We start from the raw sequence: 72,089 nt of genomic DNA on the forward strand, positions 1-72,089 counted from the left end.
AATATATCGAGGGATTAACTTTCCCTTCTTACCAAATCTCATCACACCTTTCATTGGTGACACCTTCAAGAATACCCAATCATCAACTTGAAATTCTAAGTCTTGCCGACGGTTGTCCGCATAAGATTTCTGGCGACTTTGGGCTGTTAATAGTCGGTCTCGGATCACCTTGACCTTTTCCTCCGCTTGTTGAATCAATTCTGGGCCTATTAGCTGTACCTCTCCTACTTCAAACCACCCAATTAGGGATCTACACTTCCTTCCATATAGAGCTTCATACGGAGCCATCTGACTACTGGAATGATAGCTGTTGTTGTATGCAAACTCAATAAGGGGTAAGTGGTCATCCCAACTACCACCGAAATCTAGTACACATGCCCGTAGCATATCTTCCAAGGTCTGGATAGTACATTTGGCTTGCCCATCAGTTTTTGGATGAAATGTTGTGCTAAGCCTCACCTGAGTACCCAAACCTTCTTGGAAAGACTTCCAGAAGTTAGCCGTAAATTGTGCTCCTCTATCCGTGATAATAGATATCGGGACACCATGAAGTCGCACAATCAACCTTGCATAATTTTCTGCTGAATATGTAGTTTTGACTGGAAGAAAATGAGCTGCTTTCGTGAGTCTGTCCACGATTACCCATATAGAGTCATACTTGCTGCAGGAACGAGGTAACCCCACAATAAAATCCATGTTGATCACTTCCTATTTCTAGGTTGGAATCTCCATGGCTTGCAATAATCCTCCAAGCTTTTGATGCTCGACTTTCACTTGCTGATAGTTTGGACATTGGGCTACAAATTTTGCAATGTCTTTCTTCATTCCCTCCCTCCAATACATTAACTTAAGATCATGGTACATCTGTGTCGCACCGGGGTGAATAGAATACCGAGAATAATGAGCTTCTGCTAGAGTTTGATATTAGAGACTCTTGTGATCCGTATAGATGTCAACATGAACTCCATTCAAGTAGTGTCTCCACATCTTTAGTGCATGAATAACCGCGGCCAATTCAAGGTCATGGGTTGGGTAGTTCTTTTCATGTTTCCGCAACTGCCTCGAAGCATAGGCAATGACTTTACCGTGCTGCATCAACACATATCCTAACCCAACACCAGAAGCATTACAATAGACAACATAACCATCTGGCCCTTCTGGGAGTGTCAAAACTGGGACTGAGGTTAATCTATCCTTCAATTCTTGGAAACCACGTTCACAACCATCAATCCATTGAAACTTTGCTAATTTCTGAGTTAACTTCATTAACGGTGCTGAGATAGATGAAAACCCTTCTACGAATCTTCTATAGTAACCCGCCAAACCCAGAAAACTACGAACTTGTGTAGGTGTTGTAGGCCTTGACCAAGTCTTCATAGCTTCAATTTTCTGGGTATCAACTCGAATGCCATCAGCTGAAATAATATGGCCCAGAAAAGTCACAGAATTTAGCCAAAACTCGCATTTTGAGAATTTTGCATACAATTCTCGAGTTCGAAGAATTCCAAGGACAATACGTAAATGGTCTGCATGATCTGATTTTGTGCGAGAGTATACCAGAATATCATCAATGAACACTATCACGACTAGATCCAAAAGAGGCCTGAATACATTATTCATCAAATTCATAAATACTGCTGATGTGCCGTGAATTTCGGCACATTTTATGCCTTTGTCACTAGAAGTGTTGCTTGTTTTTAAATGTTTTTACATCGTTTCTGTTATACCCCGTACATTTATACGTCGAACTATTTGCAAGAAAATCGACTCGAGTTAAAGACAGAATCACTTTCAGACACAAAATAGAAATCTTTAATTTTCAATTATAATTAAAACATAAATTGTTTATAAATTTTATTTAGTGTAAAACAAAATATTGGAGATTGGGGATTAATTAATTGTAATTAGATTTTTAAGTGGGAATTAGTTATTAATTAAAAGTAATTAAGTTAATTAATTATATCATCTAGTGGGCCCTGCCCGATTTTTAAATTAAAAAAAATAAAAAAAAAAACAAAAAACAAAACAGAAAATGGTGAGTCACAAGGAGATGGCAACGTGTCAACTTAAAGGGAACCATATAAATGGTTGATTATTGAATCAACAAAACATTTCATTCTAAGAATAGAAAGTTGAAAAAAAGAAAGAAAGAATAAAACACCCATGGCTGCTCGGCCAGCCATGGTGATTGAAAAACAAATGTGTGTTTTGTTTCTATTTTGATCATGATTCAAGTAAATTGCAAGTTCAAGGGGGTGATAGCAACGTTGGATATTGAATCGGGGAAGAAGAAATTGCGAAATTGGAGCAATTAAGGGCAGAAATTCGTCCGAGAAAATTAAGGTAAGATTTTCTTGTTTTATGGAGTAATTGTGTTAATAGTATTGTAATGGAATTATTAGAATTGGATTGGACGAAATTGGAATTAAGAAAATGCATGAAATCGATGTTATGCGAAATTGTGGGTTGAAATGGATTAAGGAAAGTCGTTGGGTTGTTAGAATTGGTATGGGATGATTTGGGAGAATTTATTATATATATTGTTGTTTTTGGTATTTCTATGTTGACAGGAGGACAATTAGAAATTCGGGTTAGGCGAATATATAGGGGAAATGCTGCCCGATTTTCGTTAAGTCCCTAACTAATGGAAAACCCTAAACGAGAATACATAAGCTGAAATATAGGTTCTATAAGAAATGGGCTATATATTTGTAAACTAGAAAATATAGTTAATAACGATAGCGTTACTCTTATATTAAATAGGCGAAAAGAGCGTCGAGACGAACGGGTTACGAATAGCCGCTAACAGGTGTGTAAAGCTGTCCCTTCTTTCTTTTAGCATGTCTTAGACTTAAGTGATGACTGATATGAACTTTGGGGTAATTCCATTCATAAGCTTTGAGTGATATTCATTATTCTTATTCACTTCTTGATATTACAATTCCCAAGTGATTGAGCCTCCCTCTTCAGTTTTCTGTACGTTGGATAATAGTCGATAAATATCCGTTCCTATTCTTAGGAACTCTATGATAACTAGTGACTGGACTTCTATAAGGCGTTTCATACTATAGTGACATATGACTATGATCCTTAAGGCTTTGTGATATACTTATGATGACGTTCAAGGGATGTTTGATATGTTTCCGAGTGACATTCAAAAGGTATTTGATACGACTATTGTCTTGATTTTCAAATGGTAATTCGTGTTGATTATTATATTGAGTCTTGAAAATGTTTTAAAATTGCATATAGTTTCCCACTACTCTGCTCGTGCCTGCCTCAATATGTCTTTCACTGAGTCCCGGGCCAGGACACATTTTCGTGCACAGTTTCACTGCATTGTTCACCGAGTCCCTCACTAGAGGGCCGGGACACGTTATATATATATATATATATATATATATATATATATATATATATATATATATATGATATGGTGATGTGATGATATGATGATATGATGATATGTTATGGCGGCCAAGAGGGTATATGATGACTTTATTCACTGAATCCCTCACTAAAGGGCCGGGACACGTTATATATATGATATATGATATTGATATGCATGATTTTCATTTCATAAGGCAAGTGTATCGATGTTTTAAAAGTCATACTTGTTTCTGGTAATCTCTATTTCAGTTATGATCCTTTTACTGTATTTCATGCTTTACATACTCTGTACATATTCCGTACTGACCCCCTTTCTTAGGGGGGCTGCGTTTCATGCCCGCAGGTACAGATAGTCGGTTTGGTGACCCTTCAGCATAGGACTTCTACTCAGCTGTTTTGGAGAGCTCCGTTGTTCCGGAGTCTAGACTTTTGGTTCAGATCTTATAATGTATATGTATATGTTTATCCAGGGGTACGGCGGGGCCCTGTCCCGTCATATTTTGTTATCGATACTCTTAAAGGTCTGTAGACTTATGTGTGGGTTGTGTATGGGTTCTGTTCAGCTGGGTCTATACGATGTGCTGTGGTATGATGTTCGTCTCTAGTAGCAGCCTTGTCGGCTTGCGTATTATTTCATGATATGATTAGTTGTGCCTCCTCAGGAGACCGTTGATCTGGAAGTATATATATATATATATATATATATGACGATGTCACGAACTTGGACTTCCTTTATAAGTTTTAGTATTGTCATAGTTTCAGTTTGACGTTATATGTAACAGGTTGGTACACGGGTGTCCAGTTCGGGCACCAGTCACGGCCTACGGGGTTGGGTCGTGACAAAAGTGGTATCAGAGCAGTTCATCCTCGGAGTGTCTACAGACCGTGTCAAGTAGAGTCTTGTTTATCGGTGTGTTGTGCACCACATCTATAAACAGGAAGCTACAGGACATTTAGAATGTTACCTTTCTTTCATATCTAAGATCGTGCGATAGAGCCCAGTCATAGGAAATGAAATTCCTTATACTAACCTTTGATTTCAGCTGAAGAACGACATCGACAGAAGGAAGCAACTGACGATATTGGAAGCTACAAAGTACATGGGTACTTAACGGTGCGAAAGAGGCAGGTTGGATAAGGTAAGAATATTGAAGTATGATTGACATGTAAAGTTGAAGAATGAAAGAGAAGGTGGATAGGAAAGTATAACCGAATAGATCGTTAAAGGATCAGGTACGTCTCGAGGTGAGATATGTGAGGTAAGTCCCGACACTTTTATACTTTTTCTGGAAATTGGGAGCCCTGTGTGGCTATGACATGATATGATATATGCGTATATATGTTGGCCCGGTGAGGCATTGTTGGTATTTCCTGCGTGCAGGTTCAGGGATAGTAAGAAGTACAGAGGAAACTCTGCCCAAATTTTCCCACGAACAGGAAAAAGAGGAGAATGGGATATAAGTTCGTAATATGTCTTGAAAGTTGATACCGACAGGGAAAATTTATTATGTTGGATTGAAGCTTTAAGAGGTACCCCCCACGTCATCCGTAAGGGGTACCATTCTTATTTGGAATATTTTATTTCGAAAAAGCATATGTGAGCAACAAATTTTGGAATTCATATGAACGGACCAGAATACTTTCCAACCACATTTTACCTTAGAAAAAGGCTCACGTTGAAGGGCGAAAATGTCCAGCAATTAAGTTTCACTTTATTGGAAGAGTAAAAAGCATACAACAAGTAGTTTGTAAACTAAATAGTTCGTTCATGACCCAAAAAAAATAATTCTGAGGGTAAACTATGTGAGCTAAGCAATAGAAGTCTCGTGGTGCTTGTCGGATTTTAGTTCTTCGTGTGTGGTTTCGGAGGACGTTTCATTGTGACATAATCTTGGAGTGGGAATGTTCTGGTGTTCGTGAGGTAACATTTCATCATGTCCTTGAGTTTATTAGTTTTTAATCAACTAATTGAAGATAGAATTTGTGGAAGGAAAACTCAAACTTGTGAGCTGTTATGGATCATGTGTTCCACGTGTTGTTGATGAAAAGCTAGGACAATTCGGAAGGTCTTGTGATACTAAGGGGTGATTTAGAAAAAGGTGGCAAAATTCAACAAGACATTTTATTGAAGTATCGAGTGAACTGAGAAGTAGGAGATTCTGTTATAGCAAGGCAAGTATATAGAGATTGTTCGGTGATCATATACAGTCGTTGCACCAAGGAAGATATGATAGAGCTAGATATGACTGAATTTGATGTTATTATGGGTATGGATTGGTTAGCTTCTTGTTATACTAACGTTGATTGTAGAGGCAAGATAGTCCGATTTCTGTTTCCAAGAGAGCCAATTATAGAGTGGATGAGAAATGCAGCATCGCCGAGGGGTAAGTTTATTTCATACCTCAAGGCAAAGAAGATGGTCAGAGAAGGTTATATTGAGGTATCGACTAAGCTGATAAGCAGGGATAAGTCACGATGAGTTTATAATTAAAAGGAGTAGTAGTATGATTGAGATAAAGCACGGAGGAGGAAGAGTTATGACAAGTTATGAAGGTATTGATAAGACAGCTTGTGAGATATTAAAGGATAAGATTGATCAGAAGGGGTGAAGGGTTAAAGTACGCCTAGCCTATAGAGTGTAATTAAAATATAGTAAGCATCGTGAATAAGATTAAGAAGTGATACGTTATAGGATGGATTACGAACAAGATGTGATGTGAATACCATAAGGATTACTATAGAAATGAGTAAAGCCTAGCAAGGAAGTAACTAAAGAATATGATGTGATTAGTGCGAAACGGAAAGGCAAATGTAGAACGAATATGAAAGACTTACAAAACTTATACACAACCCACACATATGTCTACAGACCTCTAAGAGTATCGATAGTGAAATATGATGGGACAAGGCCCTGCCGTACCCCTGGATAAACATATATATATATGTATATATATATATATATATATATATATATATATATATATGTATATACATCAAAAGATCTGTACCAAAAGTCTAGGCTCCGGAACAATGGAGCTCTCCAAGACAGCTGAGTAGAAATCCTAAGCTGGAGGATCACCAAATCGAGTATCTGTACCTGCGGGCATGAAACGCAGCCCTCAGAAGAAAGGGGGTCAGTATAAGATATGTACTGAGTATATAAAGCATGAAATACAATAAAGAGGATCATGACTGAAATAAAGATCACAGGAGACAAGTATGACATTCAAAATACCAATACACTTGCCTTATGAAGTGTAAATCATGCATATCAATATCATATATCATACCCGGCCCATTATGGGACTCGGTAAATAAAGTCATCACATACCATCCTTGGCGCCATAATCACATCATCATATCATCATATATACATATATACCGTACCCGGCCCTCTAGTGAGGGACTCGGTGAACAATGCAGTGAAACTGTGCACGAAAACATACCCGGCCCGAGACTCGGTGAAAGATATATTGAGGCATGCACGAGCAGAGTAGTGAGCAACCATATGCAAACTAAGTCATATCTGAGACTCAATAGATTAATCAAAATGAACTATCCTTTGAAAATTAAGACAATAGTCATATCAAGTACCCTTCGAATGTCACTATGGATTATATCAAAATAGGACGTCTGAAATCATAGACACATCAAGACATAATAAAATAAGTTCTGGGAATCAAGAACATTAGCCATCCTAATGTCTCTAAGAATATGAGCTTCTTTGGAGTCATATACACGTCGTCTGTTTGTTTCATAAAGATCATGCCAAAAAGAAAGAAGGGTTAGCTTCACATACCTGGTCTTAGCTCAACGGCTCAAGAACTCAACCCATATCTGCTCCACAATCTATATCTAACAACAATGATACTATCGTTAATTATACAAACGATTCTTTTTAATCGTATAATGAAACTTTAACTTATCCTAAAACAAAATCGGTAGCACCTCCCCCGTTCTTTTCATTTTCCCAAACTCCATATATCAACAACAAAAATAGAACAATCCAGCAAGTGTATATACATCAATAACAAGATACCATGTAGCAACAACAAATCACAAACATTTCACGACGAGCGACAAGCCCGGACACTTTTATCAAACACACTCCTCCAATTTTATCAATGACAACAACAACAATATACTTAAGTTACTCCAACCATTTCTAGCTACAACACAACCCCAAAAATATACTTCAATTTAGCCCACACAACAACAACAATAATTTATCCGATGTCCCGCTATCAATTCCGTATTTCTCATCCTGCGATTTAGCTATGGCCCGGACAAACCTAAATATATCAAGAATAAAAGAATTCTTACCTTATATGCCATGGTTTACGACCCTCAAAACAATTATGACGGATCAACCCCTTTTTAAAACTTTATCTCTAACCCAAGCTTTATATATCCCATGTAGTGATTTCAATACTCCACGATACAGCCAACACGAAGAATATCTTCCATCATCTAGGCGTTAGTAGCTTAGTCTATAACGCCAAGGTACCAAAATCATGAACACCAATTTAGTTCGTCTCTAAAATTTTGGTGAAAGGTTTGATGTATATCTGTAAATATAGAGATTGAAACAGGCTTGGCGACGAGAGGACCTTAGATGTGTGAAGTCATGTAAAATAAATGCTTATTTTTCAGCCTAAAGTTCCATTATATAAACATATAAAAGGCGATTGTCGAGTCGGTTGGATCAAAGTCGGCAACATTGTTGCACATTAGGAGTCCTTTGAATATTGTATAATATATAATAAAATAAGGGATTGCTATTACGTGAGAAACTAACATAATAACACTTAGCATTGAAGTTCAGTAAATTCATCATCTTGTATTTATTAAAGAAAATGCCAACTGAAAGGAAATTATTGATATTAAAAAAAATACTTTCAATTACTTTTTACCAAGGCTTTGCAAGACATGAATAATATCATGAAGAAATTTTCACACAATATAACTAGTCAAAGTAATTAAATATTAACGTCACTTAGTGGGAAATTGTTGTCATCATTTTTTTTTTTACCCCAAAAACGTGTCCAACATGATGCCAAGTGAAATATCTAATTCTTATCTCAAAATATTGTTTTATAATATACTAGATTCTATCCACCACTTAATACTTAAATAATTAATTTCTTGATCTCAATTCATTTTAATACCAATTATTTTTAATACACTTCATATACCCATTTCCGTGATTATGTGACGTAGCACTAGTCCATAGTCCCTTTTGGTATACACAAAATATTATTCTCAATCACCGTGGTCACACTTGTTAAGTCCCAAATTATTTTGGGACTTCATTCCTTGTATACACCGAGCTTTTGATTTTTATCCTTGGGTATGATCGAATTCTCCGGGCTCAGGTAAATTTTCTCATGTTGGACAATTAAATTTTCTAGTCCAAAAATACGGGATATAATAGCTTGGGCCGTATTCCATTCAAATAAATTTTGAACCTCGACGAAACTTATTTTGTCTGATTCATTTGACTTCTAATCCTTTGAATACATTTGTACCATCACTCTAACCACCTATAAGATTGAGGGATAACCTCGCTTCCGTTACTAATGTCATTTAACTCGCACGCTTCCCAACGCATGAGAACACGGGATGTAACATCTCTTATCTTTATATCATAGGAAGCTCTTTATAAACATCGAATCGTATTTTTCGGAATGTAAGAAGGTCATGGAATAATAAAGGAAGTCATGTCATAGGAATCATGCCTTAGAAAAGAAAGGACTAGCCTTACATACCTTTATGTTTTGCTAACTTTATCACTTGAACGCTTCCCTCCTATATTCACGTTTTTACATTCAAGAGAGTTCATACTAAAATTAGATAATTGAAGACATACTTGAGCTTAAGCTAAGGCTAACGAAAATTAGGTAATACCTCCTTTATCTCGATGATTTCCCCCACATAAAAACAACTCTCAACATCAATAACGACACCCACAATATCTTAATTAATAACTTCATCAAGCTAGACATCATTAAATCCTCAATATTATCTATCAAAATCCTTCATAACTCTAGGTATGGCATCATACCGTATCCACCCTCATACAAGGCCTCTATAACATCTTTAATACTATTCATAGCAAGGTTATACTCATTACATATCAAGAATATTACTAATTTCATATTTGCACTCCATATTCTACTTCTTTCCATAATCCAAGTCTTTCAACCCCTGAATACTCTCAATAATATGAAATAAGCATAAAAATCACCTTAATCACTTGGGAATAAGACTTGAGTCACTCTGCTCCATTAGAATGAAATCCTCCACTTGCATGCCAAAGAAATCCTTACTCTTCACAAACCCTAATAGGCTTCCTAGTACATGAATCTCTTAGTCTTTGCTTTTGATCTTGGTTTCTTGGTATAGATTTGTTGTAGAAAATAAAGGGAGGGTTTTAGAGATATAGGATCTGATTTTTGGGAAATAATGAAATAAAAACGTGGGATCTTATATTTATAACCAGGGCTGGAAAGTTCCTGATCCGCAGGTCGACGAGCAGGGTCGACGGCTCGTCGACGTGTCGATGGTCCGTTGACATGCCCCGTCGAACTGCTGCCTGAGATGTCTAATTGTAGAACCTTATCGATGGTGCCAGACGACGGCTCATCGACGGTCGTCCTTTAGGCCGTCAACGCTGACTGGTTTTAGAAGTTTTCTTAACTGCTCTAGTTTGCTCTGATTCGATTTGTTTCACTTCTAATTCCCTCATAATTTCAAGAATTCATACTTATACTCCTGTACACATACAAAGTAAAATATCTCGTGTCCAAACCTCTGGTGTGGATTACTGAACCGAAGGTACACACCACCAATAAGCCAAAAAATCTCCTTGACACAAAACGGGAGGTGTAACAACTAGACTTTGAATTTGTCTAAAAAATTTATCCATTGTACTTAATTCATATCCATGATAAATATTTTTAGAAAACAATTAAGTAGAGTTTTTGCCTTGTTCTATTTTAAGCATTTTAGCATGTCAATTTTATAATCTACATCCTAGAAATTTTTGTCAGCTTTGCCTTTTTCCGTTCTGTTCAATGTGAATCAAGTGAAATGATTTTGCTAGAATGAAAATAAATGAAAGAGGGAAAAGGAGCGGGGAGGGACCATTTAATATAAGACTGAAATTACAGTAATCAAGATTCATGAATTGAGGATGAGAACAACTTTATAACAAGAGACTGTAGCAATAATAAGTCAAGAATTGAGGATAGACAACAATCAAGATTCAAGAATTGAGGATAGTAACAAATTTAAAATAAGAGATTACATTCCAAGATTCAAAATAGCAACAACCTTAATTGTTGAGATGTTCTCGTCTCAATAATAGTTCAAGAGCTTAAAAATGGTTTTGGTGATTGACTAACTATGTACAAGTGACAATTAATGTACAAGAAAGAAGGAATAAAGATGTATAAGAACCAGATCTTTAGCAAATCTCCAAAAGGAACTGGTAATGCAGGCACAACTGAAGAGGAACTGCTGAGAGGAACTAGTATTTTAGATGAAGTGTTGAAGATTGTTTGAAGAGTTGTTTCGTGCAGACTTGGAGAATTGGAAGTTTTACACATTCCAATTCTACAAGGAACTGGAGTTCAAGATATGAAAATATTATCATAAATTGTACACATGTAATTGGCTTGGAAGTAGGAGAGGTTTTCGGGATACGCATGAAGAAGGACATTCATGAAAAACAAGGATTGGCCGTATAATTAATGGATCCAAGTCTTGGTTAAATTTGAAGAATTAAATGTGGCTATTTACTACAATCAAAGAGAGAGACATTAGAGTGAGAGTACAGTCAACACAAAGAGTCTCGAGGAACCAACTTCAACAACATCAACGAACTTGTTTCAATTAAGATTTATCATTGTTGACACCTAATTTTTGACCTCCCGCAATTTATTTTAAGTGCTCGGAGTCCTTGGACAATAAATAAAATCAGATGCGTGCCTTGAGGGGTCCAGGTAATTGTTATGAAATTATTTGGGATATTATTTCACCTTTTTTTAAATTGGTAAATAAATCTCCCCGGTAATTTTAATTTTAGTGGAGATTAATGTTATTCAAAGAATTTTCTTTTATTATTGAAATTAATTAAAGCGGCAAGAAAACCCTTTTGATAATTATTTGTTTAATTAATTAAATCAAGGAAATTATTAGTTTTATTCCGGTTTTATTTTCCAAGGCACTTTGGGTAATTAAAAGAAGCGATGATTTTTGCCCTTTAAATCTTGATTCTGTGTGCATTTGCATAGTTGATTAATTTTTGTTTTTTTTATCTAGTTAATCCAAAGCAGTATCTGCAATGATTTCTATTTTCATTTATGAGTCATCTTTTAAATTATTTAAGTCCTAATGGACCATTAAGTAGTTTGCTTTATTTATTTATTAGTTTATTTTTCCCTGACCTTTTATGCATATACACCATGTATATACCAATATACATGGTGCATATACAATATATGTGTATATATAGAGAGAGGCCCAACATTTCAGAAACAATAGAGGACCAGCCCCAGTCCAAAGGATCAGGACCCGGTCTATTAAGAAGTTAAAAGGGGGGGGGGGGGTATTATAATCCTCCACCCGTTTCAACAAAAGAAGACCCTAAGGGGTATGTTTACAAAATAAAGAAAGGAGAGGCGTCTAGGGAGCAAAACCCTAGCACCGCCTCCCGTTCACCACCTACCCCGCCCCTTTTCGCGGTCCCGTCCTATCTCAACACTGATGCCGTAAAGAGAGAAGGCGAAGCCATTAATGCTTCGTCCTTCTCTCCACAAAATCGGGCCAAACAAACCCTTAAAGGTACAATCTATTCATTTTATATTTTTTCTGTCGTTGTTGTTAATATAGAGGCTTGTAAGCCATTGATTTCATTGTTGTACCATAGATCTGGACCGTATGTTTGAGTTTGTGAGTAGGACTTGCATAAATTTGCAAATAAATTTGCAAGTCCCACATCGGTAGTGGTAGTTTTCAAAGCCATTCTGGGGTTTCTATTTATAGAAACCCCCATTCATTCGAACAAAGGAGTTAAATCACATATAGACTGAAAATTTGCCATCTTTAGTCTTAAGAGTTCCAAAGTTAAAATTTCGTTTTTTAAGCTTAAGTTTTCTTTAAGTTTACCAGTTCTAAAATTCGTGTTTTTATTATTGTTGGTGTTCGTGGTGCTCTGAGTTTGGAGTTAGAGCACAAAAGCTTCCTAATCCATCGCTTGTGCCCCAGTTGCACTCAGAAAAGGTAAAAACCTTTTAGTTTAATACCTTTTCTTATTTTATGTCATGTTTATTTAATAAGGTTCTAGTTAGGGTAGCATTTTAGTTTGTTGTTTTCTTATTTATGTTGTTTAGCTTAGTTTAGTTAATGAGATTCTACTTAAGGTAGCATTTTAGTTCATTGTTTTTCTTACTTGAATTCTTCTTATGTGGTGCTTAGTTAATGGGAATATGTAAGATTTTATGATGAAGATTAAGTAGTTGTTGTTCTTTATGCTCAATTCCTATTTGGTGTGATGTTTAGGTAGCATAATTGTATGGTCTATGATGGGGTGTGAGTTAGTGTATTAGCTGATCATCCTTTATATTTTGGTTTTGCTTGCATTATATCTAGTTAAGGTGGGTGTATATGGTTTAAGATAAGACCTCTAAGTCAATACTGGTTCATTCCTCTTTCTTTTTAGTTTTGTGTCCACAGTGTGCCTAGTCCATGTAATTGCTTGTGGTTCAAAACAAAGCTCAAACCTGGTGTACTTGTTGTGACTCCCTTTTGATCTTGTCATCATTTTTACTCAATTAGGGAGTCTCATGTGAGTTATAGAACAATTTTCAAACTGAGTAGATTGTTTTGGACTCAGTTTCTTAGCCTGGATTTTGTTCTTGCTTTGTATGACTAGTGTCACGACCCAACCCGCCATGACTGGCACCCATCTAAATCCTAGTGGGCGAACCAACATACAAGACACCTATCCATTCAATCCGGTTTTATATTAACCAAGCTAAACAATTATTACTCATTTAACAACAAAAGAGCAAGGTAAATCATGCCATAAATGCTGAAATAAGTGCGGAAGTTCTAACTATTACAATCCCCAAAATCCGAAATTCATCGTACAGGACTATAAGCTAAAACATGTCTAAGAATCTGAAGTCTAACAATTTAGTAATCCATAATGCCCAGAGTACGAAAAAACATCATAGCAAGAAGATCTTCGGGCGGCCTGGAATGGGAAGAAGCTCACCTAAAATCTATCAGCAATTATCCTCCACGCTAAATGTGAGGACGACCAACGGTCTCTGTATCAAAATCTGCACTCAAAGAATTCAGCAAGGTAGTATCAGTACAAACACTGTGTACCGATAGATATTATAGGCCGACTAAGATTAGAATCATGCATATTTCGTAAAATAAATAGAATAAAACAAGCCAGTCAACAGTCATGAATATCAATAAATCACAGCAAGTCAACCAAGAACAATCACAATCAAATCACCAAGATGTCAAGCATCACAATCACGTAAGTCACAATAGAAATAAATTTACCACAATAACCTCACTCGTTGTACATACATGCTAGCTGATGTCTTAGCTCAGTAGCCATGACCTGCAGGGGACCCATGGTGTCCATGTACCACTCGTTCCAGAATACCCATCGGACCCGAGCACAAACCTCCGCCCCGGAACGAACCTCAGTGGTGGGACATATCAAAGTACCTGTCATTTTCGGAATGATCCTCGGACCACGAACCCATAATCTAAGTCACATTAGTGCCTTTCCAATATCAAGAATCAACTCATCATTTCATGTCACAATACCCTTGAGATGATTATATTTGCTTCTCATCACAACACATCCACTGTAGATTTAATCACACAGGAATAATGGCACAGAGCCTACATAATCAATCAATCAATCGCATTCACATAGGAATTAACCACACAATACCATGCATGAAAACTAGACATGCTTTCTCCTAAGGAGATCACCAAACATAAAATCAACTAACCAAAGTCTAACTTATGTAAACCGTAACCTACCTTGAAGTAGAGCTGGAACACGCAGGTTACTCTGGAACAACCTTTCCTTTCCTCAAAGCCTCAATACGTTCACGGTCTAAAAATAAAAGGCTCAATGAGTCACATTGCTCAATTTAAAAACACCAAAGAAAGAATATTGTCACGACCCGACTAAGGGCCATGACGGGTACCCGGAGCTGACCACCGAGCACCACTCATTCTACTACTCAACATACTCGTCCTATATTCATTCATCATTCTCATGCTTCTAATCATAGTGAAAACCATTTTCACTTTCAGACATATTTACCTTTATATACATAAGCCCTTCGGCTATCAAAATAATATATATACAATGAGGAAATAGTGAGACCATACTACCCACACATACGTATCTACGAGCCTCTACTAGAGTACTAGACATATGGACGGGACAAGACCCCGTCATGCCCAACACATATATATATACACAAAATGATAAATCAATGGCACCTCCGGAACAATAGAGTGCTCTCAAAGTCTGCTGATAGCTCCTATGAATCTGGATCACCTCTCTGTTTACCTGTGGGCATGAAAACAGCGTCCAAAGAAAAAGGACGTCAATACGAGCATTGTACTGAGTATGTAAGGCATAAAAAATAATAATACATCAGTGAAACAAGGAGACATCCAGTGGAGAACAACTTGTAACTGACTGTCAATTATGATAGAAATAATGAATACTGACTTACTTCATAAACATCATCATATCATGTATGCATATATATGTATAAGCTGCCCAACCATATAGGTACGGTGTGATCATCATTAGCCCGCGTCCAGGCCTCCCGCGTCTGGGGTAACCATCTTATGCCGCCCACTAGTGGTGTCTGCCCATGCCATCTAGACATGGTGTATACGCTGCCCGCCTTAGCGGTGTCTACCCGGCCATATAGGCGCGGTGTGATATCATCATCATATACTTATCTTGAATCATGCATAGAAGCTCAAAGACAGGCTATAACTATATCGGGGTGACGTAAGGTCGTGTACCCCCGATTTCATTATGGAATATTCATAAGCATTCTGCCTCACCTTGAAGGAATTAGCATATAAGGTGAGTGTATACAATCAACAGCATCAATGAATCATAATTAGGATCATTAGCTTTAGAATCTTTAGGCTTAACTCATCATCATCACTATCATGTTCATAACATATCCCGTTTCTCTATCTCATGTGAAGCTCTTTATAATCATAGACTCATAATTTCCGGGATATAAGAAAGTCATGGGAAAAATCTCTTCATGCCATAGGAGTCATCCCTTAGAAAGAAGGGACTAGCCTTACATACCTTTTCGTTTAGCTACTCTATCGCTTGAACGTTCTCCTCCGATGTTCTCGTTTCTACCTTCAAGAGAGTTTGTGCTAACATTAGATAATCGATAGCTTAAGTATACCTGACTAAAGCTAGAGAAAATTGTGCAGCATTTCCTTTGTTTATACAACTTTATCCATATTATATATCAACTCCCAAACGTCTATAATAATACTCACAATATCATAAGCAATAATCTTCATTCCCCTATATTATCCACATTTCCCAATTTCACTTCAAATCATCCATAATCATGGTCATAGTACACTATTACATTCACTCGCATATAATGTTTATCCCATGTTCTTAATATCATTTATAACATAATTATAATCAGAACATATCAAGAATTATGACTCATTCCAAGCTACTACTGAAAAGTGCTACTATCCTCATATATATGACCCATCTTCTACTTCCTTTCATAATCCAAGTCTTTCAACCTGTCAATCCTCTAAATAACATGAAATGACCATAAGGCTTACCTTAGATAGTGTAGGAATGAACTTTGGGTGGAAACACCTCACTTGAGCAAAACCATAGTTCCACTTCCAATGAGATTTCTTATCTTGGATGAACCCTAGTGAGTTTCTTGCACTTGATTCTCTTGTTTTGATGAAGTTGATCATTTGTTTCTCTTGAATTCTTGTGGAAGAAAGGTGGAGAGTTTTCTAGATAGTTCTTGAGACAAGGGGAGTGAAAATGAAATGAAATAAAATGAACTTGGGTCCCCTTTTTATCAACTTAAAATCTATCCCGACTCGGTTTCACGGACACACATACGGTCCGTATAATTTATATGGGCCGTATGTGTGACCGTATGTTTGGTCCAGTGAAGGCTCCAGTTCTAGACAATTTCCGTATGTTGGACCGTATAATGCTCAACTTTCCGAAACTTGTTCTCGTCGATTCGTTTGGTCTCCAATCCTTATGGAACCTTCTTAACACTTGTTTAACACTTCATTAACAATCTAAGGGACATTATAACTCTTCTTCTAAGACTTCATTAAGCCATCATTAACTTGGTACCTCGTAATCCTTTCCGATTCACAATGTATACCTCACCTTCCTTGACAACTTTCTTCTCTTACCTCGGATGTCTTTGAAATCTCAATTAGAACTATTAAATACTACTTCTTACTTATGGAAACATCATATACTTCATACCCGTAATTAGTCTATTCACTGCGCAATGACATGGAATTTTTTGAGGTGTAACATTCTTCCCCCCTTTTAGAACATTTGTCCTCGAATGTTAAGTGCTCGGGAATTCTATGAAAATTTTGCCAGAGTTTCCCCTTTAATATGGCACTACTGTGTTGTCACAACAGCCCATAATAATAATGCCTCACAGGGCCACAACATAATAGCAATAAAGTTTGGCTACACACGACCCAAATGCATAAAAAGGAAAACATACATACCTCATAATCTTGATATTTCATCTTGGATCCTTTCTGGGGGCTGAACTAGGTGCGGCTAGTTGGATTTCATACTCTCTTACGCTTCCCAAGTCATTTTTTCTCGGTTGTTATTTCTCCATAAAACTTTTAACTGAGGCTACCTCTTTGTTCCTGAGTCTCTGTACTTGCCTATCTAGTATGGCAATAGGTACCTCTTCATAAGCCAACTTTTTCGTTACTTGAACATCATCTATCAGCACGATCCTAGTAGGATCTCTGACACAGTTACGGAGCATTGAGACATGGAAAATCGGATGGACTGGTTCCAGTTCTGAGGGTAAGTCCAATTCGTAAGCTACTTGACACACCTTGCGGACAATCGTGTAAGGTCTAATATATCGAGCGATTAACTTTCCCTTCTTACCAAATCTCATCACGCCTTTCATTGGTGACACCTTCAGGAATACCCAATCATCAGCTTGAAATTCTAAGTCTTGCCAACGGTTGTCCGCATAAGATTTCTGGCGACTTTGGGCTGTTAATAGTCGGTCTCGGATCACCTTGACCTTTTCCTCCGCTTGTTGAATCAATTCAGGGCCTATTAGCTGTACCTCTCTTACTTCAAACCACCCAATTAGGGATCTACTTCCTTCCATATAGAGCTTCATACGGAGCCATCTGACTACTGGAATGATAGTTGTTGTTGTATGCAAACTCAATAAGGGGTAAGTGGTCATCCCAACTACCACCGAAATCTAGTACACATGCCCGTAGCATATCTTCCAAGGTCTGGATAGTACATTTGGCTTGCCCATCAGTTTGTGGATGAAATGTTGTGCTAAGCCTCACCTGAGTACCCAAACCTTCTTGGAAAGACTTCCAGAAGTTAGCCGTAAATTGTGCTCCTCTATCCGTGATAATAGATATCGGGACACCATGAAGTCGCACAATCAACCTTGCATAATTTTCTGCTGAATATGTAGTTTTGACTGGAAGAAAATGAGCTGCTTTCGTGAGTCTGTCCACGATTACCCATATAGAGTCATACTTGCTGCAGGAACGAGGTAACCCCACAATAAAATCCATGTTGATCACTTCCTATTTCTAGGTTGGAATCTCCATGGCTTGCAATAATCCTCCAAGCTTTTGATGCTCGACTTTCACTTGCTGATAGTTTGGACATTGGGCTACAAATTTTGCAATGTATTTCTTCATTCCATCCCTCCAATACATTAACTTAAGATCATGGTACATCTGTGTCGCACCGGGGTGAATAGAATACCGAGAATAATGAGCTTCTTCTAGAATTTGACGACGTAATTTCGCAACATTCGGAACACATAGCCTGCCTCGGTATCTAAGAACTCCATCTATAGAAGTTTCAAATGAAGACTTCTCTTTTTCACGAAATGTGTCTCTATAGTGGCTCAACTGAGGATTTTCATATTGACGCTCTTTCATCTCCATGTCCAAGGATGAAACTGTTGGATTATTGATATCAATTCCTGCACTGCTTGAAGCAATTAGACGTACTCCAAGGCTAGCTAGCTGGTGGAGCTCACGAATTAATTCCTTCTTCTCCGGAGGAGCCTCACATAGGCTACACATTGATCTGCGGCTAAGTGCATCAGCTACTACATTTGCCTTTCCAGGGTGGTATAAAAAACTCACATCATAATCTTTCAATAATTCCAACCACCGCCTCTGCCACAGATTTAACTCCTTCTGCTTGAAGAGATATTAGAGACTCTTGTGATCCGTATAGATGTCAACATGAACTCCATACAAGTAGTGTCTCCACATCTTTAATGCATGAATAACCGCGGCCAATTCAAGGTCATGGGTTGGGTAGTTCTTTTCATGTTTCCGCAACTGCCTCGAAGCATAGGCAATGACTTTACCGTGCTGCATCAACACACATCCTAACCCAACACCAGAAGCATTACAATAGACAACATAACCATTTGGCCCTTCTGGGAGTGTCAAAACTGGGACTGAGGTTAATCTATCCTTCAATTCTTGGAAACCACGTTCACAACCATCAATCCATTGAAACTTTGCTAATTTCTGAGTTAACTTCGTTAACGGTGCTGAGATAGATGAAATCCCTTCTACGAATCTTCTATAGTAACCCGCCAAACCCAAAAAACTACGAACTTCTGTAGGTGTTGTAGGCCTTGGCCAAGTCTTCATAGCTTCAATTTTCTGGGTATCAACTCGAATGCCATCAGCTGAAATAATATGGCCCAGAAAAGTCACAGAATTTAGCCAAAACTCGCATTTTGAGAATTTTGCATACAATTCTCGAGTTCGAAGAATTCCCAGGACAATACGTAAATGGTCTGCATGATCTGATTCTGTGCGAGAGTATACCAGAATATCATCAATGAACACTATCACGACTAGATCCAAAAGAGGCCTCAATGCATTATTCATCAAATTCATAAATACTGCTGATGTGCCGTGAATTTCGGCACATTTTATGCCTTTGTCACTATAAGTGTTGCTTGTTTTTAAATGTTTTTACATCGTTTCTGTTATACCCCGTACATTTATACGTCGAACTATTCGCAAGAAAATCGACTCGAGTTAAAGACGGAATCACTTTCGGACACAAAATAGAAATCTTTAATTTTCAATTATAATTAAAACATAAATTGTTTATAAATTTTATTTAGTGTAAAAAAAATATTGGAGATTGGTGATTAATTAATTGTGATTAGATTTTTAAGTGGGAATTAGTTATTAATTAAAAGTAATTAAGTTAATTAATTATATCATCTAGTGGGCCCCACCTGACTTTTAAATTAAAAAAAATAATTAAAAAAAAAACAAAAAACAAAACAGAAAATGGTGAGTCACAAGGAGATGGCAACGTGTCAACTTAAAGGGAACCATATAAATGGTTGATTATTGAATCAACAAAACATTTCATTCTAAGAATAGAAAGTTTAAAAAAAGAAAGAAAGAATAAAACACCCATGGCTGCTCAGCCAGCCATGGTGATTGAAAAAAAAATGTGTGTTTTGTTGCTATTTTGATCATGATTCAAGTAAATTGCAAGTTCAAGGGGGTGATAGCAACGTTGGATATTGAATCGGGGAAGAAGAAATTGCGAAATTGGAGCAATTAAGGGCAGAAATTCGTCCGAGAAAATTAAGGTAAGATTTTCTTGTTTTATGGTGTAATTGTGTTAATAGTATTGTAATGGAATTATTAGAATTGGATTGGACGAAATTGGAATTAAGAAAATGCATGAAATCGATGTTATGCGAAATTGTGGGTTGAAATGGATTAAGGAAAGTTGTTGGGTTGTTAGAATTGGTATGGGCTGAATTGGGAGAATTTATTATATATATTGTTGTTTTTGGTATTTCTATGTTGACAGGAGGACAATTAGAAATTCGGGTTAGGCGAATATATAGGGGAAATGCTGCCCGATTTTCGTTAAGTCCCTAACTAATGGAAAACCCTAAACGAGAATACATAAGCTGAAATATAGGTTCTATAAGAAATGGGCTATATATTTGTAAACTAGAAAATATAGTTACTAACGATAGCGTTACTCTTATATTAAATAGGCTAAAAGAGCGTCGAGACGAACGGGTTACGAATAGCCGCTAACAGGTATGTAAAGCTGTCCCTTCTTTCTTTTGGCATGTCTTAGACTTAAGTGATGACTGATATGAACTTTGGGGTAATTCCATTCATAATCTTTGAGTGATATTCATTATTCTTATTCACTTCTTGATATTACAATTCCCAAGTGATTGAGCCTCCCTCTTCAGTTTTCTGTACGTTGGATAATAGTCGATAAATATCCGTTCCTATTCTTAGGAACTCTATGATAACTAGTGACTGGACTTCTATAAGGTGTTTCATACTATAGTGACATATGAATATGATCCTTAAGGCTTTGTGATATACTTATGATGACGTTCAAGGGATGTTTGATATGTTTCCGAGTGACATTCAAAAGGTATTTGATACGACTATTGTCTTGATTTTCAGATGGTAATTCGTGTTGATTATTATATTGAGTCTTGAAAATGTTTTAAAATTGCATATTGTTTCCCACTACTCTGCTCGTGCCTGCCTCAATATGTCTTTCACTGAGTCCCGGGCCAGGACACGTTTTCGTGCACAGTTTCACTGCATTGTTCACCGAGTCCCTCACTAGAGGGCCGGGACACGTTATATATATATATATATATATATGATATGGTGATGTGATGATATGATGATATGATGATATGTTATGGCGGCCAGGAGGGCATGTGATGACTTTATTCACCGAATCCCTCACTAGAGGGCCGGGACACGTTATATATATGATATATGATATTGATATGCATGATTTTCATTTCATAAGGCAAGTGTATCGATGTTTTAAAAGTCATACTTGTTTCTGGTAATCTCTATTTCAGTTATGATCCTTTTACTGTATTTCATGCTTTACATACTCAGTACATATTCCGTACTGACCCCCTTTCTTCGGGGGGCTGCGTTTCATGCGCGCAGGTACAGATAGTCGATTTGGTGACCCTTCAGCATAGGACTTCTACTCAGCTGTTTTGGAGAGCTCCGTTGTTCCGGAGTCTAGACTTTTGGTTCAGATCTTATAATGTATATGTATATGTTTATCCAGGGGTACGGCGGGGCCCTGTCCCGTCATATTTTGTTGTCGCTACTCTTAAAGGTCTGTAGACATATGTGTGGGTTGTGTATGGGTTCTGTTCAGCTGTGTCTATACGATGTGCTGTGGTATGATGTTCGTCTCTAGTAGCAGCCTTGTCGGCTTGCATACGGTATTGATATGTGATGGCAGCCTTGTCGGCTTGCGTATTATTTCATGATATGATTAGTTGTGCCTCCTCAGGAGACCGTTGATCTGGAAGTATATATATATATATGACGATGTTACGAACTTGGACTTCCTTTATAAGTTTTCGTATTGTCGTAGTTTCAGTTTGACGTTATATGTAACAGGTTGGTACACGGGTGCCCAGTTCGGGCACCAGTCACGGCCTACGGGGTTGGGTCGTGACAAAAGTGGTATCAGAGCAGTTCATCCTCGGAGTGTCTACAGACCGTGTGTTAAGTAGAGTCTTGTTTATCGGTGTGTACACAGCACATCTATAAACAGGAAGCTACAGGACATTTAGGATGTTACCTTTCTTTCATATCTAAGATCGTGCGATAGAGCCCAGTCATAGGAAATGAAATTCCTTATACTAACCTTTGATTTCAGCTGAAGAACGACATCGACAGAAGGAAGCGCCTGACGATATTGGAAGCTACAAAGTACACGGGTACTTAACGGTGCGAAAGAGGCAGGTTGGATAAGGTAAGAATATTGAAGTATGATTGACATGTAAAGTTGAAGAATGAAAGAGAAGATGGATAGGAAAGTATAACAGAATAGATCGTTAAAGGATCAGGTACGTCTCGAGGTGAGATATGTGAGGTAAGTCCCGACACTTTTATACTTTTTCTGGAAATTGGGAGCCCTGTGTGGCTATGACATGATATGATATATGCGTATATATGTTGGCCCGGTGAGGCATTGTTGGTATTTCCTGCGTGCAGGTTCAGGGATAGTAAGAAGTACAGAGGAAACTCTGCCCAAATTTTCCTAGGAACAGGAAAAATTGGAGAATGGGATATAAGTTCGTAATATGTCTTGAAAGTTGATACCGATAGGGAAAATTTATTATGTTGGATTGAAGCTTTAAGAGATACCCCCCACGTCATCCGTAAGGGGTACCATTCTTATTTGGAAAATTTTATTTTGAAAAAGCATATGTGAGCAGCAAAGTTTGGAATTCATTTGAACGGACCAGAATACTTTGCAACCACATTTTACCTTAGAAAAAGGCTCACGTTGAAGGGCGAAAATGTCCAACCATTAAGTTTCACTTTATTGGAAGAGTAAAAAGCATACAACAAGTAGTTTGTAAACTAAATAGTTCGTTCATGACCCAAAAAAAATAATTCTGAGGGTAAACTATGTGAACTAAGCAATAGAAGTCTCGTGGTGCTTGTCGGATTCTAGTTCTTCGTGTGTGGCTTCGGAGGACGTTTCATGGTGACATAACCTTGGAGTGGGAATGTTCTGGTGTTCGTGAGGTAAAATTTCATCATGTCCTTGAGTTTATTAGTTTTTAATCAACTAATTGAAGATAGAATTTGTGGAAGGAAAACTCAAACTTGTGAGCTGTTATGGATCATGTGTTCCACGTGTTGTTGATGAAAAGCTAGGACAATTCGGAAGGTCTTGTGATACTAAGGGGTGATTTAAAAAAAGGTGGAAAAATTCAACAAGACATTTTATTGAAGTATCGAGTGAACTGAGAAGTAGGAGATTCTGTTATAGCAAGGCAAGTATATAGAGATTGTTCGGTGATCATATGCAGTCGTTGCACCAAGGCAGATCTGATAGAGCTAGATATGACTGAATTTGATGTTATTATGGGTATGGATTGGTTAGCTTCTTGTTATACTAACGTTGATTGTAGAGGCAAGATAGTCCGATTTCTGTTTCCAAGAGAGCCAATTATAGAGTGGATGAGAAATACAGCATCGCCGAGGGGTAAGTTTATTTCATACCTCAAGGCAAGGAAGATGGTCAGAGAAGGTTATATTGAGGTATCGACTAAGCTGATAAGCAGGGATAAGTCACGATGAGTTTATAATTAAAAGGAGTAGTAGTATGATTGAGATAAACCACGGAGGAGGAAGAGTTATGACAAGTTATGAAGGTATTGATAAGATAGCTTGTGAGATATTAAAGGATAAGATTGATCAGAAGGGGTGAAGGGTTAAAGTACGCCTAGCCTACAGAGTGTAATTAAAATATAGTAAGCATCGTGAATAAGATTAAGAAGTGATACGTTATAGGATGGATTACGAACAAGATGTGATGTGAATACCATAAGGATTACTATAGAAATGAGTAAAGCCTAGCAAGGAAGTAACTAAAGAATATGATGTGATTAGTGCGAAACGGAAAGGCAAATGTAGAATGAATATGAAAGACTTACAAAACTTATACACAACCCACACATATGTCTACAGACCTCTAAGAGTATCGATAGTGAAATATGATGGGACAAGGCCCTGCCGTACCCCTGGATAAACATATATATATATATATATATACATCAAAAGATCTGTACCAAAAGTCTAGGCTCCGGAACAATGGAGCTCTCCAAGACAGCTGAGTAGAAATCCTAAGCTGGAGGATCACCAAATCGAGTATCTGTACCTGCGGGCATGAAACGCAGCCCTCAGAAGAAAGGGGGTCAGTACAAGATATGTACTGAGTATATAAAGCATGAAATACAATAAAGAGGATCATGACTGAAATAAAGATCACAGGAGACAAGTATGACATTCAAAATACCAATACACTTGCCTTATGAAGTGTAAATCATGCATATCAATATCATATATCATACCCGGCCCATTATGGGACTCGGTAAATAAAGTCATCACATACCATCCTTGGCGCCATAATCACATCATCATATCATCATATATACATATATACCGTACCCGACCCTCTAGTGAGGGACTCAGTGAACAATGCAGTGAAACTGTGCACGAAAACATACCCGGCCCGGGACTCGGTGAAAGATATATTGAGGCATGCACGAGCAGAGTAGTGAGCAACCATATGCAAACTAAGTCATATCTGAGACTCAATAGATTAATCAAAATGAACTATCCTTTGAAAATTAAAACAATAGTCATATCAAGTACCCTTCGAATGTCACTATGGATTATATCAAAATAGGACGTCTGAAATCATAGACACATCAAGACATAATAAAATAAGTTCTGGGAATCAAGAACATTAGCCATCCTAATGTCTCTAAGAATATGAGCTTCTTTGGAGTCATATACACGCCGTCTGTTTGTTTCACAAAGATCATGCCAAAAAGAAAGAAGGGTTAGCTTCACATACCTGGTCTTAGCTCAACGGCTCAAGAACTCAACCCATATCTGCTCCACAATCTATATCTAACAACAATGATACTATCGTTAATTATACAAACGATTCTTTTTAATCGTATAATGAAACTTTAACTTATCCTAAAACAAAATCGGTAGCACCTCCCCCGTTCTTTTCATTTTCCCAAACTCCATATATCAACAACAAAAATAGAACAATCCAGCAAGTGTATATACATCAATAACAAGATACCATGTAGCAACAACAAATCACAAACATTTCACGACGAGCGACAAGCCCGGACACTTTTATCAAACACACTCCTCCAATTTTATCAATGACAACAACAACAATATACTTAAGTTACTCCAACCATTTCTAGCTACAACACAACCCCAAAAATATACTTCAATTTAGCCCACACAACAACAACAATAATTTATCCGATGTCCCGCTATCAATTCCGTATTTCTCATCCTGCGATTTAGCTATGGCCCGGACAAACCTAAATATATCAAGAATAAAAGAATTCTTACCTTATATGCCATGGTTTACGACCCTCAAAACAATTATGACGGATCAACCCCTTTTTAAAACTTTATCTCTAACCCAAGCTTTATATATCCCATGTAGTGATTTCAATACTCCACGATACAGCCAACACGAAGAATATCTTCCATCATCTAGGCGTTAGTAGCTTAGTCTATAACGCCAAGGTACCAAAATCATGAACACCAATTTAGTTCGTCTCTAAAATTTTGGTGAAAGGTTTGATGTATATCTGTAAATATAGAGATTGAAACAGGCTTGGCGACGAGAGGACCTTAGATGTGTGAAGTCATGTAAAATAAATGCTTATTTTTCAGCCTAAAGTTCCATTATATAAACATATAAAAGGCGATTGTCGAGTCGGTTGGATCAAAGTCGGCAACATTGTTGCACATTAGGAGTCCTTTGAATATTGTATAATATATAATAAAATAAGGGATTGCTATTACGTGAGAAACTAACATAATAACACTTAGCATTGAAGTTCAGTAAATTCATCATCTTGTATTTATTAAAGAAAATGCCAACTGAAAGGAAATTATTGATATTAAAAAAAATACTTTCAATTACTTTTTACCAAGGCTTTGCAAGACATGAATAATATCATGAAGAAATTTTCACACAATATAACTAGTCAAAGTAATTAAATATTAACGTCACTTAGTGGGAAATTGTTGTCATCATTTTTTTTTTACCCCAAAAACGTGTCCAACATGATGCCAAGTGAAATATCTAATTCTTATCTCAAAATATTGTTTTATAATATACTAGATTCTATCCACCACTTAATACTTAAATAATTAATTTCTTGATCTCAATTCATTTTAATACCAATTATTTTTAATACACTTCATATACCCATTTCCGTGATTATGTGACGTAGCACTAGTCCATAGTCCCTTTTGGTATACACAAAATATTATTCTCAATCACCGTGGTCACACTTGTTAAGTCCCAAATTATTTTGGGACTTCATTCCTTGTATACACCGAGCTTTTGATTTTTATCCTTGGGTATGATCGAATTCTCCGGGCTCAGGTAAATTTTCTCATGTTGGACAATTAAATTTTCTAGTCCAAAAATACGGGATATAATAGCTTGGGCCGTATTCCATTCAAATAAATTTTGAACCTCGACGAAACTTATTTTGTCTGATTCATTTGACTTCTAATCCTTTGAATACATTTGTACCATCACTCTAACCACCTATAAGACTGAGGGATAACCTCGCTTCCGTTACTAATGTCATTTAACTCGCACGCTTCCCAACGCATGAGAACACGGGATGTAACATCTCTTATCTTTATATCATAGGAAGCTCTTTATAAACATCGAATCGTATTTTTCGGAATGTAAGAAGGTCATGGAATAATAAAGGAAGTCATGTCATAGGAATCATGCCTTAGAAAAGAAAGGACTAGCCTTACATACCTTTATGTTTTGCTAACTTTATCACTTGAACGCTTCCCTCCTATATTCACGTTTTTACATTCAAGAGAGTTCATACTAAAATTAGATAATTGAAGACATACTTGAGCTTAAGCTAAGGCTAACAAAAATTAGGTAATACCTCCTTTATCTCGATGATTTCCCCCACATAAAAACAACTCTCAACATCAATAACGACACCCACAATATCTTAATTAATAACTTCATCAAGCTAGACATCATTAAATCCTCAATATTATCTATCAAAATCCTTCATAACTCTAGGTATGGCATCATACCGTATCCACCCTCATACAAGGCCTCTATAACATCTTTAATACTATTCATAGCAAGGTTATACTCATTACATATCAAGAATATTACTAATTTCATATTTGCACTCCATATTCTACTTCTTTCCATAATCCAAGTCTTTCAACCCCTGAATACTCTCAATAATATGAAATAAGCATAAAAATCACCTTAATCACTTGGGAATAAGCCTTGAGTCACTCTGCTCCATTAGAATGAAATCCTCCACTTGCATGCCAAAGAAATCCTTACTCTTCACAAACCCTAATAAGCTTCCTAGTACATGAATCTCTTAGTCTTTGCTTTTGATCTTGGTTTCTTGGTATAGATTTGTTGCAGAAAATAAAGGGAGGGTTTTAGAGATATAGGATCTGTTTTTTGGGAAATAATGAAATAAAAACGTGGGATCTTATATTTATAACCAGGGCTGGAAAGTTCCTGATCCGCAGGTCGACGAGCAGGGTCGACGGCTCGTCGACGTGTCGATGGTCCGTTGACATGCCCCGTCGAACTGCTGCCTGAGATGTCTAATTGTAGAACCTTATCGATGGTGCCAGACGACGGCTCATCGACGGTCGTCCTTTGGGCCGTCAACGCTGACTGGTTTTAGAAGTTTTCTTAACTGCTCTAGTTTGCTCTGATTCGATTTGTTTCACTTCTAATTCCCTCATAATTTCAAGAATTCATACTTATACTCCTGTACACATACAAAGTAAAATATCTCGTGTCCAAACCTCTGGTGTGGATTACTGAACCGAAGGTACACACCACCAATAAGCCAAAAATCTCCTTGCCACAAAACGGGAGGTGTAACAACTAGACTTTGAATTTGTCTAAAAAATTTATCCATTGTACTTAATTCATATCCATGATAAATATTTTTAGAAAAAAATTAAGTAGAGTTTTTGCCTTGTTCTATTTTAAGCATTTTAGCATGTCAATTTTATAATCTACATCCTAGAAATTTTTGTCAGCTTTGCCTTTTTCCGTTCTGTTCAATGTGAATCAAGTGAAATGATTTTGCTAGAATGAAAATAAATGAAAGAGGGAAAAGGAGCGGGGAGGGACCATTTAATATAAGACTGAAATTACAGTAATCAAGATTCATGAATTGAGGATGAGAACAACTTTATAACAAGAGACTGTAGCAATAATAAGTCAAGAATTGAGGATAGACAACAATCAAGATTCAAGAATTGAGGATAGTAACAAATTTAAAATAAGAGATTACATTCCAAGATTCAAAATAGCAACAACCTTAATTGTTGAGATGTTCTCGTCTCAATAATAGTTCAAGAGCTTAAAAATGGTTTTGGTGATTGACTAACTATGTACAAGTGACAATTAATGTACAAGAAAGAAGGAATAAAGATGTATAAGAACCAGATCTTTAGCAAATCTCCAAAAGGAACTGGTAATGCAGGCACAACTGAAGAGGAACTGCTGAGAGGAACTAGTATTTTAGATGAAGTGTTGAAGATTGTTTGAAGAGTTGTTTCGTGCAGACTTGGAGAATTGGAAGTTTTACACATTCCAATTCTACAAGGAACTGGAGTTCAAGATATGAAAATATTATCATAAATTGTACACATGTAATTGGCTTGGAAGTAGGAGAGGTTTTCGGGATACGCATGAAGAAGGACATTCATGAAAAACAAGGATTGGCCGTATAATTAATGGATCCAAGTCTTGGTTAAATTTGAAGAATTAAATGTGGCTATTTACTACAATCAAAGAGAGAGACATTAGAGTGAGAGTACAGTCAACACAAAGAGTCTCGAGGAACCAACTTCAACAACATCAACGAACTTGTTTCAATTAAGATTTATCATTGTTGACACCTAATTTTTGACCTCCCGCAATTTATTTTAAGTGCTCGGAGTCCTTGGACAATAAATAAAATCAGATGCGTGCCCTGAGGGGTCTAGGTAATTGTTATGAAATTATTTGGGATATTATTTCACCTTTTTTTAAATTGGTAAATAAATCTCCCCGGTAATTTTAATTTTAGTGGAGATTAATGTTATTCAAAGAATTTTCTTTTATTATTGAAATTAATTAAAGCGGCAAGAAAACCCTTTTGATAATTATTTGTTTAATTAATTAAATCAAGGAAATTATTAGTTTTATTCCGGTTTTATTTTCCAAGGCACTTTGGGTAATTAAAAGAAGCGATGATTTTGCCCTTTAAATCTTGATTCTGTGTGCATTTGCATAGTTGATTAATTTTTGTTTTTTTTATCTAGTTAATCCAAAGCAGTATCTGCATTGATTTCTATTTTCATTTATGAGTCATCTTTTAAATTATTTAAGTCCTAATGGACCATTAAGTAGTTTGCTTTATTTATTTATTAGTTTATTTTTCCCTGACCTTTTATGCATATACACCATGTATATACCAATATACATGGTGCATATACAATATATGTGTATATATAGAGAGAGGCCCAACATTTCAGAAACAATAGAGGACCAGCCCCAGTCCAAAGGATCAGGACCCGGTCTATTAAGAAGTTAAAAGGGGGGGGGGGGGGGGTATTATAATCCTCCACCCGTTTCAACAAAAGAAGACCCTAAGGGGTATGTTTACAAAATAAAGAAAGGAGAGGCGTCTAGGGAGCAAAACCCTAGCACCGCCTCCCGTTCACCACCTACCCCGCCCCTTTTCGTGGTCCCGTCCTATCTCAACACTGATGCCGTAAAGAGAGAAGGCGAAGCCATTAATGCTTCGTCCTTCTCTCCACAAAATCGGGCCAAACAAACCCTTAAAGGTACAATCTATTCATTTTATATTTTTTCTGTCGTTGTTGTTAATATAGAGGCTTGTAAGCCATTGATTTCATTGTTGTACCATAGATCTGGACCGTATGTTTGAGTTTGTGAGTAGGACTTGCATAAATTTGCAAATAAATTTGCAAGTCCCACATCGGTAGTGGTAGTTTTCAAAGCCATTCTGGGGTTTCTATTTATAGAAACCCCCATTCATTCGAACAAAGGAGTTAAATCACATATAGACTGAAAATTTGCCATCTTTAGTCTTAAGAGTTCCAAAGTTAAAATTTCGTTTTTTAAGCTTAAGTTTTCTTTAAGTTTACCAGTTCTAAAATTCGTGTTTTTATTATTGTTGGTGTTCGTGGTGCTCTGAGTTTGGAGTTAGAGCACAAAAGCTTCCTAATCCATCGCTTGTGCCCCAGTTGCACTCAGAAAAGGTAAAAACCTTTTAGTTTAATACCTTTTCTTATTTTATGTCATGTTTATTTAATAAGGTTCTAGTTAGGGTAGCATTTTAGTTTGTTGTTTTCTTATTTATGTTGTTTAGCTTAGTTTAGTTAATGAGATTCTACTTAAGGTAGCATTTTAGTTCATTGTTTTTCTTACTTGAATTCTTCTTATGTGGTGCTTAGTTAATGGGAATATGTAAGATTTTATGATGAAGATTAAGTAGTTGTTGTTCTTTATGCTCAATTCCTATTTGGTGTGATGTTTAGGTAGCATAATTGTATGGTCTATGATGGGGTGTGAGTTAGTGTATTAGCTGATCATCCTTTATATTTTGGTTTTGCTTGCATTATATCTAGTTAAGGTGGGTGTATATGGTTTAAGATAAGACCTCTAAGTCAATACTGGTTCATTCCTCTTTCTTTTTAGTTTTGTGTCCACAGTGTGCCTAGTCCATGTAATTGCTTGTGGTTCAAAACAAAGCTCAAACCTGGTGTACTTGTTGTGACTCCCTTTTGATCTTGTCATCATTTTTACTCAATTAGGGAGTCTCATGTGAGTTATAGAACAATTTTCAAACTGAGTAGATTGTTTTGGACTCAGTTTCTTAGCCTGGATTTTGTTCTTGCTTTGTATGACTAGTGTCACGACCCAACCCGCCATGACTGGCACCCATCTAAATCCTAGTGGGCGAACCAACATACAAGACACCTATCCATTCAATCCGGTTTTATATTAACCAAGCTAAACAATTATTACTCATTTAACAACAAAAGAGCAATGTAAATCATGCCATAAATGCTGAAATAAGTGCGGAAGTTCTAACTATTACAATCCCCAAAATCCGAAATTCATCGTACAGGACTATAAGCTAAAACATGTCTAAGAATCTGAAGTCTAACAATTTAGTAATCCATAATGCCCAGAGTACGAAAAAACATCATAGCAAGAAGATATTCGGGCGGCCTGGAATGGGAAGAACCTCACCTAAAATCTATCAGCAATTATCCTCCACGCTAAATGTGAGGACGACCAACGGTCTCTGTATCAAAATCTGCACTCAAAGAATGCAGCAAGGTAGTATCAGTACAAACACTGTGTACCGATAAATATTATAGGCCGACTAAGATTAGAATCATGCATATTTCGTAAAATAAATAGAATAAAACAAGCCAGTCAACAGTCATGAATATCAATAAATCACAGCAAGTCAACCAAGAACAATCACAATCAAATCACCAAGATGTCAAACATCACAATCACGTAAGTCACAATAGAAATAAATTTACCACAATAACCTCACTCGTTGTACATACATGCTAGCTGATGTCTTAGCTCAGTAGCCATGACCTGCAGGGGACCCATGGTGTCCATGTACCACTCGTTCCAGAATACCCATCGGACCCGAGCACAAACCTCCGCCCCGGAACGAACCTCAGTGGTGGGACATATCAAAGTACCTGTCATTTTCGGAATGATCCTCGGACCACGAACCCATAATCTAAGTCACATTAGTGCCTTTCCAATATCAAGAATCAACTCATCATTTCATGTCACAATACCCTTGAGATGATTATATTTGCTTCTCATCACAACACATCCACTGTAGATTTAATCACACAGGAATAATGGCACAGAGCCTACATAATCAATCAATCAATCGCATTCACATAGGAATTAACCACACAATACCATGCATGAAAACTAGACATGCTTTCTCCTAAGGAGATCACCAAACATAAAATCAACTAACCAAAGTCTAACTTATGTAAACCGTAACCTACCTTGAAGTAGAGCTGGAACACGCAGGTTACTTTGGTACAGCCTTTCCTTTCCTCAAAGCCTCAATACGTTCACGGTCTAAAAATAAAAGGCTCAATGAGTCACATTGCTCAATTTAAAAACACCAAAGAAAGAATATTGTCACGACCGACTAAGGGCCATGACGGGTACCCGGAGCTGACCACCGAGCACCACTCATTCTACTACTCAACATACTCGTCCTATATTCATTCATCATTCTCATGCTTCTAATCATAGTGAAAACCATTTTCACTTTCAGACATATTTACCTTTATATACATAAGCCCTTCGGCTATCAAAATAATATATATACAATGAGGAAATAGTGAGACCATACTACCCACACATACGTATCTACGAGCCTCTACTAGAGTACTAGACATATGGACGGGACAAGACCCCGTCATGCCCAGCACATATATATATACACAAAATGATAAATCAATGGCACCTCCGGAACAATAGAGTGCTCTCAAAGTCTGCTGATAGCTCCTATGAATCTGGATCACCTCTCTGTTTACCTGTGGGCATGAAAACAGCGTCCAAAGAAAAAGGACGTCAATACGAGCATTGTACTGAGTATGTAAGGCATAAAAAATAATAATACATCAGTGAAACAAGGAGACATCCAGTGGAGAACAACTTGTAACTGACTGTCAATTATGATAGAAATAATGAATACTGACTTACTTCATAAACATCATCATATCATGTATGCATATATATGTATAAGCTGCCCAACCATATAGGTACGGTGTGATCATCATTATCCCGCGTACAGGCCTCCCGCGTCCGGGGTAACCATCTTATGCCGCCCACTAGTGGTGTCTGCCCATGCCATCTAGACATGGTGTATACGCTGCCCGCCTTAGCGGTGTCTACCCGGCCATATAGGCGCGGTGTGATATCATCATCATATACTTATCTTGAATCATGCATAGAAGCTCAAAGACAGGCTATAACTATATCGGGGTGACGTAAGGTCGTGTACCCCCGATTTCATTATGGAATATTCATAAGCATTCTGCCTCACCTTGAAGGAATTAGCATATAAGGTGAGTGTATACAATCAACAGCATCAATGAATCATAATTAGGATCATTAGCTTTAGAATCTTTAGGCTTAACTCATCATCATCACTATCATGTTCATAACATATCCCGTTTCTCTATCTCATGTGAAGCTCTTTATAATCATAGACTCATAATTTCCGGGATATAAGAAAGTCATGGGAAAAAGCTCTTCATGCCATAGGAGTCATTCCTTAGAAAGAAGGGACTAGCCTTACATACCTTTTCGTTTAGCTACTCTATCGCTTGAACGTTCTCCTCCAATGTTCTCGTTTCTACCTTCAAGAGAGTTTGTGCTAACATTAGATAATCGATAGCTTAAGTATACCTGACTAAAGCTAGAGAAAATTGTGCAGCATTTCCTTTGTTTATACAACTTTATCCATATTATATATCAACTCCCAAACGTCTATAATAATACTCACAATATCATAAGCAATAATCTTCATTCCCCTATATTATCCACATTTCCAAATTTCACTTCAAATCATCCATAATCATGGTCATAGTACACTATTACATTCACTCGCATATAATGTTTATCCCATGTTCTTAATATCATTTATAACATAATTATAATCAGAACATATCAAGAATTATGACTCATTCCAAGCTACTACTGAAAAGTGCTACTATCGTCATATATATGACCCATCTTCTACTTCCTTTCATAATCCAAGTCTTTCGACCTATCAATCCTCTAAATAACATGAAATGACCATAAGGCTTACCTTAGATAGTGTAGGAATGAACTTTGGGTGGAAACACCTCACTTGAGCAAAACCCTAGTTCCACTTCCAATGAGATTTCTTATCTTGGATGAACCCTAGTGAGTTTCTTGCACTTGATTCTCTTGTTTTGATGAAGTTGATCATTAGTTTCTCTTGAATTCTTGTGGAAGAAAGGTGGAGAGTTTTCTAGAGAGTTCTTGAGACAAGGGGAGTGAAAATGAAATGAAATAAAATGAACTTGGGTCCCCTTTTTATCAACTTAAAATCTATCCCGACTCGGTTTCACGGACACACATACGGTCCGTATAATTTATATGGGCCGTATGTGTGACCGTATGTTTGGTCCAGTGAAGGCTCCAGTTCTAGACAATTTCCGTATGTTGGACCGTATAATGCTCAACTTTCCGAAACTTGTTCTCGTCGATTCGTTTGGTCTCCAATCCTTATGGAACCTTCTTAACACTTGTTTAACACTTCATTAACAATCTAAGGGACATTATAACTCTTCTTCTAAGACATCATTAAGCCATCATTAACTTGGTACCTCGTAATCCTTTCCGATTCACAATGTATACCTCACCTTCCTTGACAACTTTCTTCTCTTACCTCGGATGTCTTTGAAATCTCAATTAGAACTATTAAATACTACTTCTTACTTATGGAAACATCATATACTTCATACCCGTAATTAGTCTATTCACTGCGCAATGACATGGAATTTTTTGAGGTGTAACATTCTTCCCCCCTTTTAGAACATTTGTCCTCGAATGTTAAGTGCTCGGGAATTCTATGAAAATTTTGCCAGAGTTTCCCCTTTAATATGGCACTACTGTGTTGTCACAACAGCCCATAATAATAATGCCTCACAGGGCCACAACATAATAGCAATAAAGTTTGGCTACACACGACCCAAATGCATAAAAAGGAAAACATACATACCTCATAATCTTGATATTTCATCTTGGATCCTTTCTGGGGGCTGAACTAGGTGCGGCTAGTTGGATTTCATACTCTCTTACGCTTCCCAAGTCATTTTTTCTCGGTTGTTATTTCTCCATAAGACTTTTAACTGAGGCTACCTCTTTGTTCCTGAGTCTCTGTACTTGCCTATCTAGTATGGCAATAGGTACCTCTTCATAAGCCAACTTTTTCGTTACTTGAACATCATCTATCAGCACGATCCTAGTAGGATCTCTGACACACTTACGGAGCATTGAGACATGGAAAATCGGATGGACTGGTTCCAGTTCTGAGGGTAAGTCCAATTCGTAAGCTACTTGACACACCTTGCGGACAATCGTGTAAGGTCTAATATATCGAGGGATTAACTTTCCCTTCTTACCAAATCTCATCACGCCTTTCATTGGTGACAGCTTCAGGAATACCCAATCATCAACTTGAAATTCTAAGTCTTGCCGACGGTTGTCCGCATAAGATTTCTGGCGACTTTGGGCTGTTAATAGTCGGTCTCGGATCACCTTGACCTTTTCCTCCGCTTGTTGAATCAATTCAGGGCCTATTAGCTGTACCTCTCTTACTTCAAACCACCCAATTAGGGATCTACACTTCCTTCCATATAGAGCTTCATACGGAGCCATCTGACTACTGGAATGATAGTTGTTGTTGTATGCAAACTCAATAAGGGGTAAGTGGTCATCCCAACTACCACCGAAATCTAGTACACATGCCCGTAGCATATCTTCCAAGGTCTGGATAGTACATTTGGCTTGCCCATCAGTTTGTGGATGAAATGTTGTGCTAAGCCTCACCTGAGTACCCAAACCTTCTTGGAAAGACTTCCAGAAGTTAGCCGTAAATTGTGCTCCTCTATCCGTGATAATAGATATCGGGACACCATGAAGTCGCACAATCAACCTTGCATAATTTTCTGCTGAATATGTAGTTTTGACTGGAAGAAAATGAGCTGCTTTCGTGAGTCTGTCCACGATTACCCATATAGAGTCATACTTGCTGCAGGAACGAGGTAACCCCACAATAAAATCCATGTTGATCACTTCCTATTTCTAGGTTGGAATCTCCATGGCTTGCAATAATCCTCCAAGCTTTTGATGCTCGACTTTCACTTGCTGATAGTTTGGACATTGGGCTACAAATTTTGCAATGTCTTTCTTCATTCCATCCCTCCAATACATTAACTTAAGATCATGGTACATCTGTGTCGCACCGGGGTGAATAGAATACCGAGAATAATGAGCTTCTTCTAGAATTTGACGACGTAATTTCGCAACATTCGAAACACATAGCCTGCCTCGGTATCTAAGAACTCCATCTATAGAAGTTTCAAATGAAGACTTCTCTTTTTCACGAAATGTGTCTCTATAGTGGCTCAACTGAGGATTTTCATATTGACGCTCTTTCATCTCCATGTCCAAGGATGAAACTGTTGGATTATTGATATCAATTCCTGCACTGCTTGAAGCAATTAGACGTACTCCAAGGCTAGCTAGCTGGTGGAGCTCACGAATTAATTCCTTCTTCTCCGGAGGAGCCTCACATAGGCTACACATTGATCTGCGGCTAAGTGCATCAGCTACTACATTTGCCTTTCCAGGGTGGTATAAAAAACTCACATCATAATCTTTCAATAATTCCAACCACCGCCTCTGCCACAGATTTAACTCCTTCTGCTTGAAGAGATATTAGAGACTCTTGTGATCCGTATAGATGTCAACATGAACTCCATACAAGTAGTGTCTCCACATCTTTAGTGCATGAATAACCGCGGCCAATTCAAGGTCATGGGTTGGGTAGTTCTTTTCATGTTTCCGCAACTGCCTCGAAGCATAGGCAATGACTTTACCGTGCTGCATCAACACACATCCTAACCCAACACCAGAAGCATTACAATAGACAACATAACCATCTGGCCCTTCTGGGAGTGTCAAAACTGGGACTGAGGTTAATCTATCCTTCAATTCTTGGAAACCACGTTCACAACCATCAATCCATTGAAACTTTGCTAATTTCTGAGTTAACTTCGTTAACGGTGCTGAGATAGATGAAATCCCTTCTACGAATCTTCTATAGTAACCCGCCAAACCCAAAAAACTACGAACTTCTGTAGGTGTTGTAGGCCTTGGCCAAGTCTTCATAGCTTCAATTTTCTGGGTATCAACTCGAATGCCATCAGCTGAAATAATATGGCCCAGAAAAGTCACAGAATTTAGCCAAAACTCGCATTTTGAGAATTTTGCATACAATTCTCGAGTTCGAAGAATTCCCAGGACAATACGTAAATGGTCTGCATGATCTGATTCTGTGCGAGAGTATACCAGAATATCATCAATGAACACTATCACGACTAGATCCAAAAGAGGCCTCAATGCATTATTCATCAAATTCATAAATACTGCTGATGTGCCGTGAATTTCGGCACATTTTATGCCTTTGTCACTAGAAGTGTTGCTTGTTTTTAAATGTTTTTACATCGTTTCTGTTATACCCCGTACATTTATACGTCGAACTATTCGCAAGAAAATCGACTCGAGTTAAAGACGGAATCACTTTCGGACACAAAATAGAAATCTTTAATTTTCAATTATAATTAAAACATAAATTGTTTATAAATTTTATTTAGTGTAAAAAAAATATTGGAGATTGGTGATTAATTAATTGTGATTAGATTTTTAAGTGGGAATTAGTTATTAATTAAAAGTAATTAAGTTAATTAATTATATCATCTAGTGGGCCCCACCTGATTTTTAAATTAAAAAAAATAATTAAAAAAAAAACAAAAAACAAAACAGAAAATGGTGAGTCACAAGGAGATGGCAACGTGTCAACTTAAAGGGAACCATATAAATGGTTGATTATTGAATCAACAAAACATTTCATTCTAAGAATAGAAAGTTTAAAAAAAGAAAGAAAGAATAAAACACCCATGGCTGCTCGGCCAGCCATGGTGATTGAAAAAAAAATGTGTGTTTTGTTGCTATTTTGATCATGATTCAAGTAAATTGCAAGTTCAAGGGGGTGATAGCAACGTTGGATATTGAATCGGGGAAGAAGAAATTGCGAAATTGGAGCAATTAAGGGCAGAAATTCGTCCGAGAAAATTAAGGTAAGATTTTCTTGTTTTATGGTGTAATTGTGTTAATAGTATTGTAATGGAATTATTAGAATTGGATTGGACGAAATTGGAATTAAGAAAATGCATGAAATCGATGTTATGCGAAATTGTGGGTTGAAATGGATTAAGGAAAGTTGTTGGGTTGTTAGAATTGGTATGGGCTGAATTGGGAGAATTTATTATATATATTGTTGTTTTTGGTATTTCTATGTTGACAGGAGGACAATTAGAAATTCGGGTTAGGCGAATATATAGGGGAAATGCTGCCCGATTTTCGTTAAGTCCCTAACTAATGGAAAACCCTAAACGAGAATACATAAGCTGAAATATAGGTTCTATAAGAAATGGGCTATATATTTGTAAACTAGAAAATATAGTTACTAACGATAGCGTTACTCTTATATTAAATAGGCTAAAAGAGCGTCGAGACGAACGGGTTACGAATAGCCGCTAACAGGTATGTAAAGCTGTCCCTTCTTTCTTTTGGCATGTCTTAGACTTAAGTGATGACTGATATGAACTTTGGGGTAATTCCATTCATAATATTTGAGTGATATTCATTATTCTTATTCACTTCTTTATATTACAATTCCCAAGTGATTGAGCCTCCCTCTTCAGTTTTCTGTACGTTGGATAATAGTCGATAAATATCCGTTCCTATTCTTAGGAACTCTATGATAACTAGTGACTGGACTTCTATAAGGTGTTTCATACTATAGTGACATATGAATATGATCCTTAAGGCTTTGTGATATACTTATGATGACGTTCAAGGGATGTTTGATATGTTTCCGAGTGACATTCAAAAGGTATTTGATACGACTATTGTCTTGATTTTCAGATGGTAATTCGTGTTGATTATTATATTGAGTCTTGAAAATGTTTTAAAATTGCATATAGTTTCCCACTACTCTGCTCGTGCCTGCCTCAATATGTCTTTCACTGAGTCCCGGGGCAGGACACGTTTTCGTGCACAGTTTCACTGCATTGTTCACCGAGTCCCTCACTAGAGGGCCGGGACACGTTATATATATATATATATATATATGATATGGTGATGTGATGATATGATGATATGATGATATGTTATGGCGGCCAGGAGGGCATGTGATGACTTTATTCACCGAATCCCTCACTAGAGGGCCGGGACACGTTATATATATGATATATGATATTGATATGCATGATTTTCATTTCATAAGGCAAGTGTATCGATGTTTTAAAAGTCATACTTGTTTCTGGTAATCTTTATTTCAGTTATGATCCTTTTACTGTATTTCATGCTTTACATACTCAGTACATATTCCGTACTGACCCCCTTTCTTCGGGGGGCTGCGTTTCATGCCCGCAGGTACAGATAGTCGATTTGGTGACCCTTCAGCATAGGACTTCTACTCAGCTGTTTTGGAGAGCTCCGTTGTTCCGGAGTCTAGAATTTTGGTTCAGATCTTATAATGTATATGTATATGTTTATCCAGGGGTACGGCGGGGCCCTGTCCCGTCATATTTTGTTTTCGCTACTCTTAAAGGTCTGTAGACATATGTGTGGGTTGTGTATGGGTTCTGTTCAGCTGTGTCTATACGATGTGCCGTGGTATGATGTTCGTCTCTAGTAGCAGCCTTGTCGGCTTGCATACGGTATTGATATGTGATGGCAGCCTTGTCGGCTTGCGTATTATTTCATGATATGATTAGTTGTGCCTCCTCAGGAGACCGTTGATCTGGAAGTATATATATATATATATGACGATGTTACGAACTTGGACTTCCTTTATAAGTTTTCGTATTGTCGTAGTTTCAGTTTGACGTTATATGTAACAGGTTGGTACACGGGTGCCCAGTTCGGGCACCAGTCACGGCTTACGGGGTTGGGTCGTGACAAAAGTGGTATCAGAGCAGTTCATCCTCGGAGTGTCTACAGACCGTGTATTAAGTAGAGTCTTGTTTATCGGTGTGTACACAACACATCTATAAACAGGAAGCTACAGGACATTTAGGATGTTACCTTTCTTTCATATCTAAGATCGTGCGATAGAGCCCAGTCATAGGAAATGAAATTCCTTATACTAACCTTTGATTTCAGCTGAAGAACGACATCGACAGAAGGAAGCGCCTGACGATATTGGAAGCTACAAAGTACACGGGTACTTAACGGTGCGAAAGAGGCAGGTTGGATAAGGTAAGAATATTGAAGTATGATTGACATGTAAAGTTGAAGAATGAAAGAGAAGATGGATAGGAAAGTATAACAGAATAGATCGTTAAAGGATCAGGTACGTCTCGAGGTAAGATATGTGAGGTAAGTCCCGACACTTTTATACTTTTTCTGGAAATTGGGAGCCCTGTGTGGCTATGACATGATATGATATATGCGTATATATGTTGGCCCGGTGAGGCATTGTTGGTATTTCCTGCGTGCAGGTTCAGGGATAGTAAGAAGTACAGAGGAAACTCTGCCCAAATTTTCCCAGGAACAGGAAAAATTGGAGAATGGGATATAAGTTCGTAATATGTCTTGAAAGTTGATACCGATAGGGAAAATTTATTATGTTGGATTGAAGCTTTAAGAGATACCCCCCACGTCATCCGTAAGGGGTACCATTCTTATTTGGAAAATTTTATTTTGAAAAAGCATATGTGAGCAGCAAAGTTTGGAATTCATTTGAACGGACCAGAATACTTTGCAACCACATTTTACCTTAGAAAAAGGCTCACGTTGAAGGGCGAAAATGTCCAACCATTAAGTTTCACTTTATTGGAAGAGTAAAAAGCATACAACAAGTAGTTTGTAAACTAAATAGTTCGTTCATGACCCAAAAAAAATAATTCTGAGGGTAAACTATGTGAACTAAGCAATAGAAGTCTCGTGGTGCTTGTCGGATTCTAGTTCTTCGTGTGTGGCTTCGGAGGACGTTTCATGGTGACATAACCTTGGAGTGGGAATGTTCTGGTGTTCGTGAGGTAAAATTTCATCATGTCCTTGAGTTTATTAGTTTTTAATCAACTAATTGAAGATAGAATTTGTGGAAGGAAAACTCAAACTTGTGAGCTGTTATGGATCATGTGTTCCACGTGTTGTTGATGAAAAGCTAGGACAATTCGGAAGGTCTTGTGATACTAAGGGGTGATTTAGAAAAAGGTGGAAAAATTCAACAAGACATTTTATTGAAGTATCGAGTGAACTGAGAAGTAGGAGATTCTGTTATAGCAAGGCAAGTATATAGAGATTGTTCGGTGATCATATGCAGTCGTTGCACCAAGGCAGATCTGATAGAGCTAGATATGACTGAATTTGATGTTATTATGGGTATGGATTGGTTAGCTTCTTGTTATAGTAACGTTGATTGTAGAGGCAAGATAGTCCGATTTTTGTTTCCAAGAGAGCCAATTATAGAGTGGATGAGAAATACAGCATCGCCGAGGGGTAAGTTTATTTCATACCTCAAGGCAAGGAAGATGGTCAGAGAAGGTTATATTGAGGTATCGACTAAGCTGATAAGCAGGGATAAGTCACGATGAGTTTATAATTAAAAGGAGTAGTAGTATGATTAAGATAAAGCACGGAGGAGGAAGAGTTATGACAAGTTATGAAGGTATTGATAAGACAGCTTGTGAGATATTAAAGGATAAGATTGATCAGAAGGGGTGAAGGGTTAAAGTACGCCTAGCCTACAGAGTGTAATTAAAATATAGTAAGCATCGTGAATAAGATTAAGAAGTGATACGTTATAGGATGGATTACGAACAAGATGTGATGTGAATACCATAAGGATTACTATAGAAATGAGTAAAGCCTAGCAAGGAAGTAACTAAAGAATATGATGTGATTAGTGCGAAATGGAAAGGCAAATGTAGAACGAATATGAAAGACTTACAAAGTCCTATAGGGGAAAGTTCAGGATAGAGATCAAATGGTAACGAAAGTGAAAACGAGCATAGGAAGAGAAGGAGTTAATAGTAGGAGGAAGATAAGAAGAAAACGAATGGGATTGCAGTGTAGTGATGCGTTATGACGTGTATAGCTTGGAAAACGAGTAATACGAGTGACAAAATTGTGAAAGACCGAACTAAGGGAAGATGAGCAACGAGACAGAATGAATGCCAGAAATGACTGGATGATAAGAACAAATAGGGATGAACAGAATATGTTTTGAAAATGAGAAAGGGGTTATGTAGAAATAGTGGTTACCGAAGGATACAGGAGTAGCATAAAATTCCTCGGGCATAAAATAAAAGATGGACATAGACTGGAGAAATGAAAGGAATACTAAAGGAAACACCCTAGACAGACGTAATTAATTGAGTGTGAGTATAGAATAAAAGGGAAATATATAGCTACGAACTTAAGGTGTAGTATGACGAGAGGGTGATAAGACAAGACCACTATTAAAATGAATTTGACATGATTTTGAGTAAGTTAGAAGTTAGCATTGGGTATACAACAAGGGTAAAAGTGCAGGAGGCATAAAGGAGTATTGCGTATATGTGACTTCACCTCGGAAGAGAGTGAAATCCTTAAAGGAACAAGGATTGTAGATTTGCGAAACAACTGATGTGTTGTGAGTTTATTAAAGGAAACAGATGACATTCGTTGGGATAAAGATAGTGTTATAAGAAAGGTTGGGACACTTATCATTAGAATATAAGTGCTACCAAATGGAGAATTTGAAATGACTATAAGCACTAGCTAATCACTAATCGGAATAAATGGAATGTGTCTTTGGACAAATTGCTACATTAATTGCATTACTCGAGTACCAACCATCAGATAAGATTATGTACTATATATTGAGAGTTCTCATCGCCTCGTGATTGTGTTAGGGTTTCACACCTGGGTAATCTAAGTTATAGACGATATAAAGGAAGACATGGATATGGTGCAGTATACCAAATGTATTGGAAAAGGAATCATAGGAATTTGAGACAGTATACCAAATGTATTGGAAAAGAATCATAGGAAGTTGGAAATGGAGGCATAGAGCGGAATATAAATAGATAATAATGTAGGTACACCCTAAAGGGGGGAAGCGGATGAGAAAAATGGAAGTGTAAGATTAAATTAACTGATACTGCAATACGTTTAATGTGCATACTTAGACTTCAAGTGAGATCCCTTGCTCAGACAAGTTAGTAAAACTTGAAAGCCAGCAATAAGCGGATAGAAGCCAAGATGGTATTTGAGACAGTGCTGAGAATTATTGGTAAAGACTTTGGATAACACGACATTAGAAGGTGGAGGCTTACAAAGATGAGGAATACGACAAGAGAATGGTGACGAGTAACTTAAAAGGATGTTATAAAGAATAGCCAGGCTGTACTGGATTAGAGGTTAAGATGTTCAGAATGGAGTTATTGGCTAATGATATTGTGACACATAAATAGCAAAGGAGAAAGGACAGGAAATCTCTCGTATAGTGGGATATGAGAAAACTAAATGGTGAATAGATGAAGGGGAAAAAGTATGGCGAAATAGACAGCAAGTGAGTGATAGTACAATAAGATATGTAGAGCAGAATAAGCCAGGAGAAGGAAAGACTATGACTAAGATTGGATGCATTTTGTACAAATTGTATAGGAATAGTTATGCAACATACGAATACTTGTATACTAAGAATGAGACCAAGTGAATACTTGATAAGAAGAGTAACAATTCAGTAACAACAATGCGGTTGCAATATTTTGGATACATCAAAGAGAGGTATAAGATGGTTTGAGACAAGATTACAGAAATATATTTAGTACTGAGGACAAAAGTCATAGTTAAGCCTTGATATCAGTTGAAAGATATAAGAGAAGGATATAGGGTCTGCATAAAGACAAGCGAGGTAACGCTAAGGCATTTAACTAGGCTGATTTGAGCACCTACACATACTTGTGTAAAGATTGCAATAGGATGCATGAAAGGAGAGTTAAGAGCAAATTTGAGCAAAGAGGCAATAAAAGAATTTGAGTCAAAAAAATAAAGACACGACACGAGATTATATGCCTAAAGTATTACCAGTTACATTAAGAGAGAAAACAAGCGGGTTATTGGTTACTGGAGGACAGTAAAGTTGTGATATGAGGGAACCCTAGCGCTAATTGATAGTCAACCCTATAGATCAAGATCAAGAAGTGAAAACAAGTAATAGTTAAAGACCTTTAAAAGAAAGTCAGAAAGTGACGCATGATGCTGAGGGTTCCGGAGTACGGACTGTCACAGCGGAGTAAAGCAGGGATATTACAGTACAAAATTTTAACCCCTGGGAAATTTCATTTTACTCGTAGAACCTGCAAAGGGTCCACAGGTTATCAGAGTCATACGACACTCTAGGGATATTAAAGTCTAATAAACCGACGAGGGACGTCTACACATTATAAAAAGCTCATTTAAAGATTGAGAGGTAAGATAAAAGAAACGATACCTTAAGGGGATAACTATAGGAGAAGCACAAGAAGGAAGTAAGATTTCAACAGAAGAGCCCGTAATACAACTGACAACGGACTGCGAAGTAAGCGGAGAGTAAAGGCAATGAGGTGGAATTATCACCTCGGAAAGCAACACAAGGAGGAGATATTACAGGAATGACTTTGTAGAGATCTGGAATGCGTTATAGTGAATTATAACGAATCGACAAATAGAAGAGGTATGTGATGGGCATACTTAAATAAGAGAACACTTGAGAAGATACTGGGAGTTCAGGACAAGTTTAACATTCGAGGACGAATGTTCTAAAGGGGGGAAGGAAGTTATACCCCGTACATTTATACGTCGAACTATTCGCAAGAAAATCGACTCGAGTTAAAGACGGAATCACTTTCGGACACAAAATAGAAATCTTTAATTTTCAATTATAATTAAAACATAAATTGTTTATAAATTTTATTTAGTGTAAAAAAAATATTGGAGATTGGGGATTAATTAATTGTGATTAGATTTTTAAGTGGGAATTAGTTATTAATTAAAAGTAATTAAGTTAATTAATTATATCATCTAGTGGGCCCCACCCGATTTTTAAATTAAAAAAAAAACAAAAAACAAAACAGCAAATGGTGAGTCACAAGGAGATGGAAACGTGTCAACTTAAAGGGAACCATATAAATGGTTGATTATTGAATCAACAAAACATTTCATTCTAAGAATAGAAAGTTGAAAAAAAAGAAACAAAGAATAAAACACCCATGGCTGCTCGGCCAGCCATGGTGATTGAAAAAACAATGTGTGTTTTGTTGCTATTTTGATCACGATTCAAGTAAATTTCAAGTTCAAGGGGGTGATAGCAACGTTGGATATTGAATCGGGGAAGAAGAAATTGCGAAATTGGAGCAATTAAGGGCAGAAATTCCTCCGAGAAAATTAAGGTAAGATTTTCTTGTTTTATGGTGTAATTGTGTTAATAGTATTGTAATGGAATTATTAGAATTGGATTGGACGAAATTGCATGAAATCGATGTTATGCGAAATTGTGGGTTGAAATGGATTAAGGAAAGTTGTTGGGTTGTTAGAATTGGTATGGGCTGAATTGGGAGAATTATTATATATATTGTTGTTTTTGGTATTTCTATGTTGACAGGAGGACAATTAGAAATTCGGGTTAGGCGAATATATAGGGGAAATGCTGCCCGATTTTCGTTAAGTCCCTAACTAATGGAAAACCCTAAGCGAGAATACATAAGCTGAAATATAGGTTCTATAAGAAATGGGTTATATATTTGTAAACTAGAAAATATAGTTACTAACGATAGCGTTACTCTTATATTAAATAGGCTAAAAGAGCGTCGAGACGAACGGGTTACGAATAGCCGCTAACAGGTATGTAAAGCTGTCCCTTCTTTCTTTTGGCATGTCTTAGACTTAAGTGATGACTGATATGAACTTTGGGGTAATTCCATTCATAAGCTTTGAGTGATATTCATTATTCTTATTCACTTCTTGATATAACAATTCCCAAGTGATTGAGCCTCCCTCTTCAGTTTTCTGTACGTTGGATAATAGTTGATAAATATCCGTTCCTATTCTTAGGAACTCTATGATAACTAGTGACTGGACTTCTATAAGGTGTTTCATACTATAGTGACATATGACTATGATCCTTAAGGCTTTGTGATATACTTATGATGACGTTCAAGGGATGTTTGATATGTTTCCGAGTGACATTCAAAAGGTATTTGATACGACTATTGTCTTGATTTTCAAATGGTAATTCGTGTTGATTATTATATTGAGTCTTGAAAATGTTTTAAAATTGCATATAGTTTCCCACTACTCTGCTCGTGCCTGCCTCAATATGTCTTTCACTGAGTCCCCGGCCAGGACACGTTTTCGTGCACAGTTTCACTGCATTGTTCACCGAGTCCCTCACTAGAGGGCCGGGACACGTTATATATATATATATATATATATATATATATATATATATATATATATATATATATGATATGGTGATGTGATGATATGATGATATGATGATATGATGATATGTTATGGCGGCCAGGAGGGCATATGATGACTTTATTCACCGAATCCCTCACTAGAGGGCCGGGACACGTTATATATATGATATATGATATTGATACGCATGATTTTCATTTCATAAGGCAAGTGTATCGATGTTTTAAAAGTCATACTTGTTTCTGGTAATCTCTATTTCAGTTATGATCCTTTTACTGTATTTCATGCTTTACATACTCAGTACATATTCCGTACTGACCCCCTTTCTTCGGGGGGCTGCGTTTCATGCCCGCAGGTACAGATAGTCGGTTTGGTGACCCTTCAGCATAGGACTTCTACTCAGCTATTTTGGAGAGCTCCGTTTTTCCGGAGTCTAGACTTTTGGTTCAGATCTTATAATGTATATGTATATGTTTATCCAGGGGTACGGCCGGGCCCTGTCCCGTCATATTTTGTTATCGATACTCTTAAAGGTCTGTAGACATATGTGTGGGTTGTGTATGGGTTCTGTTCAGCTGTGTCTATACGATGTGCCGTGGTATGATGTTCGTCTCTAGTAGCAGCCTTGTCGGCTTGCATACGGTATTGATATGTGATGGCAGCCTTGTCGGCTTGCGTATTATTTCATAATATGATTAGTTGTGCCTCCTCAGGAGACCGTTGATCTGGAAGTATATATATATATATATGACGATGTTACGAACTTGGACTTCCTTTATAAGTTTTCGTATTGTCGTAGTATCAGTTTAACGTTATATGTAACAGGTTGGTACACGGGTGCCCAGTTCGGGCACCAGTCACGGCCTACGGGGTTGGGTCGTGACAGTTTCTGATGTTATTTTGGTGTTTTGTAGGGTTGGTTGACTAAGGAACGGAAATGATAACAAATGCTGAAAAACGGACAACTTGGAGCAAAAAGGACGGTCCGTAACTCGAGTTACGGACCGTAACATGATCTATACCAAAGAGGAAGATCCAGATACGTGCCGCTGTAAAGGACGGTCCGTAACTTAGGTTATGGGCCGTAACGTGTGCCGTAAGCTGAGGGAAATTTCTAGTAAGAAGCCTAAGTCGTGTCACTGGTTACGCCCAAAAGGATGACCCGTAACTCAGGTTACGGGGCGTAACATCATGGCGTAACTCATTGGCCACTGAAGACTGAGGCCATGATCCGCTGGAAGATACGGACCGTAACCTGTGTTACGGTCCGTAACGATGCCGCGTAAGGGTGTTTTTGTCCAGAAACATGGCGCGATTTTTGGCCCTATAAATACTTAAAGTTAGGGTTTTAATTCATAATTCTGATTTTCTTTGGAGCATTAACTTAAGTCTTGAATATTTGAAGTGGTTGGAGCATTTAAAGCACCAACTTCACTTCCATTCCATATTGTATTAGCATCGTAAGTATCTTATGTTAACTTTTAAGCTTTCTTTGTTAACCAAAATAATGAGTAGGTAATTTTAATTCTAAGGTTGTGGATCCCATGATGGGTATTATGTGAATGGGTTTCTACTATTGATATATGCATAATGGTTGTTAGTGTTTATTCTATCTTTGTGTGTTAGCGTTGGGTAATGATTGCAAGCATTAGCCTAAGCCATTATAATAACTTTTCTTGCGAAAGAGAGTCAGTATTGGTAAGATTGAATAACAATGACTCGGGGCGTTAACCCTCGTTTAATAGACTAACTTAGGGATAAGAACAAGTCTAAATTGGCATTATTGGTCGCTTTTCGATTTCAACTCTTTTACATTTGGAAAAATCATAAAGAGGAAATACGACCTAACTGTTGGGAAACATTAGGAAGTCCTTAAGAGATCAAGTGCATACTCTTAGAATAACCATTAGAAATATATCACATTGAAACCTGAAGCATAATATCTAATCAAAATGGGGAACACAACCTTAGTCTCTCTCTCGCATTAAGTACAATTCAAGTCTAAGTATTCAATTACATTACTCAACAATTATTTCAAACTGTTCGGAAGAGGATCAAAGCCTTTAAAGATTAGTATCGCATACAATTAGTACCCTTTTCTCTCCATATTCCCTGTGGGATTCGACCCCAACCTTGTTTGGGTTACTATATTTGACAATGTCCGCTTTACGCCATTAATAGGTGTAATTTGAGCGTATCAAATTTTGGCGCCGTTGCTGGGGAATACGGTTTTGAAATTACTGATTGTGCGTACTCTTCTTTAAAACATTTTCTATTCCATCACACCTTATTGCTGTTATGGTGAACCAGGTGAACATAGCTGGAAGACAGAATCACAATCAAGGAAACCAAAGTGGACTCCAAGTGAACCCACCTGCACCAGAAGAGGACGAAGATGAGAATATATTTGCGGAATTCATCAATGAAGCTGATTATGCTTCTACTGTGGTCCCTCCTAGGACTGGAAATGCTACGTTCAAAATTGATAGTTCTATCTATCAGCTGCTGAAACTTGAAGGTTATTTCCGAAATTCTTTGGAGGATTGTCCACTTCGACATTTGAAGAACTTCCTGCACGTGTGCGCTCAACAATCCCAAGGTGTTGTTTCTGCTGATGCACTGCGGTTACGGGTCTTCAAATATTCCTTGGCTGGCCAAGCAAGGGAGTGGTATGAAAAGCTTCCCAGCAATTCTATTCATACCTAGAGCGAGCTAGCCAACACATTTCTAAAGAAGTGGTTCCCACCGAGCAAAAAGACTGAACTTTGAGATAAGATCTTTGAGTTCAAACAGCTCCCGGGGGAACAATTATATTCGGCATGGGAGCAGTTCAAGTACTATCTATCTCAATCTCCAACTCACGGGTTTCCGGATGCTATTCTCACTGAGAAATTCTACAAGGGCTTAGATACAATGAATCAGATTGCTGTCAATACTGCCGCGGGAGGATGCTTCATGGACACGTCATTTATCGTCATCACCCATTTTCTTGATCAACTCACCACCCATAATCAAGCTTGGTATTCAACTGATAGTGAGAGTCTCTCTTATGGTAGTCCATCACTAGCCGCCGTTGCAAAAGAAAACCATGAGAGAGATCATGCCTTTGCTCAATTGCAAACCACGGTGGATCTATTATCAAAGAAGTTGGCAGAAAAGGATGCACAAGGGGTAAATGTTGTTGAGGAGTTACCACCTCATCCACAGGGAATGTATCAAGTCCCTGAGGGGATGTACCAAGATGGGAAACAACAGTATGAAGATGCTAACTATGTCAACAACTCGCAAGGGGGCTATCAAAGGCAAAATTATCAAGGTCCGGGCCATCACCATGGCAAAAGCCTCAACACCAATTTCAAGGGAACAATTATAGCAGAAATGATCAGGGAAATCCAAATCAAGGGAATTACAATAGCAACAATTATGGAAACAAGAGCTCGAACCCATATATTCCACCAAGGGGGCAAGCATTAAATTCCCAACAGTGGAGAGACAATTCAGCTAGTAACTCTGCTAGCAATGTTGCTAATGATTCAGCGGAGCTGAAAAGTATGATGCAGAAAATGCTAATGACTCAGGACAGAACTGAGAGCACAATCAAGGGAAAGTCTCAGGTTCAACTATCTCATTCAGCTTCCATTCAGAAGCTTGAATCACAATTCAGAGACCTTTCCAGAGAAGTGCATACTCCTCAACGTGGACAACTACCAGGTGATACAGTTCCAAATCCGAAAGGTAGTGGGGTAAACTCTGTGGAGCATGTAGCTGTTATTAGCACCCGAAGTGGAAAAATACTTCAAGGTGCTGATAAAAAGGTGATTGATCTTGAGCCAATTGTTGAAGAAGAAGCACAACTAGATGTATCTGATGTTATTGTGGAGGAAGAAACAGAGGAGGAAGTCCCTATTATAGCTGAAGAGGAGCAAAATCTTGATAATCTCAAGGCACAAGGAGAAAAACATGAAAAGGGGAAGGCAAAACTTTCTGGCGCTCTATGCCCTTTAAGCCAAATGTTCAAATCTTCACCACCTTTTCCTCAAAGGCTAGTGAGGAAAACAGAAGATAAAAAGTATTTGCGATTTTATGATCAACTCAAGCAATTGACGATGAACATTTCTTTCATGGACGCTGTCCAAGAATTGCCTGGGTTTGCTAAGTATTTGAAGGATCTCTTAACAAAGAAGAAGAATCCATTGAAACACGACACTATAGGTATCACTCATCGCGTTAGTGCTATTATTTCCAAGACCACAGTGCAAAAAAGGGAAGATCCTGGAGCATTCACCATTCCATGCACCATAGGGTAGCAGTATTTTTCCAAGGTGTTGTGTGATAACGGAGCTAGCATAAATCTCATTCCCCTTGAGATTTTCTAGAGATCAGGATTAGGGATACCAAGGCCAACTACCATGAGGTTGCAGATGGCTGACAGATCGATAAAAAAGTCAGTTGGGGTAGTTGATGATGTGCTTGTTCAAATTGGGGAATTCCTACTGCCGACAGATTTCGTGATTCTTGACTGTGCTATTGATCAAGAAATTCCTAGTATTCTGGGGAGACCTTTCCTTGCTACAGGGAGGGCTCTTATGGATTCAGAAAAGAATGACATCAAGTTCCGGGTGAACGATGAGGAGGTGACTTTTCACGCCAGCAAGGGTATGAAATTGCCTAGTCTTTATCAAAGTATTTCAGTCATTAATTCTGTTGATGTGGTGGATAAAGCGGTAGAATACAAGATAGAGGAAGAATGCTTGGGTGAAGCATTATCGGCCATTTTGGTAAATTTTGATGCAGAAGAAATAGAGGGATATATTGAGACGGTGAATTCACTGACCGGTATGGGGTCTTACTCCTATGAGCCCAAGAAATTGTCTCTTGATTTAGAGAAACGAACAACTCCTCCGGCAAAACCGTCAATTATTGAGCCACCGAAGTTGGAGCTCAAGCAACTTCCATCCCATCTTCGGTATGAATTTCTTAGACCAAATGCCACCCTCCCAGTTATTGTGTCATCACTTTTGAATGAGGGCCAAACTTATAGACTCATCGCAGTTTTGAGGAAACATTTGAGAGCTTTGGGTTGGACTATTGCAGACATCCGGGGGATTCCCTCCGGAATTTGTGAGCACCAAATTCAGTTGGAGGAGGAAAGTTCACCAAGTGTTGAGCATCAGAGAAGATTGAATCCACCGATGCAAGAGGTGGTAAAGAAAGAGATTATTAAGTGGCTAGATGCTTGTCACGACCCGACTAGGGGCCGCGACGGGCACCCGGTGCTATCCCACCCGGGCACCCCTTGACATACTTTCACATAACATCTAGGTGAGCCATATAGTAAAAACATACATTTCTATTCATCAATCATGCTAGTCCCTTTGGACAACAACCTCTTTATATCATCATAGGCATCTATGCCACATCAATGTACATGGGCCGACGAGGCCAACAAAATGGTATACAAAATATAGGCCGACAAGGCCAAACACATCTAACCACATACACATGTCTACGAGCCTCTACGAAAAGTATAACATATCACATAAGCGGGACAGGACCCCGCTATGCCCATAATTATGTACACAAAAGAATAAGTACCCAAAAGCTATGGCTCCGAAGGAAATGGAGCTTTGCTATGTAGTCTCTGAGAATGTAGCTATGGATCGAGCCTGTCTCCCTGTGCACCTGCGGGCATGACGCAGCGTCCACAAACAAAAGGACCTCAATACAAAGAATGTACTGAGTATGTAAAGCATGATCAATATCAATGTAGAAGCATAATGTACATCGTAAGAAATAGTACAAGATGGGAGATGGTAATATTATCACCATGGACACTTACTTGCCTTTCATAGAAACTTTCCATTCTAATGTGTAATTGTGCTCATACCTCCGTATCCGTATCCATGTTCGTACCCGTTCCATATTAGTACCTGTATTCATATACATATCCTTACTCACATTCATATTGTATACATAATCATATCGCATATATTATCATATCATATACGTAGCATTTACATAACATACCCGACCCCGAAGGTTCGATGTTTCACGTACCCAATCATAGCTAGGCTCGGTGGTCATACATACCTGGCCAACCAAGGCTCAGTGTTACACATACCTAGCCCTACCAAGGCTCAGTGTTATCCGTACCCAACTGCAGTGGTGTGCGCGCGTTACGTAATCATATACATACTCTATACATATTCATATACATACATTCTACCCGACATCATAAGCTCGGGGTCTTATTATAGCCCTTTATTGGCACACATGCCTACAATAGCTCGTAGGTATCTTTAACATCATACTATTCTCATCATCATTACTATCATTATCACTATCTTCGTTGTTATCATTACATCTATATTATAGGCCTACTCGTCGTATGAGGAACTTGGTACAGCCATAACGTATCAAGCATCGTGAGCTTACTAGCTCGGAAGGTCAAATCATTTGAAGAAATCATAGTCTTATAGAAGGTTTAGACGTTTGGCCAAAGAACTATGCCTTATGAAAGAAGGGTTAGCCTTACATACCTTTTCGTTCGACTATTTACCACTTGCACGTTCTCTTTCAACGGTTGCGTTTATACCTTCATTAAAGTCATACTATCATTAGAATCGACAACTAGCACACATGGCTAAAGCTAGAGAAAATCGGACAGCATCTCCTTTATTTATACAACATTCCTCCATATCGTAATTCAACTCCCAAACGTCAACAATACATTCACAATACCATAACAATGGCCATTAATCATTTACGTTAACCACATTATCTAGATTTCTCAATTCGCTCCCAATTCACCCATATTCATGGTCATATCACCCGACTTCGTCCATTCATATACAATGCCCATTTTCATGATCTTAACATCATTTATAACACATTCATATCACAACACAACAAGAATCATGGTTCAATTCAAACTATCTCTCAAAATGTCACTATTCATCATTCATGACCCATTTTTCTATACTCATCTAATGTCCAAGCATTTTAACTCTCAAATACCTTAAACAACATATAAATACCATAAATCTTACCTTAGATGTTGTAGGAACGAGCCTTGGTCGAAATACTTCACTTGAGCAAAAACCCTAGCTTTCCTTCAATAAGATTTTCTTGACTTGAATAATCTTAATGGGTTTCCTTACACTTGATTCACTTGATTTGTGTTGTTGATGTCTAAAAATCCTTGAAATCATGTGGAATAAATGTAGAGAGATGTTTTAGAGAGAGGGGATGAAATGTGGAAATGAAATAATAAACTTGGGTCCCTTATTTAATGACTTAAAATCTGGTCTGGAGTGAACAACACAGTGGTCGTAAACTTGGTTTACGGTCCGTATTCCAGTTTATGGACCGTCCTTCGTGGTCGTATTTAGTCATAACAGAACCAGAAACTCAGGCTGATACGTGATGATTTACGGACACAGTTTACGGGCCGTAAAACCATTTTATGATCCGTATTTTAGGTCGTATTTAACCATTTGATCATTTGGGAGAAAGTTGAAGTTTTTGGAAGCTGAAATACGACATGGCAGTTTACGGACCGTATACCACTTTACGGTCCGTATTTCATTTTACGACCAACTGGCCAGAATGCAAACCTGCAACTTCACATTTCCAAAACCTATAATTAGTCATTGTGGAGCATAACCTACCTTTCATTGCAATTGCCTTTGAAATCTTACTTAGGTTCATCAAACATCGTTCCCTTCTTATAAAAACATCATATACTAGTATTCTTCGTTAGTCTATTCACTGTACGTTCACGGGGGAATTCCCGAGGTGTAACAATGCTAGGGTGGTTTACCCGATTGCCAACAGTCCATGGGTAAGTCCAGTCCAGTGTGTGCCAAAGAAAGGGGGCATCACTGTTGTCCCTAATTCTAAAAATGAGTTGATTCTACAAGAACTGTCACCGGTTGGAGAGTGTGTATGGACTACAGGAAGTGGCTGTTGTGACGGACCAGATTTTGAAAGTAAACATAGAGTTGGTACAAAGCTTATACCAGTCAGTTCAGAGTCTACTCGGGGATGATGATATCGAGGACACAGTTGATGAGGAGCAAGACGAGGAGTTGGATGAGGATACCCACTCTTTGGCTAAAGGGAAGCGCAGGAGAGCTACGCCAGATGATGAAAACCTCGATCCCATTCTCAAGAGTCTTAATCCGTTTGATGCTTTGCGCCCACAGAATGTAGAACATTGAAGAAGATTAGACATGAGTCCCGGCTGGGTTCTGACACCACTAGAGTGACTTCTAGCTCAGCCCATCCCATTGAGCCGGCTCACCATACTTCTGCTCCAACCACTGAGACTGGGACTTCTAGTGTTGGCCAGCCTGATACCACCATTGCTCCTACCTCCGAGGTTACCCAACCTCATGATGCTGCAGCAGATCCAAGCGCCTAGTGTGCTCCAGGGAGGCCCTCCGTTCTATTGATGGATTATATAGATGCCTTGAGGGCAATGCATGTTTCTAAGCTGGGGGTATGAGTAATTGTTGGTATTGTTGGTATTGTTTTTGTATATCGGATATTGTTTGTTATTTTTTTTGTTTTTGTTGGTATTTTATCCTAAATTGTGATATTAAGTATCTGTTTAGGACAATTGTTATTGTTTTTTGTTTTTGTTGGTATTGTTTTTATCCTAAATTGTGATATTAAGTATGTGTTTAGGACCCTCTTCGGTTGTTCTTTGCCATGTGTTCTTTTCCCGAAGAATGTTATTTTTATGTTGAACCTTTCATGTTTAGGATATTTAGTTAAGAGTAAAGTAATGATGACTTAAGTGGTGGTGGTCCGTGTTTCTAGCATATATAAAAGTGTTTTTACAAGTCAATGATATCCCTCCAAAAAATAATATGTGATGTACATCAAGAATGGGTTGTTGATATTTACATGTATGGTTCTTTTAATGACATTGCAAATAAAGGGTGTCCATGTTTTTGAAATCTTCAAACGGAAGTGAAGTCAGAGTATTTAAATAATCCTTATGCCATTGTGTTGTGAGTTCTTAGTTTCTAGTTGTGTATGATGCTTGTAATCTAGAACTTTCCCGGTTGGTCGTGCGTGAATTCTAAGCAGAGTTTGATTGTGAAGTGATCTTAGGCTTTCTTTGTATTGATTCCAAAGCCTGCTTATCTTAAATGAGCCTAGCCCGTACAGAAAATGATCCCTAGTCTCCCATTTTGAGCCTATATACTTTTTCTTTAATTAGCCGTGAACTAACCTCCTTCCCTTCTGTGAATAAACCCATTTGGCACCAAGTCCCTCCTTGACACTAAAGAATGACAAATGAGGCTAAAATCCTAAGTTTGGGGTGATAAGCGAAAGATGCGGATAATGAGGCTAAAAGCCTAAGTTGGGGGTGATAAGTGAAACATGCGGAAAATAAGGCCAAAGGCTTGTTGGGGGTGATCGTGAGTATTGCGGGGCATGATTCAGTGTGGGTATAAAAAATAAAAAAAATAACAAAAAGTATATATATAGATATGTACATGTATATAGATATATAATTTCTAAATAAATCCACGCTGAAGCTGTAGGGTCAGAAATAAAAGGTAGAAAGGTGAATGAAGTCAAAATGAAGTGTCAAGGAGGGTGAGTCACCACTATCCAAATATTCATCCTACCCGTCCCTAAGCCAACGTTACAAGCCTAAAAAGTCCTAATGTGATCACAGTCAAACTGTTCAAAGTTGAAGGCATGGAAAATAAAGGCAAGCCTATGGTATGTGCACGCATGGTATGCAAATTTCTTTGTGAGTGTGAGTGTCCTTCTGTCTCTTTAGTCTTCTGTCCCATTTATTTTGTAAATGTGTGTTCGGACATTCTTTGGTCTATGTGAGGGCGTAAAGATTGTAGATTGCAAAGTAACTGGCTTTCCGGAAGTTGAAATTCATGTGCATAGAGACTCCCATACTATGATTGTGTAATTAATTGAGGTTGCATAGTGAATTGCAATTGTTCTGAAATGTGCGTCTTTTGTCACAAATAGGATGTGGATAAGAGCCCAACATTTTTCTTGGATTGAAGAGTCTATGTTAGAAACACATGCCAAAACCACCGTAGTCATTCTTATTTTACTAGATGTCATGTGTTAGTAGTGAGTCTTGTTGAAGTTGCTAAAGGACAAGCAAAAGCTTAAGTTGGGGGTGTTGATGTGCCGTGAATTTTGGCACATTTTATGCCCTTGTCACTAGAAGTATTTCTTGTTTTTAAGTGTTTTTACATCGTTTCTGATGTTATTTTGGTGTTTTGTAGGGTTGGTTGACTACGGAACGGAAATGATAACAAATGCTGAAAAACAGACAACTTGGAGCAAAAAAGACGGTCCGTAACTCGAGTTACGGACCGTAACGTGATCCGTACCAGAGAGGAAGATCCAGATACGTGCCGCTATAAAGAACGGTCCGTAACTTAGGTTATGGGCCGTAATGTGTGTCGTAAGCTGAGGGAAATTTCCAGTAAGAAGCCTAAGTCGTGTCACAGGTTACGCCCAGAAGGACGGCCCGTAACTCAGGTTACGGGGCGTAACGTCATGGCGTAACGCATTGGCCACTGAAGACTGAGGCCATGATCCACTGGAAGATACGGACCGTAACCTGTATTACGGTCCGTCGAAAGAAGCCGTGACGGTTGACTTACTCAAGCTGACAAAGTACGAAACCGACGGACGGACCGTAACCTGTGTTATGGTCCATAACGATGCCGCGTAAGGGTGTTCTTGTCCAGAAACTTGGCGCGCTTTTTGGCCCTATAAATACTTAAAGTTAGGGTTTTAATTCATAATTCTGATTTTCTTTGGAGCATTAACTTAAGTCTTGAATATTTGAAGTGGTTGGAGCATTTAAAGCACCAACTTCACTTCCATTCCATATTGTATTAGCATCGTAAGTATATTATGTTAACTTTTAAGCTTTCTTTGTTAACCAAAATAATGAGTAGCTAATTTTAATTCTAAGGTTGTGGATCCCATGATGGGTATTATGTGAATAGGTTTCTACTATTGATATATGCATAATGGTTGTTAGTGTTTAATCTATCTTTGTGCGTTAGCGTTGGGTAATGATTGCAAGCATTAGCCTAAGCCATTATACTAACTTTTCTTAGGAAAGAGAGTCAGTATTAGTAAGATTGAATAACAATGACTCGAGGCGTTAACCCTCGTTTAATAGACTAACTTAGGGATAGGAACAAGTCTGAATTGGCATTATTGGTCACTCTTTGATTTCAACTCTTTTACATTTGGAAAAATCATAAAGGGGAAATACGGCCTAACTGTTAGGAAACATTAGGAAGTCCTTAAGATATCAAGTGCATACTCTTCGAACAACCATTAGAAATATATCACATTGAAACCTAAAGCATAACATCTAATCAAAACGGGGAACACAACCTTAGTCTCTCTCTCTCATTAAGTACAATTCAAGTCTAAGTATTCAATTACATTACTCAACAATTATTTCAAACTGTTCGGAATAGGATCAAAGCCTTTAAAGACTAGTATCGCATACAATTAGTACCATTTTCTCTCCATATTCCCTGTGGGATTCGACCCCAACCTTGTTTGGGTTACTGTATTTGACAACGTCCGCTTTACGCCATTAATAGGTGTAATTTGAGCTTATCAACTGCCGAAACATTAGTTAACCCGAATGACATTACTCAGAATTCATAATGACCATATCTCGTTCTGAAAGCTGTTTTGGGAATATCTTCTACTTTAACTCTCAATTGATGATAACCCAACCTTAGATCTATTTTGGAAAACCACTTAGCACCCTGGTCAAACAAATCATCAATTCTTGGTAGTGGATATTTATTCTTTATCATCACCTTATTCAACTGCCTATAATCAATGTACATCCGTAGAGAACCATCTTTCTTCCTCACAAACAAGACGGGTGCTCCCCATGGTGATGAACTGGGCTTAATGAATCCTTTTTCAAGTAAATCATTCAGTTGCGCCTTTAGCTCTTTCAATTCTGCAGGAGCCATTCGGTAAGGAGCAATATAAATAGGCTGGGTGTCTGGCAACACATCAATAGAAAAACCAATCTCTCTTTCCGGAGGAAGGCCTGGAAGTTCATCTGGAAATACATCCGAAAACTCATTCACTACCGGGACGGATTGGGAAGTTAGCGACTTTGCTTCGGTATCATGAACTCGAACTAGGTGATAAATATAGCCTTTAGCTGTCATTTTTCTTACCTTAAGGTAGGAAATAAACCTACCCCTTGGAGATGTTGTATTACCTTTCTATTCAAGCATGGGTTCTCCCGAAAATTGAAATCGAACCACTTTCATTCGGCAATCAATATTGGCGTGACATGAGGCCAACCAATCCATACCCATAATCACATCAAAATCTAACATTTCCAGCTCAACTAAATCAACTTTGGTCTGGCGATCACACACCACAATAACACAGTTCTTATATACTTGTCTAGCTATCACGGGATCACCAAATGGAGTAGAAACCTCAAAAGGTTTAATTGACTCGGGTTTCATGTCACGACCCAACCGGAGGGCTGCGATGGGCACTCGGTGCTAGCCCACCCGGGCACCTCTTAACATACATTTGCATTTACATCTAGGTGAGCCATATATTAAATCATACTATTTCCATTCATCAATCATACTAATCCCATTGGACAACAATACCTTTATATCAACATTAGCAACTATGCCCATATCAATGTATATAAGCCGACGAGGCTAACAAAATGACATCCAAAATATAGGCCGACAAGGCCAATTACATCTAACTATATACACATGTCTACGAGCCTCTAAGGAGAGTATGTCATATCATATATGTGGGACAGGACCCCGCTATGCCCATAAATATGTCCACAAAAGAATCAATACCAAAAGCTATAGCTCCGAATGAAATGGAGCTCCTCTATGTAGTCCTTGAGGAATATAGCTATGGATCAAGCCTGTCTCCCTGGTCACCTGCGGGCATGACTGTCACGACCCAACCCTGTAGGCCGTGACTCGTGTCCGAGCAGGACACCTTACGTACCCAATAACCCCAAACCAACATATAAATTAGATATGCATATATAAAAGCCAAACGGAGTCGCAAGCTATCGTACATAAGCAGATGTAGCGCAAGAAAGCCGATAAGGCCGTCACAAAATACATATTCTCAGAACATAAACACACAACCCACGTATGTGTCTACAGACCTCTACAAACAATACTAACAGAAACATAAGACGGGACAGGGCCCCGTCATACCCCTGAATAAACATATACATATGTGATAGAAAAGTCTATACCAAAATATGGCTCCGGACAAAGGAGCACTCCAAAACAGTAGAGCAGATATCCTAAGCGGGCGGATCTCTGAAGTGGGTATCTGTACCTGCGCGGCATGAAAACGCAGCCCCCGAAGAAAGGGGGTCAGTACGGAATATGTACTGAGTATGTAAAGAATGAAGTACAGTAAACAAACTCATAACCGGAACAGAAAGTACAGAAAATGAGTGCAAAGTCCAGAATATCAAAATTCATACTTACAAAACATAAATAGTGTATGCAGAAACATATATCAAATTTGGCCCCAATACGGGACTCGGTGAACAGAACGTGGCGCCACCCCATCACTGGCGCCACAACACATCATACTTCAGAGTAGGGAATAGCTCTGTAACATATCATAACATATCAGATGGCCGTATCATATCATATCACCAACATCAGAACATAGATGTACATGGCACATCATACTCCGGACCCATGTACATGTCATACCTGCCCCCTCACATCGAGGCACGGCGAACAATGCAGTGGAATACGCTTGATAACAAATCCTGGCCCGGGCTCAGTGAAAGAAGCATTGAGGCATCCACGAGCAGAGTAGTGAGAAACCAAATGCAGGGTAAAGTATAAAAACATTTACACAGACTCAATCGAAGAACCCAAACAACAGATCATTAGAAAGACGTCAGACGATAATCGTAGTGCATACCTTTCGGATGTCACGGTGGATTATGTCAGAACAGAACTTCCGGATTCGTGGTACATATCAAAACATTTCATAGGACTTAATGGAATATTTCAAACAGTTGTCGTTTAGGAATTAGAAGAGCAGCCAAGCGTTTGCTTTAGATATCGTTCGGGAACAATTCAATAGCACAATAGAAGTGGATTCGGAAATAGGGGGCCCGCCTCGGGTGAACCGAGGTGGCGGGCACAAATTATGTGTAATAAACTTTATGGAGTCGCTTATGAGGGTTTTAAGGTAATCGGATTTTATTTACACAAGTTCTAGGTATTTAGACAACTTTTCTAACCATTTGCAACAAAATTAGTTCAATTCCACTGAATGGAACAAGGACAAGTTTAGACGCAGGTTCCGAAGAGTAGAGTAGTCCCCGAGGTCCAAATTCAAACCTAATACATCTAGGACATGCCAAGAGAAGGAAAGGTGGAGCTTTACATACCTTTCTTGCCTTTTACGCTCGCCAAACGTCAAATCCCGTTTCGTCCGAAACCTACAAATGGTCACATCTAGCAAATGTTACTATAAGGCTTTTGGCATCCAATCTTGAATTAGTACTTGTCTACCGAAATTTCGACAGCACCTCCCCTATAAATACGACACCCCGAGAATTCAACTCGGCCAAAATAATTCAACAACAACCCAACAACAACAATCACTACAAATCACAATATGTCACAATTAGACTTCTTTCCAACATAATGCAATAACTTTCATTCCGACTTCGCATTTTCAAATCAATACCAACATGCTCATATTCATTACTAATCAAGATCACTACAATATAATTCGGAAACATTTCATATCATTTCTACAATATATTCACAAGATATACAAAATATACAAACTTTCCACCAAAACCATAATTCATCCGAAACCTCTAATTTTCGACATAAATATCCATAACACATTTTCATCCTCCAATTTCATTAACAATAATCATAATTCGTGCCTTAACAATTTCATTTTTCATAATTACATAAATTTACCATAAAATCATAAAACTTCCCATAACAACTTAACAACCAATCTTTCATGCTAATATGGACTAGCATCCTTCTAAATTCACCAACCAACATAACAATTCACATATAGCTATTTCATAATTTTTATTTCCGTAATGAAGTCGAAATTAATGCTAACAACATCAATAGCAACATCCTCCACATTCTACAAGTTAACTACATCTATTTTCATCCAAAATTCTCTTCAAATCTCATTCCATAATTCACAATACCAACGGACGAATTTATATCGCTATTTTTCCCGTTCTAATCCGTTAAAACTTTAAATAATCTTGTTAGCAATGAAAAGGAGCCTTATCCATACCTTAAGAATTCAGCCACCACGTTATCACCCTCCTCCTTGGTTGATTTTTACCTCAAATTGAAGACAACGCGACATACAACACTTTTGTCTTCATGGGCTTCGGGATTCGGGGCTCGGATTTTGATCAAAATTGATTTTTCTTCTTTCCAATGCTCTTTTCTCTCTCTCTCCAGAACTTTCTGTTCTTCTTTGTATGAATAATGAGGAGAAAGACCTGAAATTTCATTTAAAAGGGTGTGGGTAATGGGCCTAACCCGGTTGGGCCCGAGTTGGGCCTAGCCCACTGACCTTTCGACCTTAAAACGTCCATATCTCCTTGTACCGACGTCACCTAGGAACCCAGGACCTATGGTTGGAAAGCTAGTTCAATTATCTACAACTTCCATTTCTTGGTAATTTTCCAAATTCCAAACTTATAATACCGTTGTTGCCCCTCAAAGTCAGGTCACCCAAAAACGTTTTCTTAAACATATTCGCTTGGAGGGCTTCCACTTTGATTTGGCCCAAGGGTCCTTCATGAGTTGTGTTTAACTTTACATATGTGATTCATATAACTTGTCACATGTTCCAAAAAAATATCGATGTGTAGGCCCCACCCCAGCAAATAATCCGACGTTCAAAAATACGGGATATAACATCCTCCCCCCCTTTAGAACATTCGTCCTCGAATGTTCAACTGGCCTCATGGGGTGTTATAATACTTCGGGACGGTCCCTCATATAGTTATACTTCAAGAGGTCTCTTTCTTTCCTTCAAAATTTTTTAAATGTTACAATTGCCATCCCCTTTTTCGTACTCACTTTCTCTCCATTCCCGAACATCGTGATACTAGGACTTTCTAGCCTTGACTAGTGGTGGGGCTAGTATCAGTCTACTTTGTAATATTTGTACCATGTCTTTCGCTTTGTTTCTCAAATTCTGTTCAGTTAATATCTTTCATACCTCGCGACACTGGCTGCTGAGGTCCACCTACCGGTCGGTACAGTCATGAATGGGGTGTCATATGCACATTTATACCTTTCCTACCATTTCTCTTACAAAACATTTCCCAAACGCTTATTTAAACTTACTCTCATTCCCAAGCTGCATTGCGCTATCTTCTTCCTTACCGGCTTATCTTGCCTTAATCTACCCGACTTCTCGAGGGTTTCTAATCACTTCACATATTCTAATTTCTTTTAGGTTACCCCAAATTCCCATCTGTCTCTTATACTCACACTTATGAAAATTTTAGTATACTTCCCAGGGGTCACCCATCCCAGAATTTCTCTGGCCCTAGCACGCTTAACCTTGAAACTTTAATGCATTTCGGCACGTTAACATTGACATAATTGCATCGACTTCCCCACACAACTTTTCTCACACAGTCTAGGGCAAGCCGGGGTCTTAACAATTTCCGGATAATTATCGTAGCGGGTCCCACTCCGCTTTAAAAAGGGTCTTTTATTTCTCTAACTTAAGGAATTACCGAATTAGTCCTTTAAATCCTCAACATTCACCTTTTTATCCATAGAAATAGTTACCTCTCACGATCCTATTGCTTCGAATCTTATCAAGATTCTATAAGTCATTAGGAGGGAAAATATACCACAAAATAGAGCCTAAACCTGTCAATGTATATATATTTCGAGAAAAGACCGATAATATACCTGCATTCGCGTCTGGTGGCGCCTCCGGGTCTTGTCGACTAGTCAAGGCAAAGATGCGATGCGAAGGGCCGCTGGAACTGGGAGCTCCGCCACGGCCTCTACCGCGGCCTGCTAGTGTCGGTGTACCTTGCCCCGTGGGGCGCATAGCCACAGATGAAGATGATGAACCAACAGCTGACCCCATAGGCTGAGCCATACCACCCGGGCCGCCCCTATACGGACACTCTCTCACAGCGTGGCCTTGACGGCCGCACGCAAAGCAGGCACCTGTAGCACGATAGCACTCTCCAGGGTGGTGCCTCCCGCAATAAGAACATTGAGGCATAGGTGGCCTCGACTGGCCAGAACCTCTGTCCGTCCGTGAGCCCGAAATCCTGGAGCTCTGGCCTATCCCTGAATGCCCTAGGCTATCAAACCTCCTGCCTGAAAACTGTAGAGGTGTACTCGGTGCCGACTGGGAAAGATGTCTGCTGAACTGCTGCTGCTGCTGAGGCTGCATACTCCGAAACTCTCCAGAATACCCAGTCGATCTGGCCCTCTTGGGCCGGCTCTCATCCTGACTCCTATCGGGCTGACGCCCTTTATGCCGGTCCTCCATGCCCTAGGCGTGCGCCTGTATACGAGCAATATCCATCCCGGACTGAGCGGCCATCACTAAACAACTATCGATCAAATAATCATCCAGCCCCATTATATACCGATGCATCCTATCAGTCATAGTAGCTACCACAGCAGGTGCATACCTAGCCAATGAGTCAACCTCCAGGCTATACTCCCGGACACTCCTACCATTCTGTCTCAATAGCAAAAATTTGTCGGCCCTAGCCCGCCGTAGCTCCGGAGGCAGAAAATAGCCAAGAAAGGCCTCAGTAAACTCGTCCCATACTGCTGGAATCTCGGAAGCTGGCGGTGAAGCCGTCCCCCGATCCGCAGCTGCTGCAATCCCCTCTGGGTGTGACGGTGTAGAGGAGCCCTCTGCCTGGGGCAAAATCTCAGGAATAATATATGCACGGGCCCTGGTAGTCCTCTGGGCCTAGCTAGTCTCCCTCGCTGCCACTGACTTGGCCTTCTGGGCCGCCGTCGCCTTTTTCGGAGGCATGACTGCAAATGTAACAATTCGTTAGGGAGGAATCATCCTGATAACACAGCTCTATCGCACGATCTAAGACAAGAAAGAAGGGTAACATCCTAAATGCCCTGTAGCCTCCTGTTTATAGGTGTGGTGCACAACACATCGATAAACAAGACTCTACTAGACACGGTCTGTAGACATTCCGAGAACCAAACCGCTCTGATACCACTTCTGTCACGACCCAACCCCGTAGGCCGCGACTCGTGTCCGAGCAGGACACCTTACGTACCCAATAACCCCAAACCAACATATAAATTAGATACGCATATATAAAAGCCAAACGGAGTCGCAAGCTATCGTACATAAGCAGATGTAGCGCAAGAAAGCCGATAAGGCCGTCACAAAATACATATTATCAGAACATATATACACAACCCACGTATGTGTCTACAGACCTCTACAAACAATACTAACAGAAACATAAGACGGGACAGGGCCCCGTCATACCCCTGAATAAACATATACATATGTGATAGAAAAGTCTATACCAAAATATGGCTCCGGACAAAGGAGCACTCCAAAACAGCAGAGCAGATATCCTAAGCGGGCGGATCTCTGAAGTGGGTATCTGTACCTGCGCGGCATGAAAACGCAGCCCCCGAAGAAAGGGGGTCAGTACGGAATATGTACTGAGTATGTTAAGCATGAAGTACAGTAACCAAAATCATAACCGGAACAGAAAGTACAGAAAATGAGTGCAAAGTCCAGAATATCAAAATTCATACTTACAAAACACAAATAGTGTATGCAGAAACATATATCAAATTCGGCCCCAATACGGGACTCGGTGAACAGAACGTGGCGCCACCCCATCACTGGCGCCGCAACACATCATACTTCAGAGTAGGGAATAGCTCTGTAACATATCATAACATATCAGATGGCCGTATCATATCATATCACCAACATCAGAACATAGATGTACATGGCACATCATACTCCGGACCCATGTACATGTCATACCTGCCCCCTCACATCGAGGCACGGCGAACAATGCAGTGGAATACGCTTGATAACAAATCCTGGCCCGGGCTCAGTGAAAGAAGCATTGAGGCATCCACGAGTAGAGTAGTGAGAAACCAAATGCAGGGTAAAGTATAAAAACATTTACACAGACTCAATCGAAGAACCCAAACAACAGATCATTAGAAAGACGTCAGACGATAATCGTAGTGCATACCTTTCGGATGTCACGGTGGATTATGTCAGAACAGAACTTCCGGATTCGTGGTACATATCAAAACATTTCATAGGACTTAATGGAATATTTCAAACAGTTGTCGTTTAGGAATTAGAAGAGCAGCCAAGCGTTTGCTTTAGATATCGTTCGAAAACAATTCAATAGCACAATAGAAGGGGATTCGGAAATAGTGGGCCTGCCTCGGGTCAACCGAGGTGGCGGGCACAAATTATGTGTAATAAACTTTATGGAGTCGCTTATGAGGGTTTTAAGGTAATCGGATTTTATTTACAAAAGTTCTAGGTATTTAGACAACTTTTCTAACCATTTGCAACAGAATTAGTTCAATTCCACTGAATGGAACAAGGACAAGTTTAGACGCAGGTTCCGAAGAGTTGAGTAGTCCCCGAGGTCCAAATTCAAACCTAATACATCTAGGACATGCCAAGAGAAGGAAAGGTGGAGCTTTACATACCTTTCTTGCCTTTTACGCTCGCCAAACCTCAAATCCCGTTTCGTCCGAAACCTACAAATGGTCACATCTACCAAATGTTACTATAAGGCTTTTGGCATCCAATCTTGAATTAGTACTTGTCTACCGAAATTTCGGCAGCACCTCCCCTATAAATACGACACCCCGAGAATTCAACTCGGCCAAAATAATTCAACAACAACCCAACAACAACACCAACAACAACAACAATCACTACAAATCACAATATGTCACAATTAGACTTCTTTCCAACATAATGCAATAGCTTTCATTCCGACTTCGCATTTTCAAATCAATACCAACATGCTCATATTCATTACTAATCAAGATCACTACAATATAATTCGGAAACATTTCATATCATTTCTACAATATATTCACAAGATATACAAAATATACAAACTTTCCACCAAAACCATAATTCATCCGAAACCTCTAATTTTCGACATAAATATCCATAACACATTTTCATCCTCCAATTTCATTAACAATAATCATAATTCGTGCCTTAACAATTTCATTTTTCATAATTACATAAATTTACCATAAAATCATAAAACTTCCCATAACAACTTAACAACCAATCTTTCATGCTAATATGGACTAGCAACCTTCTAAATTCACCAACCAACATAACAATTCACATATAGCTATTTCATAATTTTTATTTCCGTAATGAAGTCGAAATTAATACTAACAACATCAATAGCAACATCCTCCACATTCTACAAGTTAACTACATCTATTTTCATCCAAAATTCTCTTCAAATCTCATTCCATAATTCACAATACCAACGGACGAATTTATATCACTATTTGTCCCGTTCTAATCCGTTAAAACTTTAAATAATCTTGTTTGCAATGAAAAGGAGCCTTATCCATACCTTAAGAATTCAGCCACCACGTTATCACCCTCCTCCTTGGTTGATTTTTACCTCAAATTGAAGACAACGCGACATACAACACTTTTGTCTTCATGGGCTTCGGGATTCGGGGCTCGGATTTTGATCAAAATTGATTTTTCTTCTTTCCAATGCTCTTTTCTCTCTCTCTCCAGAACTTTCTGGTCTTCTTTGTATGAATAATGAGGAGAAAGACCTGAAATTTCATTTAAAAGGGTGTGGGTAATGGGCCTAACCCGGTTGAGCCCGAGTTGGGCCTAGCCCACTGACCTTTCGACCTTAAAACATCCATATCTCCTTGTACCCACGTCACCTGGGAAGCCACGGCCTATGGTTGGACAGCTAGTTCAATTATCTACAACTTCCATTTCTTGGTACTTTTCCAAATTCCAAACTTATAATACCGTTGTTGCCCCTCAAAGTCAGGTCACCCAAAAACGTTTTCTTAAAAATATTCGCTTGGAGGGCTTCCACTTTGATTTGGCCCAAGGGTCCTTCATGATTCATATAACTTGTCACATGTTCCAAACAAATATCGATGTGTGGGCTCCACCCCAGCAAATAATCCGACGTTCAAAAATACGGGATATAACAATGACGCAGCGTTCACAAACAAAAGGACGTCAGTACGAAGAATGTACTGAGTATGTAATGCATGATCAATATCATTATAGAAGCATAATAAGCAACATAAGAAATAGCATAAGATGGGAGATAGTAGTATCATCATCATAAGCACTTACTTGCCTTTCAAAGGGACTCTCCATTTCTAATGCATGACTGTGTACATACATCCATATCCGTATCCGTATTCATATCCGTGCTCATTTATGTTTCGTATCCATAATCGTATTCATATACATATTCTTATTCGTATTCGTATCACATTCGTATTCATACTAATATCTATATCATATACATATCATTTACATAGCATACCCGACCACGAAGGTTCAGTGTTTCACGTACCCGACCATGGTTAGGCTCGGTTATCATACATACCTGGCCAACCAAGGCTTCATCATTATCGTCGTTCATTACATCTATCCTTATAGGATTATATTTCATATGAGGAATTTAGTACAATCGTAATACATATCAAGAATTATAAGCTTTGTAGCTTTTTGAAGATAGAATCATTGGGAGAGCATCATAGGCTCATAGAAGAATAGATATTTGGCCAAAGAACCATGCCTTATGAAAGAAGGGTTAGCCTTACATACCTTTCCGTTCAACTATTTTATCACTTGCACGTTCTCCTTCAATGCTCACGTTTCTACCTTCATTAGAGTTATACTATCATTAGAAAAACGATAGCTAGCATACATGACTAAGGCTAGAGAAAATTGGATAGCATCTCCTTTATTTATACGACTTCCTCCATATCATATATCAACTCCCAAACATCAATAATATCATTCGCAACATCATAATAATAGTCTTTATTCATCCACATTATCCATATCTCTCAATTCATTTCAAATTATCAATATCCATGGTCATAGCACACTATTATATCCACTCATATACAACGTCTATCCCATGTTCTTAATGGCCTACATAACATGATTATAATCATAGCATATCAAGAATCATTACTCAACCCAAGCTACTACTCACAAACATCACTATTCTCATATTCAAGACCCATTTTCTATATCCTTTTACAATCCAAGTGTTTCAACTTTCAAATACCTTAAAAAACATGAAAATACCATAAATCTTTCCTTAGATGGTGTAGGGATGAACCTTGGGTGAAAATACTTCACTTGAACCAAACCTTGGTTCTCCTCCAATGGAATTTCTTGTGGTCCTCTAACCCTTGGAAGCTTTCTAACACATAAACACTTGATTCTAGTCTTTGATCTTTGTGTTCTCTTGGACTTGAGTGGAATATGCTTAGAGAAGGGTTTTTGAGCTCTCAACACTTGTAGAATATGAAAAATGAAGTAAAAGAACCCAAGGCATCTATTTATACAAACACTAAAAATCTGCCCGTCGGGACTTCCACGGACACTTATACGGTCCGTATAGTATTGTACGGTCCGTATAAGTGGTCATGGTTCAGGAACCAGAAAATCATCTCCCTGCTGGGAGTTATATGGACACCTTATACGGACTGTATAAAGTTATACAGACCGTATAACTGGTCGTATAACTCCATTCCTCTTAAATGGTTTCCATCGTTTTGTTCAATCTCCAATCCTTATGGAACCTTCTTAACACTTGTATAATACTTCATTAACAATCTAAGGGACGTTATAACTCTTCTCCAAACATCATTAAGTAATCATTAACTCGATACTCGCAATTCCCTTTCGATACCTATCGTATGCCTTGCCTTCTCTTGGTAAACTTTCCCCTCTTATCTCGAACATCTTTGAAATCTTAATTAGGGTAATCAAATGTCATTCCTTACTTATCGAAATACCGTATACTTCGTGCTCTTCTTTATTCTATTCATTGTGCATCAACGAAAAATTTTCCGAGGTGTAACATTCTTCCCCCCTTAAGAACATTCATCCTCGAATGTTCTTAGGGATTTTATAAAAATTTCGCCAGAGTTTCCCCTATAATATGGCACTACCATCCTGTCATAACAACCCATAATAACAATGCCTCATAGGGCCACAACATAATAGCAATAGAGTTTGGCCACACACGACCCAAAAGCATAAAAGGAAAACATACATACCTCATGATCTTGACGTCTCATCTTGGATCTCTTCTAGGGGCTGAAATAAATGCGGGTACTTGGATCTCATAATTTTTTCCGCTTCCCATGTCATTTATTATCGTTTATTGTTTCTCCATAAAACCTTAACTGAGGCCACCTCTTTATTTCTAAGCCTCCGTACTTGCCTATCTAATATGGCAATGGGTACCTCTTCATAAGTCAGCTTTTCCATCATTTGAACATCATTTACTGGCACGATCCTAGTAAGATCTCCAACACATTTACGAAGCATCGAGACATGGAAAACTGGGTGAACTGACTCCAAATCAGGAGGTAGATCTAATTCATAGGCCACTTTGCCTACCTTGCGCACAATCTCATAAGGCCCAATGTATCGGGGACTAAGTTTCCCCTTCTTGCCAAATCTCATTACACCCTTCATTGGTGACACTTTTAAGAATACCCAATCTTTCACTTGGAACTCTAAGTCCCTTCGACGATTATCCGCATAGGACTTTTGATGACTTTGAGCTGCTAATAACCGATCTTGTATGAGCTTGACTTTCTCTCTGGCTTGCTGGACCAAGTCTGGCCCTATCAATTCAGTCTCTCTTACCTCAAACCACCCAATTGGGGATCTACACTTTCGCCCATATAAAGCCTCATACGGTGCCATTTGAATGCTAGAATGATAACTATTATTATAAGCAAATTCAATGAGGGGTAAGTGATCATCCCAATTACCTCCAAAATCTATCATACATGCCCGTAACATATCCTTAAGAGTCTGAATGGTACGTTCAGCTTGTCCATCAGTCTACGGATGAAATGTCGTGCTAAGGCTCACTTGAGTTCCCAAACCCTCTTGGAAGGACTTCCAGAACTTAGCTATAAACTGAGTCCCTCTATCACAGATAATAGATGCTGGGACACCATGGAGTCGCACTATCTCTTTAACATAAAGCTTTGCATAATTGTTACACCTCAGAATTTTGGGTTGCTGAATGGTGAATGGACACGTAAGTTAAGGTGTACATGATGTCCCTACAAGTAAGAAGGGATGCTTAATGATTCTAATTAAGATTCCAAAGACATTTGAGGCAAGGAATGAAAGTTTGTCAAATGAAACTTCACTACAGTTCTGCGAAAGGGGGGTTCGACAGTCGTTCTTTGTACTCTCGTACGGGTCGACGCCTCGTTGATTGTGCCGTAGAATTTATTTAGCACAAAGACCATTCGACGGAGCAGATCAACGCTCCGTCGATCAGTTCGATGGACAGTCCTTCTCATCGTAGAATGGAAGGAAATGAAAGGTTGCTCACTGGAAATTTCACGACTTCGACGGTCAGATCGACGCTCCGTCGATCTAATCAAAGCTTCATCGTTCGTACCGTATAATCCTCGTCGGGCAGCTTTGATTTTTTTATAAAAAGAGACCCCAAGTCCTCATTTTTCATTTTCACTCATTCTCCAACTCTCTCCAAACCTCTAGAACCTTCTCCATACCATTTCAACACATATCCATGGGAATCAAGGAGTAAACACCAAGAATTAGTAGAATCTAGTGCAAAAGTACTCCCTAGGGTTTATGGGAACCAAGAATCTCTTTGGTGTTGAAGTGGGGTTTTCCCCATGTGAAGTATTTACATCCAAAGTCCATTCCTACATCATCAAAGGTAAGTTTTAAGTTCAATTCATGTTATTAAGGTATTGAAAGGTTGAAACACTTGGATTGTGGAAGGAGATAGAAAATGGGTCACGAATGTGTGAATAGTGTCATTGTTGAGTAGTAGTTTGGGGTGAATTATGAATATTGGTATGTTGTGATTGTAAGTATGTTGTGAACGACATTTAGAACATGGAATAAGTATTATATGTGATAAAATGCAATAATGAACTATGATCATGATTATGGAGAAATTGGAGTGAAACTACGAAATGTGGGTAATGTAGATGAATGA

At 38.4% G+C, this 72,089-nt stretch overlaps 2 long non-coding RNA genes across 2 annotated transcripts; both read left to right on the forward strand.

The window, feature by feature from the left end:
* Positions 1–19,787: 19,787 nt before the first annotated feature.
* Positions 19,788–22,069, forward strand: LOC132633924 (uncharacterized). The gene is made up of 3 exons (XR_009579938.1): positions 19,788–20,369; positions 20,790–20,835; positions 21,730–22,069. It is a non-coding gene; the product is annotated as an uncharacterized LOC132633924 (long non-coding RNA).
* A 15,307-nt stretch (positions 22,070–37,376) lies between these two features.
* Positions 37,377–40,109, forward strand: LOC132633925 (uncharacterized). Its single transcript, XR_009579939.1, has 3 exons — positions 37,377–38,358; positions 38,779–38,824; positions 39,719–40,109. It is a non-coding gene; the product is annotated as an uncharacterized LOC132633925 (long non-coding RNA).
* Positions 40,110–72,089: the final 31,980 nt, after the last annotated feature.

The sequence above is a fragment of the Lycium barbarum genome, chromosome 3 (genome assembly GCF_019175385.1).
Source record: "Lycium barbarum isolate Lr01 chromosome 3, ASM1917538v2, whole genome shotgun sequence".
Taxonomy (NCBI): Eukaryota; Viridiplantae; Streptophyta; class Magnoliopsida; order Solanales; family Solanaceae; genus Lycium; species Lycium barbarum.